Genomic DNA, 72,089 nt, shown 5'->3' with positions numbered 1-72,089 from the left:
TTATAACATCATTGACAACACACAAGATATTGATGAAGAACGTAATCATCCATAGATGGAATTTGAGATGAAGGATGTAAGTAAAAACAAACTTTGCTTCAGCTACAATTCGAGCGCCTTCACTCATATATTATGATACACCATGTTGTCTATATCCAGAATATATTGGACATGAACAAGTCTTATCCATCTATAACTTTCATGGTTGTTCAATCTCTAAACGTAAAGAAAGATCCATTTTAAACCATGAGAAGATGGAAATAAGATATTGGGACCCAAGGTTCCATACTCTAGTGCCACTAGATCCACCAAACGCAATTGATCTAGACTCGAGAATATCTTTCGATATCTCCAAGGAATCAAACACCTTGTCCTAATTTTCCAGTTAAATGTGGACACCAATATCATCGGATACATCGATCAGATCCCCACTATGTCAGATCGTAGACACACGTCGTGTACTCACTTGATGTGATAGCCATCCTATGGAAGTCTTTAAAATAGACCTTAGTGGCTAGATCTACCAATCATTCTAAAATACATGACCTCATATTAATATATGTTGCTTTACAGAATGATAAACCGTAGACAACATTCATGTGGAATTGGTTCTATCGAATCACTAACTATTTTCTACAACGATAATAATACTTGTGTTGCTTAGATACAAACGGGTTATATAATAAGCAATATCACTAAGCGTATTGCCCCAAATTGCATGGAACAGGGGGAGTCCCTTCCTGAAATATAACATATCCAAACATTGTATTATACTATTTTCCCCTTTATGAGTTTACTCTCAAGGTTCTCATCAAGGTTTTTAATGAGGTAATATCAACACAAGAATATATGTCATACCTCCTATTTTTTCCCCACCGGGGTTTTAACGGATGTATACAAGGCATATTAATAGTCCTCTAAACTTACTAATTTAGTTTTGTCCTTTCAAGGTTTTCTCATATAAGTTATCAAAGAGAAAATTACCATCATATGTCATATCATTTTCTCCTTATATTTTTCCCAGTGGGTTTTAAAGGAGTTTTCAATGACATATCAGATCACACTCTTTTTCCTTATGAACTTTCTCCCAAAGTCTCTCATAAAAGGTTTTAATGAGGTGATATATGCAATACTTTCAACATTCCCCAATAGGGATTTTAAATGAAAGTATATTAAGCATATATATATTGTTCTCCAAACTCATCAACGAGTTTTTCTCCTTCTTCAAAGGTTTTTCTCATATGAGTTATCAAGGAGACAATAATCATTATATGTTGCATCATTTTCTCCTTATTTTTCCCACTGGGTTTAAAGGAGTTTTAGCAACATATCTGCACTATTCTCCTCATATTTTCCACAGGGTTTTTGGAGGAGTTGTACAAGATGATCAATTATAAACACCGGACTTTTCGAAGATTGATGATTACTAATACAAGACGGCGTTGTACAAGGGGGAGTGATAGAAATAGGTTATTTTTTCAAAGCGCCGTACGGACACCTGTGTCCGTAGGGTCGCATCCCTTCCCCTACACGGACGCCTGTGTCCGGTACAGGCGCCTCATCCTTCGCCGGTTCTCTCTTAAGTCACCCCTCTACTTGTATATATACCCAATTGATCAATGGAAATAATAGACTAATTCATTCAATCAATCACTTCTCGTTTTCACACTAACATGTGTGACACCTTTATAGTCAGTAAATGAATCTGGCAGGTTATTTGCAATGTGTTGCACATGTTCTGAACACATGGTTCGGATCATTGAGTAAGTGGATTTGAGGCAGAAATATGTTGAACATTCCACTAATTTCCTGGCATTCTTTATGGTACTTGAAATCTCCCCCTAATGCCTGGAAATGTTCCTCATTGAATCAACATACTGGCCTTGAATAACTCCCCATGTGAGGGGCTTGAGGTATTGACGATAATACAATTATTCCTCACATAGATCCCAACTATATGTTGAGGGGCCAATGATGTATGTCGGGTGGTGATATCAGTATGCAACCAAATTACTGCAGATGGGAAATACTTGGTAGATTTCTACGTATCAAAGATTGATAGAGGGGAATAACATTATGCAGTTCGGTCATGAGCGTGTACGACTGCATGACTCCAACATAAAGTTGGTAAGTTGCAATTTCAAAGTAAAGATCATGCAATGAGCTCAATTCTTTGGATGGGATTCTAACAAACCATTTCGAGTCTAAACATTAGGACAAATTGCTAAACTTCAATTTGAGGGCCATAGAGAAGGCACTCAAGGAGAATTCTACAATGCTATTCATTCGATTTGCTTGAAATCGATGTCAGGATAATGAGCCAATGGTTTCATGTGAATAAATCACACACTTAATACCATAATGTAGATGTGTCTTTTAGAACCATGGAATACCTGAATAGTCTACTCAATGGTTGGGAAGACTCACTTACCCCGACTTGATGCATTCAAGGAGTCTGAGTGGTTCAACATACACTTTAAGGTGTGCGAGCCTTAAAATTTGCCTCCCTGTGTCACATGTAGTGCACACAAAATCCAAATATCGTTAGAATTTAGCATCATAATAATCATAAACCATTGGAATTGCTGATAGTTTCGGTTTCAACCCAATGTCAATGATGACCAAAGCTGGAATGCCAAGTTTGTCATGCAAAAGACACTTTGGAAAACTATCTCGTACACAACATGTGCTACGGATTTTGTAGTATGTGCAGTACAACCATGATGATACATAGAGAATGTGCTTGCTATATCTGTTGCATATGGTAAAGAGAAGATATTCCTCTTTGTTGTCATCATAAGTTTCACTATGGAAACTATTTTGACGGATACCTCTATAGTTTAGTAGGGTACGATTTAAACCCGGAAGCAATAAAGCATCCTGACATTACTCGAGTACCCACACATAGTAAATATGACTCGGGTTGAGCCAACAAATACCTCATCGCATCTAGCGATTTTAAAATATCTCCTTTCTCTCAACGAGGGTGAAACATTTCACTTCCCTGAGTATAGAGTTTGTGGTGCATATGTCCACATGGCACAAATCATCTTTCATCAGATTGACCCACGTAGAAGTCTATATATAGACATGAAGATTTTCAATAGGAAAATCACTGTCAGGTATATAGAATACATACAAATGTATTTGTACCAATGTGTTGATACAATATATTATGATATACAATATATGATGACAACAATAATCATGTTCTTATTAGAACATCATAAATGGACATAAATAAATAGATCACTAAGGAGACTAAGGGACTAAATATATAGTGTCCAAGCATGTCGGTTGATGCATATTCAAGCATCATGCTCTCCATGCTCATAGGGTCCCATGACAGCTTGATAGTATCAGGTTGAGGGTTTGAAGTGAGTTTCAAACCATTACCCTTGAGGTCCTTTGCGTCCTGGTGGCATGGCTTGGATTGCACGCGCTATCCCATGGGATGCAAGACTGATCTTGATGTCCATGACCGGCTTAAGTAAGTTGTGGCCATTGAGGGCAAGAGCCTCAAATTGTTAGCCATCGATTACTTATAGGGGCAAACTAGAGATAATTAATTTACAAGAAGTAAATTATTTTTTCGTGAATATGCAAAGACTGTGTATCATTGCATTGATAGGAGGGGGGAGTACAGAGAGGTGCCTACATTGGCCATGCGTACACAAGCCGGCGCGGGCACAAGTGGCCGGAGCAGTTAGGGGAGGGGGTGCTCGTCCCCCATTACATAGCACTATAGCCTATATCTCAGGTATCAAGTTTGCCAAGCCGTTAGCGCCAACGCTAGCCCATAGGCGAGCGTCTTCTCGAATGGATTGAAGTAGACTTGTGACCGAGGGTTGTCGCTGACCGAACACGCATCCATTCCAGTGCTTCCAGATAGCCCATGCAGTGAGAGTGATGATGGAGTTGAGTCCCTTCTGTAGAGCCATGGGCGATGAAGTGCAGGTATCCATCCACCATTCCGCGAACGGTGTGTCTGGACTCGGGATCACGACAGTCGATCGGCACCAAGATAGAACCCCGTGCCAGATTTGGCGGGATAAGGGGCAGGCAGTAAACAAGTGGTGCATGTCCTCGGTGGTCTGGTCGCACAGCACACAACTGTCGTTGTGGGGCAGCCCTCGCCAGGCGAGGTGGTCGGCCATCCAGCACCGGTCCTTTAAGGCAAGCCAGATGAAAACCTTGATGTGTAGGGGGCCCAAGTCTTCCAGGTGAGCTTCCATGAAGCGTCGGTCATAGATCCATGAAAGAGCGCAAGGTAGCAGGAGTTGGCAGAGTAGACGCCGGACTCCGTCCAGTTCCAGCGCAGCACATCGGGCCCAACTGTGAGGGTTGCATTCTGCAGCATACGCCAAAGGTCGACATACTGAAGCAGGGCGGTCGGGCCGAGCGCGCCGACAATGTCGCGCACCCAGGCATGCCCAGGTAGGCCCCCGGCCACCGTTCGATCGCGGCGGTGCTGTCTGGAGACCAAGGAGAACACAAGAGGAGCTAGCTCGGGGATGGCCTTGCCTTCGACCCAGGGGTCAGTCCAGAACCTACAGGTGCGGCCATCACACACCTCCTAAGCGGTGGAGGCCCTAAAAATCTGCGAGGCCGCAGGATCATGGGGAAGGTGAAGCTGACTCCAGGGGCGCGAAGCATCGGTACGCTGGAGCCAGAGCCATTGGGTGCGCAGGGTGATGCCAGCGCGCTGCAGGTCGCGGATCCTCATGCCACCGAGGAAGGTGGGGTGACACACCCATCCCAATTCACTTGGCATTGCCCTCCACGCGCATCCTTGTGGCCAACCCAAAGGAAACCTCGAATGATCCAGTTGACCCGAGCAAGGATGGATTTGTCGACGGCAATGGCGACGAGGCTGTGGATGGGCATGGCGCAGAGGACATGCCGACAGAGCGCGAGGCGATCCCCTAAGGAGAGCATGGACCCGAGCCAAGTGGAGAGCTTCTTCTCAAGCTTGTCGACGAGCGGCATGAGGTTTATTGTCGAGGGATTGCAGATGGATAGCGGGAGGCCAAGGTACTGATACGTCTCCGTCGTATCTATAATTTTTGATTGTTCCATGCCAACATTATACAACTTTCATATACTTTTTCGCAACTTTTTATACTATTTTTGGGACTAACATATTGATCCAGTGCCCAGTGCCAGTTCATGTTTGTTGCATGTTTTATGTTTCGCAGAATATCCATATCAAACGGAATCCAAACGGGATAAAAATGGACGAAGAATATTTTTGGAATATTTGGAGAATTTCGAAAGAAAAATCCACGCGAGACGGTGCCCGAGGTGGCCACGAGGCAGGGGGCACGCCTGCCCCCCTGGGCGCGCCCCTGACCCTCGTGGGCCACCCGTAAGGCGGTTGATGCCCTTCTTCGGCTGCAAGAAAGCTAATTTTTGGTAAAAAAATCATGGTGAAAGTTTCAGGCAATCGAAGTTACGGATCTCCATATATATACGAAACGGTGAAAGGGCAGCAGAAGAGAACGCAGAAACAGAGAGAGATAGAGAGACAGATCCAATCTCGGAGGGGCTCTCGCCCCTCCCATGCCATGGAGGCCAAGGACCAGAGGGGAAACACTTCTCCCATCTAGGGAGGATGTCAAGGAAGAAGAAGACGAAGGGCCCCCCTCTCCCCTTCTCTTCCGGCGGCGCCGGAACGCTGCCATGGCCATCATCATCATCACCGCGGTCTACACCAACACCTCCGCCATCTTCACCAACATCTCCATCACTTTCCCCCCTCTATCTACAGCGGTCCACTCTTCCGCAACCCGCTGTACCCTCTACTTGAACATGGTGCTTTATGCTTCATATTATTATCCAATGATGTGTTGCCATCCTATGATGTCTAAGTAGATTTTCGTTGTCCTATCGGTGGTTGATGAATTGCTATGATTGATTTAATTTGCTTGTGGTTATGTTGCTGTCCTTTTGTGCCCATCATATGAGTGCGCACGTGGATCACACCCTAGGGTTAGTTGTATGTTGATATAGGACTATGTATTGGAGGGCAAGAGTGACAGAAGCTTCAACCTAGCATAGAAATTGATGCATACGGGATTGAAGGGGGACCAATATATCTTAATGCTATGGTTTGGTTTTACATTAATGAACGTTAGTTGTTGCGGATGCTTGCTAATAGTTCCAATCATAAGTGCATAGAATTCCACGTCAGGGATAACATGCTAGTAGTGGCCTCTCCCACATAAAACTTGCCATCGGTCTAGTAAAGTAGTCAATCGCTTTAGGGGCAATTTTGCAGCTCCTACCACCACTTCTCCACACTCTCTATATTTACTTTATTGCTTCTTTACCTAAACAGCCCCTACTTTTTATTTACGTAATCTTTCTTATCTTGCAAACCTATCCAACAACACCTACAAAGTACTTCTAGTTTCATACTTGTTCTAGGTAAAGCGAACATCAAGCGTGCGTAGAGTTGTGTCGGTGGTCGATAGAACTTGAGGGAATATTTGTTCTGCCTTTAGCTCCTCGTTGGGTTCGACACTCTTACTTATCGAAAACTGTTGCGATCCCCTATATTTGTGAGTTATCAAGACCTTTTTCTGGCGCCGTTCCCGGGGAGCAATAGCGTGGGGTGAATATTCTCGTGTGTGCTTGTTTGCTTTATCACTAAGTAATTTTTGTTTGCTGTTCTAAGTTGTTTTCTATCTTTAGTTATGGGTAGGAAACGCAAAATACCAAGAAAATTAGTTGTACCTACTAAACGAATGGTTGAAGAACCACTCAAAATCTATCACATTGCTGAAGCTTATTACTTGGATCATCTTTGATCCCTATGTGCTCGTGCTGAAACCCCAACTAGCTTAGTTGAGGGCAAATCTTTAGATGAGCATGCTTGTTATGTGCGACACCAAATATCTGAAGAAGGGAAAATTTTACTGGGTCAAATTCATCGTTTGCAATGCTATGCTTGGAATTTATGCGAAATATATGATATTACTTGTTGTTCTGAAAACCCTAAGAAACACCTTCCCTATCAATGTGAGTTTAGTGATAATGGAATCGTATCTTCGTATGCTAAGGGTGTTTATAGTTACTATGATGTTCAACAAATTGAAGAATTTGTTGCTTTTAAGGGTGCTTATGAAATTGCTTCTTTGATTGAAACGTATGATGCTACTCTTTACAAATCTGAAAATTTTGACATACTTAAATATTGCTATGATTATTATGCTTCTAATGCCTATGTTGAACCATATATTGAGGACTACCCCGCTGTCCAAGAAGAGATTAATATTTTGCATGAGTCTATGGAAGAAGAAATTGATGAAACTGTGAGCTGATTGGATGAAAAAGACGAGGAGGAGAGCGAAGAACAAAAGGAGGAAGAGCGGATTAGCTACCCGTACCCACCTTCTAATGAGAGTAACTCTTCAACTCATACATTGTTTAATTTCCATTCGTGCTTACCGAAGGATGATTGCTATGATGATTGTTATGATCCCGATTCTCTTGAAATATCCCTTTTTGATGATGCTTGCTATGCTTGTGGCCAAGATGCCAATATGAATTATGCTTATGGAGATGAACTTGCTATAGTTCCTTATGTTAAACATGAAATTATTGCTATTGCACCCACACATGATAGTCCTATTATCTTTTTGAATTCTCCCGACTACACTATATCAGAGAAATTTGCCCTTATTAAGGATTATATTGATGGGTTGCCTTTTACCGTTGCATATGATGATTTTGATGAATATAATATGCATGTACTTTCTGCTCCTACTTGAAATTATTATGAGAGAGGAACTATATCTTCACCTCTCTATGTTTCCAATATGACAAAATTGCAAGAAACTGTTTATACTATGCATTGGCCTTTACTTTGTGTGCATGAATTGTTCTATTATGACATGTCGATGCATAGGAAGAGAGTTAGACTTCGTTGTTGCATGATATATGTTACTTTGTGCTCACTATTAAATTACAAATCATTGTTAATTAAAATTGGCTTTGATATACCTTGGGATCCGGGTGGATTCACCACTTGAGCACTATATGCCTAGCTTAATGGCTTTAAAGAAAGCGTTGCCAGGGAGACAACCCGGAAGTTTTAGGGAGTCATTTATTTCTATTGAGTGCTTTCATATAGTTTAAAAACAACAAAAATAAAGAGGGGAACCCAGAACTTTTTCAAAAAGGAAAGTGAAAGTGAGAAAGACAAGCATTGTTGAAATGGGAGAGCTCCTTGAACCTTGTTCATGCTCACGGAAAATTTGTGAATCTTGATTATAGAAATTTTTCAACAAAAATAATTATCCCCTTGTACAATTCCATTGTATTATAGAAATAATGTGCCAAGGTTCGCCTTTAGGATGTTTACATTTGCTTGATGGTTTGCACGGTGTAGGACAGAAACTTTGGCTGTAGTGCGCGATTTTACATTTTTAGCTGGAACGTCAAATGGTTCTGATTATTTTTGCACTGTCTTTCTATACAATTTTTTTATTTTTCCTAATTTTGGCAGAATTTTTCAAATGCCAGAAGTATGGTGAATGTTCAGATTATTACAGACTGTTCTGTTTTAGACAGATTCTGTTTTTGATGCATAGTTTGCTTGTTCTGATGAAACTATCGATTTATATCAGTGGATTAAGCCATGTAAAAGCTATATTACAGTAGACAAATGCAAAAAAACTGGTTTGCAACAGTACTTAGAGTAGTGATTTGCTTTATTATACTAACGGATCTTACCGAGTTTTCTATTGAAGTTTTGTGTGGATGAAGTGTTCGATGATCGAGAAGGTCTCGATGTGAGAAGAAGGAAGAGATGCAAGAGCTCAAGCTTGGGGATGCCCGAGGCACCCCAATTAAATATTCAAGGAGACTCAAGCATCTAAGCTTGGGGATGCCCCGGAAGGCATCCCCTCTTTCTTCAACAAGTATCGGTATGTTTTCGGATTCGTTTCGTTCATGCGATATGTGCAATCTTGGAGCGTCTTTTGCATTTAGTTTTCATTTTTATTTTATGCACCATGCTGGTATTAGGTAGTCCTTGGTTGATTTATAGAATGCTCTTTGCACTTCACTTATATCCTTTGAGTATGGCTTTATAGAATGCTTCATGTGCTTCACTTATATTATTTGAAGTTTGGATTGCCTATTTCTCTTTACATAGGAAACCGCCATTTGTAGAATGCTCTTTTGCTTCACTTAATTTTATTAGAGCATGGGCATATCTTTTGTAGAAAGAATTAAACTCTCTTGCTTCACTTATATCTATTTAGAGAGATGATAGGAATTGGTCATTCAGATGGTTACTCATAAAATCCTACATAAAACTTGTAGATCACTGAATATGATATGTTTGATTCCTTGCAATAGTTTTGCGACATAAAGATGGTGATATTAGAGTCATGCTAGCGGGTAGTTGTGGATTAGTAGAAATACTTGTGTTGAGGTTTGTGATTCCCGTAGCATGCACGTATGGTGAACCGTTATGTAAAGAATTCAGAGCATGAGGTATTTATTGATTGTCTTCCTTATGAGTGGCGGTCAGGGACGAGCGATGGTATTTTCCTACCAACCTATCCCCCTAGGGGCATGCGTAGTAGTACTTTGCTTCGAGGGCCAAGAAAATTTTGCAAGAAGTATGTGAGTTATTTATGACTAATGTTGAGTCCATGGATTATACGCACTCTCACCCTTCCATCATTGCTAGCCTCTCTAGTATCGCGCAACTTTCGTCGGTACCATAAACCCACCATATACCTTCCTCAAAACAGCCACCATACCTACCTATCATGGCATTTCCATAGCCATTCCGAGATATATTGCCATGCAACTTCCATCATCATCATATACATGACTTGAGCATTCATTGTCATATTGCTTTGCATGATCGTAAGATAGCTTGCATGATGTTTTCATGGCTTGTCCCTTTTTTTGATGTCATTGCTACGCTAGATCATTGCACATCCCGGTACACCACCGGAGGCATTCATATAGAGTCATACTTTGTTCTAGTATCGAGTTGTAATATTGAGTTGTAAGTAAATAGAAGTGTGATGATCATCATTATTAGAGCATTGCCCCAGTGAGGAAAGGATGATGGAGACTATGATTCCCCCACAAGTCGGGATGAGACTCTGGACTTTAAAAATAAATAAAAGAGGCCAAAGAAGCCCAAACAAAAAAAATATAAAAGAGTCCAAAGAAGCCCACCAAAAAAACAAAAAAAACAAAAAATGAGAGAAAAAGAGAGAAGGGGCAATGTTACTATCCTTTTACCACACGTGTGCTTCAAAGTAGCACCATGTTCTACATATAGAGAGTCTCTTGAGTTATCACTTTCATATACTAGTGGGAATTTTCATTATAGAACTTGGCTTGTATATTCCGATGATGGGCTTCCTCAAATGCCCTAGGTATTCATGAGCAAGCAAGTTGGATGCACACCCACTTAGTTTCAGTTTGAGCTTTCATATACTTATAGCTCTAGTGCATCCGTCGCATGGCAATCCCTACTCACTCACATTGATATCTATTGATGGGCATCTCTATAGCCCGTTGATACGCCTAGTTGATGTGAGACTATCTTCTCCTTTTGTCTTCTCCACAACCACAATTCTATTCCACCTATAGTGCTATGTCCATGGATCACGCTCATTTATTGCGTGAGGGTTGAAAATGCCAAAGCGCATTAAAAAGTATGAACCAATTGCTCGGTTTGTCATCGGGGTTGTGCATGATGTGGATATTTTGTGTGGTGAAGATGGAGCATAGCCTGACTATATGATTTTGTAGGGATGGCTTTCTTTGACCTTGCTATTTTGAAAAGACATGATTGCTTTATTAGTGGGCTTGAAGTATTATTGTTTTTATGTCAAATGATAGATTATTGCTTTGAATCACTCATGTCTTAATATTCATGCCATGATTAGATACATGATCAAGATTATGCTAGGTAGCATTCCACATCAAAAATTATCTTTTTTATCATTTACCTACTCGAGGGCGAGCAGGAATTAAGCTTGGGGATGCTGATACGTCTCCGTCGTATCTATAATTTTGGATTGTTCCATGCCGATATTATACAACTTTCATATACTTTTTGGCAACTTTTTATACTATTTTTGGGACTAACATATTGATCTAGTGCCCAGTGCCAGTTCCTGTTTGTTGCATGTTTTATGTTTCACAGAATATCCATATCAAACGGAATCCAAACGGGATAAAAACGGACGGAGAATATTTTTGGAATATTCGGAGAATTCCGGAAGAAAAAATCCACGCGAGACGGTGGCCGAGGTGTCCACGAGGCAGGGGGTGCGCCTGCCCCCCTGGGCGCGCCCCTGACCCTCGTGGGCCACCCATAAGGCGGTTGATGCCCTTCTCCGGCCGCAAGAAAGCTAATTTTTGGTAAAAAAATCACAGCGAAGGTTTCAGGCCAATCGGAGTTACGGATCTCCATATATATACGAAATGGTGAAAGGGCAGCAGAAGAGAACGCAGAAACAGAGAGACAAATCCAATCTCGGAGGGGCTCTCGCCCCTCCCATGCCATGGAGGCCAAGGACCAGAGGGGAACCCTTCTCCCATCTAGGGAGGAGGTTAAGGAAGAAGAAGACGAAGGGGCCCCCTCTCCCTTCTCTTCCGGTGGCGCCGGAACGCTGCCGTGGCCATCATCATCATCACCGCGATCTACACCAACACCTCCGCCATCTTCACCAACATCTCCATCACCTTCCCCCCTCTATCTACAGCAGTCCACTCTCCCGCAACCCGCTGTACCCTCTACTTGAACATGGTGCTTTATGCTTCATATTATTATCCAATGATGTGTTGCCATCCTATGATGTCTGAGTAGATTTTCGTTGTCCTATTGGTGGTTGATGAATTGCTATGATTGATTTAATTTGCTTGTGGTTATGTTGCTGTCCTTTGGTGCCCATCATATGAGTGCGCGCGTGGATCACACCCTAGGGTTAGTTGTATGTTGATAGGACTATGTATTGGAGGGTAAGAGTGACAGAAGCTTCAACCTAGCATAGAAATTGATGCATACATGATTGAAGGGGGACCAATATGTCTTAATGCTATGGTTGGGTTTTACCTTAATGAACGTTAGTAGTTGCGGATGCTTGCTAATAGTTCCAATCATAAGTGCATAGAATTCCAAGTCAGGGATAACATGCTAGCAGTGGCCTCTCCCACATAAAACTTGTCATCGGTCTAGTAAAGTAGTAAATTGCTTTAGGGGCAATTTCGCAACTCCTACCACCACTTTTCCACACTCGCTATATTTACTTTATTGCTTCTTTACCTAAACAGCCCCTACTTTTTATTTACGTAATCTTTATTATCTTGCAAACCTATCCAACAACACCTACAAAGTACTTCTAGTTTCATACTTGTTCTAGGTAAAGCGAACATCAAGCGTACGTAGAGTTGTATCGGTGGTCGGTAGAACTTGAGGGAATATTTGTTCTGCCTTTAGCTCCTCGTTGGGTTCGACACTCTTACTTATCAAAAACTGTTGCGATCCCCTATACTTGTCGGTTATCAGGTACTTCACCGGGAAGGGAGCATTCGGGCAGGCCATCTCAGCCGCGATCGTGGCGATGTGCTCCTCGGTGCATCGGATGGCTGAGGCCGAGCACTTGGCGAAGTTTGTGCAGAGCCCGGACGCCTTGCCGAAGATGTCCAGCACGCGGCGAATGGTGCGGATGTCACAGGTGTTGGGGTGGCTGAAGATGACGACGTTGTCAGTATAGAGGGAGACACTACATGGCAGGTTCCTAGCGGTCAGCCGCTGGAGGAGGCCATGCTCGAGGGCTCGCTGAAGAAGCGAGTTGAGAACGTCGATGATTATGATGAAGAGCATTGGGGAAATGGGGTCCCCTTGCCTTAGCCTACACGCGTGAAGAATTGGCGGCCCAGGGATGCCATTGACAAGCACACGCATCGACGCGGTAGATAGTAGGATGGAGATCCATTCGCACCATCGGTTTCCAAAGCCTAGGTGCTGCAGTGTGTCAAGCAAAAAAGGCCATGCCACCGAGTCGAATGTCCTTGCGATGTCGAGCTTGAGGAGCATCTGCAACATCTTGAGGTTATGGATAAGTCTAGCCGTTTGTTGGACAAGGAGGAAGTTGTCATGGATGCTTCGGCCGGCGATGAATGCACTTTGATTGGTAGAGACCATCTTGCCCAAATGTGGTGCTAGCCGAAGAGAGAGCGCCTTCGTGAATAGCTTCACGATGAGATGGATGAGACTAATGGGGTGATAGTCGAAGAGAGACGCCGCATCCTGCTTCTTCGGAAGAAGGGTGAGGAGCACCTCGTTAAGCCTCTGGAAACCACGCCCATTGAGCGCATAAAGCTTGTCAAAGATGGCGCAGATGTCATGCTTGATCATGTCCCAAGCACTCCAGAGGAATTCAACGGTGAATCCATCGGGGCCTGGCGCCTTCCCGAGCGGCAAGCTCTTGACCGTAGCCCATATCTCGTCCTCGGAGAAAGGCGCGTCGATGCCGGAGAGGTCAAAAGGCCCAACGTGGACCGCTGAGAGGTCTAAAAAGAAAGGTCGCAGCTCCGTCATTCCAAGGATGCCGGTGAAGTGACGGTAGGCAGCCTCGGCAAGAGCGGCCGGGTCGGAGACGGATGTGTCTCCAATCTGCAACTCAAAGATCCAGTTCTTCTACTTGCGGTGCGCGACATGCACCCGAAAGAAATTCTGACCTGCGTCGCCATCCCGCAGCCAGGAGAGTCTGACACACTGGCACGAGATCGAGCGCTCGAGCGACGCCATCCCAAGATACGCCCCTTTGAGGTGCCTACGCAGCCAAGCCTCGGCTGGGGAGAGGGGCCGCAAGTCCTGCGCCGCGTCAAGGCGCGCAATTAGCTCACGAGTGACAAGAAGCTGCCGGGACACATCCCCAATCTTCTTCATGCTCTAGTCTTGGAGATGCCGCGCGGTGTTCTTGAGGTGTGCCACCAATCTGCGGAAGGGGTCCAACTCATCTTCCACGGTAGCCCAGGCCTCGAGCACGACCTACATGTAGCCTCAGTGCGCGGCCAGAACCTCTCGAAGTGAAATCTCCTTGTGCCAGGCGATCGTGCGGTGCAGTCTAGAAGGAGAGGCGCATGGTCGGACGCTGCAAAGGAGAGGTAGCGAAGCATGCAATGTGGGTGGAGCGCCTCCCACACAGAATTACAAAGCACCCGGTCGATGCGCGTGAGGGTTGGGGTGCCACGCTCGCTCGACCAAGTATATCACCGTCCGTGCAGATAAATATCGCGCAGCTCCTCATCAGCGAGGAAGAAGCGGAATCGGGACATGACCCGGTGATTGAACCGGGAGTTATTCTTGTCCACTGCCCCTGAGATCATGTTAAAGTCGCCACCAAGGATCCAGGGACCGGCACGCAACGATCGGACCTCACTAAGGTCATCGAGGAAGGCGATCTTGTCATCATCCCCTTGCGGGCCATATACACCAGTGAGCCACCAATGATGAGTGCCATCGAGAGAGGAGGCCAGGGCGGTGATGTGGTGCTCGCCGCGGCATGGATCAGAAAGCGCGATCATGTCCGTGCGCCAAGCAAGCAGGATACCCCCATGGGTCCCATCCGTGGGAAGGAAGAAGAACTCAGAGAAGGACGAGCCGAGCGTCTCAGTGACAAGCGAGGACGAGAGAAAAGCCATCTTAGTCTCTTGGATGCAAACAATACAAGGTGAGGCAGGGTGATCACGCTGCAAACGACAGTGCGCTTGGTCGAGGCATTAAGGCCGCGCATGTTCCAAAATACAATGCAAAGGTTGTAATCCATGGAGAAAAGGTGGAGTCCTGAGGTGGCCTAGATAGCCACTAGGCCTCGATAGCACGAGGCAGGGGGAGAGCGAGCCGGCAGGCGGATTGAGAAGTTCGGGGATGCGCCAACCGAAGAGGTCGGTGAATGCCTGTAGCACGTCACGTGCCAGCGGCCTCTGGAAGAGGCGCTCATACTTCGCCAGAGTAGCAGTAGAGATGGGGGCGTCGTCCGAGACAAGTCCGAGGCGACGAAGAAGCAACTTTTTGGCCTTGAGCTTAGTGTTGAGCCCGTAGTCCGCCTTGGCAATTCTGCCACTTCTACGAGGCGTGAAGTTTGGCGGCAACTCCTTTCTACGGCTGCGGGAGGGAGGCATAGGAAGAATTTGCTTGATCGGTCACTGGATGGAGCCTAAAAACGCATCCAAAGGTTCCACGTCGGCATGCCCGCCACGTGGCGTGTCCGGAGCGGCTGCATGGGAAGGATCAGTCGTCGAGGGCGCGGAAACACTCAGTATCAGTGCCTGCAAATCATGCGCGGCAGGATCTGAGGCGGGGGTGGCGTGTGGCCCAATGGCGGGGCCGCGTGAAGGGCCTGGTGGGTCCGCCACCTGGACAGACAGGGCCAACCGCCCAGCAGGGGGAGGGTGGGTGCCCCGCTGTTGCCCTCCTCGGGATTGGCTGGCAGGCTGGCCGTGAATCCTGGTGGAGCCGCGCAGAGTAAAGGTAGGCCAGAGGCGACCACGGGTGCGGGATCAACCTTGGAGCAGGCTCCGGTCTCCAGAATGTGCGCGGGCGTGTCGGGCAATGGCGCATTGGCACATAGCAGGGTGGCGAGCGCGGGACCGGCGACCCGGTCAGTGGAATCCGAATTTGAACTGGCCACGCCAACGGGCCCAGACGGGGAGGGACGCCTAGCTGTCACCGCGGCTTTCTGGAAAGCCGCCTTGTCCCCCAAGTGCAGCCTTGCAGGGCCCCGCGTGATGCCAGGCACGACTGGCGGGTACGGTCCGAGGACCCCATGCCAGATGCGTGAAATAGCAAGCGGGCGGCTGCGGCGGCGACTGGAACGCTTGGACCGACGTGAGGGGCCGGCAGCATCACGTCACGGTGGCACATGAGGGTGATCATAGCGGCGCATCGAAGGCTCGGGGCAGGGTGGAGAGTCCTGGCCAGGGCCGGCGCCATCATCGGAGTCGGGGCCAGGAGAATGACGTGGCGGCGGAGGCAGCGGGACGGGTCGACAAAAATCCTCGCAGTAGGCCACGTGAATCGCTACTGGAAAACACAGTAGGTCCAGGCCAAGGCGCTCGGCAACGTCCGGGTCCGCGTCGAGGGCAACACCATCACGCACCGGGAGGAAGAGGTCCGCGGCGAGGGGGATTGCGTTGGGGTTGGCCATCCAAGCCGTGAGCCGGAAGATGTCTAGGTCCACGCCACGGTGAGTGCGCGGCTCGAGGTGCTCCACCAGGCAGAACGGCGAGAGCAGCGTGACTGCGGTGGCACGGTGCCAGGCATGGTCGGGCACCCCAGTGAGCTCGAGGTGCACCCGAAAGCGGGCACGCACCTGCTCTGCACCGGCAAGCGAGCTCCACGGGTGAAGGAGCAAGCAGAAGCAGGCAGTCCGTACGCCATCATTGGCCACCAGGGCCTGATCCTCCACTCGCTGGAAGCGAATGAGGAAATCCTCCGGCAAGTGGCGGTGAACTGAGAAGCGCGCCATTGGGATGCCAAAATACGGGCAGATCATGTCAGAGACCTCCTGGCATGAGACCCCAGTCCTGCACCCAGCGACAGTGGTGAGCAACGCATGCCGGAGCTCCTCCTTGGCGGCGTCGATCTCTACGGAAAGGGGTAGGAAACGGGCGGGCGCAGCGGTCGGACGCAGCGATGGGTGGCTAGAGAGGGGGACGTAGGGGGAGGCAGGCCGCGCTGCGTGGGAAGCACGGGGGGAGGGGACGGCGAGCCCGGGAGACGCAGGGTGCCAGGACTCCTGGGCGGACGAGGGCGAAGCCGAAAGCGCCGACGAAGGCTGCGGCAGGAAGGCCCTCGGGGCCGTTTGGGTGACGGGCTCGAGCGTGAGGGGGACAGCGGCGAGCGCGGGTTGGTGCACTTGCGCGCCACATGGCCATAGAAACTGCAGCACGCGCAGCGGATGTCGCGGCGACACTCGGATCTGCGGTGGTCGTGGTAGCGGCAGCGCGAGCAGAACTCCTCTGAGGCCCGGCGCCGGCCAGGCCCAGCAGGCGAGGCGACGGGGGGCGTCGGCGAGCGCGCGACGGGAGCACACCATCGCAGGCGACGCCACTGCATGGACCACCTTCGCTTGCGACAAGCCACGAGCCACTCGCGCTCCTCGACGGGCTCCTTCTTAGAGATCCGGTGGATCTCAGAGTGGATGACGCGTGGGGGTGGCGGGGCGAAAGACAAAGGAGGGGCGGCGGTCGACGACCCGCAGAGCACCAGCCGATAGGAGGGCCTCACGGAGTCGCCAGAGGATGGGTTGGACTCGAGCCAGCGCCGGTCGCGCCCGCGACCAGGGGCAGCCAGGGAGTCCATGGGAGCAGGGGAGAGGGGAGGGGACAAGAGGGTGGCCGCCGAACGCCGGAGCGGCGAGCGGCGGGGGGCTGTGGTCACCGAGGCTGGAGCGGCCGTCGGCGAGGAGCGGGAGCGGGCGCCTAGCGGGAGCCTTGCGGGACGCCAGACACAAAGACGGCCCCAAGAAGTAAATTAAAAACCATCATGGTTTTGTAATAAGAATGTAAAATTTTGAATCAAGTGTATAACTTGAAAATGCTCAACCTCAATTGTAGGAACATAACACATTGAAGATCATACATATCTCACGGTAATAGGCTGCATAATCTGACAATGTCAATATATGCGCATGTTTCTATTACCTTATGTATGTCACAATTTAAATATAAGGAAAAAACACTTTGAAGGTAATCTCTTGTCAAGATTGACAAAATGTAGACCTCACAGTAAGAGAGATAGTCTGCACATGGGCAGTAGATCCAACTCATTACCTTGTGTTTTCCTAATATAATGAGGGAGATGTTATTGTCAAAATTTTATAAGTTTGTTGTGCAGGAGAAATCAATCTGGACCGGTATGACATGTTCATGAAAAATGGCAATGTGGTAAACACATAGAACATATCTTATCCGGTGAAAAACCGGTAATTTATTTATATTACAGATTGCATAATATAAATACATCTTAATGTTGCAAAATTAATAGATTTCAAGAAGATGGCTTGGAATTATTAGTGTGAATCTCAAATTGCTAAGGATGACACCTTGAAGATAATCTCCAAAATGGAGTAGATCTCGCAGCACTAGGAAGTATAATCTGATGAAATCAATAGATACTCACTCCTAATACCTTAGAGCAACTCTAGCAGACCCTGCAAAAAGCCCCGACCCGCAAAATAACCGCCAAAATATGGGTCGGCGCAGAAAATCCCGCCCGAACAGACCCCGCAAACGCGTCGGCCCGCAATTTTTTGAGGGGAGCGACAAAATCTTGACCCCAACCCGCGAATACGCGGGTCCCCCCCGGCCCATCGGTGCCCTGCATATTGCGTGAGCGGTTAGTTGGGAGGACATTTCAGCCCGCGCTTTTCCCCACCAACCACCTCGCCTCTCCCCCTCGCCCCGCCGCCGGGCCGCCACCCAAGATTCCGGCAAAAGTAGCCGACGGGAGCATGCCGAAAGGCCGCCACACGCATGAGGTTACCCCTGCCCCCTCATGCGTCGGCGGGCCAGAAAGTTGCGGATCTACGGTCCTTCGTCGTGGGCGACCGGATTTGGCTTTTCCAGCTGCTGGTGGCTGCGCAAAGCGATGGAATGGTCGGGGAGCATCTCACGCCGCCCCGGCAAAGTCGCATTGCCGCATGCAGGTACGGGTTCATGATATGTCTCCAAAGTATCTATAATTTTTGATTGTTCCATGTTGTTATATTAGCAATCTTGGATGTTTTATAATCATTTTATAGTCATTTATACCATTTTTTGATACTAACCTATTGACATAGTGCCAAGTGCTAGTTGCTATTTTTTCCCCATGTTTTTTACATCATAGAAAATCAATATCAAACGGAGTCCAAACGCAACGAAACCTTACGGAGATTTTTTTGGACCAGAAGGAACAAAATGGGCCCTGGCTACGCCTGCAGGGGGGTGCTCCGAGGAGAGCACAACTCACCAGGGCGCGCCAGGAGGCCTAGGTGCGCCCCGGTGGGTTGTGCCCACCTCGGGTGCCCCCCGGACCGCCTCTTTGCTCTATTAATACCCCAATATTCCCAAAACCCTAGGGGAGTCGACGAAATATTGATCCAGCCGCCGCAGAGTCCAGAACCACCAGATCCAATCTAGACACCATCTCGGATGGGGTTCACCACCTTCATGGGTGCCTCTCCGATGATGCGTGAGTACTTCTTTGTAGACCTTCGGGTCCGTAGTTAGTAGCTAGATGGCTTCCTCTTTCTCTCTTGATTCTCAATACAATGGTCTCCTGGAGATCCATATGATGTAACTCTTTTGCGGTGTGTTTGTTGGGATCGATGAACTTTGAGTTTATGATCAGATCTATCGTTTTATATCCATCAAAGTATTTGAGTTTCTTTGATCTCTTTTATGCATGATTGCTTATAGCCTCGTATTTCTTCTCCGACATTTGGGTTTTGTTTGGCCAACTTGATCTATTTATCTTGCAACGGGAAGGGGTGTTTTGTAGTGGGTTCGATCTTACGGTGCTTGATCGCAGTGACAAAAGGGGAACCGAGACGTATGTATCATTGCTACTAAGGACAAAATGATGGGGTCTATCTCTACATAGATAGATCTTGTCTACATCATGTCATCATTCTTATTGCATTACTCTGTTTCTCCGTGAACTTAATACACTAGATGTATGCTGGATAGCGGTCGATGTGTGGAGTAATAGTAGTAGATGCAGGCAGGAGTTGGTCTACTAATCTTGGACGTGATGCCTATGTAATGATCATTGCCTGGATATCGTCATGAATATTTGAAGTTCTATCAATTGCCCAACAGTAATTTGTTCACCCACCGTTTGCTACTTTTCTCGAGAGAAGCCACTAGTGAAACCAACGGCCCTCGGGTCTCTTTCTCATATATTTGCCTTTTCGATCTACTTTTCCTTTGCTTTTATTTTCAGATCTATTAAACCAAAAATACAAAAATACCTTACTGCAATTTATTCTTATTTTATTTTATTTGGTGTTCGATCTATCAATCTACTACAAATTTACCTCACGTCTGTTTGCCTATCTTGAGGCGCCGTACCCCGGAAGGGATTGACAACCGCTTTAACACGTCGGGTTGCAAGAAGTTGTTATTTGTGTGTAGGTGTTGTTTGCGTTGTGTTGCTTGGTTCTCCTACTGGTTCGACAACCTTGGTTTCACATCTGAGGGAAATACCTACCCCCGCTATGCTGCATCATCCCTTCCTCTTTGGGGAAATGCCGACGTAGCTTCAAGCAACATCAAAAGGAATTTTTGGCGCTGTTGCTGGGGAGGATCTTCAACATATACCAGGTTCCTAATAACAAATCTCATCTCCTCGCATTTTACATTTATTTGTCATTTGCCTCTCTATTTCCTCTCCCCCACTTCACAAAAAATTGCCATTTTATTCACCCTTCTTTTTCCGTTCACCGTTTTCTTGCCTTCTAGTCTTAATGGCTAGCGTGCCTACTCCTCCTTTGTCACCAGATTTTGAAGTGCTTTACTTCAAACAAAGACAAGGAGAAAATTTGAAAGATGCTTGGTATAGTCTTATGGAATCTTATCGTACTTCCAATTTAAAGGGGGGCACTAAGGTCTTTCTTCGTAATTTTTACATAGGATCTGGGGATTCCACCTCAAAAGAAGGGGTTTACTTATACCCCAGAGGGAGTTCAAATGCTGGCCAAACTTGGTGATTTGCATAAACACATGGTTGAATTACAAAAATATAACGAACCCCTCAAACATCTCAATGGAAGTATCAATCGCATGAATACCTTGATTACTCTTTGAAACAAGCGATTGGATATTTTGGATCTAAAGATGGTTTCTTTTCTGTAGAATTTCGGGAAGCGTAAAGATCCTCCAGGGTTTGAGAAAACCCTTACAAAAGTTGCCAAAACTTCGGAAGACAAAACTTAGATCCTTGCTTTATGCCTAGCTAAGGGCGTAAAACTATAGCGCTTGTTGGGAGGCAACCCAATGAATAAAATTTATTTTAGATTTTTGCTTCCTGTTTTTGAGTGTTAGCAAAATTATGCTAGTGTTATGATTGTGTTTTTATGTTTTAATTAGTATTTGTGCCAAGTAAAGCCTTTAGGATCTTCTTGGGTGATAGTTGTTTGATCTTGCTGAAAAACAGAAACTTTTGTGCTCACGAAAATAATTTTCATTTTTTGCCAGAGAGCGATAAAATACCCATTCCACTTGAAGTAGATCAATATACAAATTGCTTAGGCCGTCCTAATTTTTCAGAACTTTTGGAGTGACATAATTATTCGAAATAGTCAGATTGCTACAAACTGTTCTGTTTTGACAGATTCTGTTTTCTTTGCGTTGTGTGCTTATTTTGATGGCTCTATGGTTTTATTCGATGAGTTTTTGCCATAGAAAAGTTGGAATACAGTAGATAAAATGCAAGAACAAAATATGAATTGGTTTGATACAACACTTATAGTAGTGATTTATTTTCTTATACTAACGGATCTCATGAAGGTTTTGTTGAGTTTTGTGTGATTGAAGTTTTCAAGTTTTGGATTATCTTACAATGGATGAAGGAATAAGGAGTAGAGGAGCCTAAGCTTGGGGATGCCTCGGCATCCCAAGATATTATCAAAAAATGAGCAACCAACTAAGCTTGGGGATGCCCCCGAGTGGAATCCCCTCTTTCTTCTAACGACCATCGGTATTTTACTCGAAGTTATATTTTTATTCGTCACATACTATGTGTTTTGGTTGGAGCGTCTTGTATGATATGAGTCTTTGCTTGTTTTATTTTGTGTTTTAATTCTTGATTCCTTGCCGAATACACCTATTTGAGAGAGCCAATATTATGCCATGACTTGTTAGAATTGCTCTCTTTGCTTCACTTAAATCTTTTATGAGCTATGGACTTGCTCTAGTGCTTCACTTATATCTTTTTGAGCACGGTGTGCTTATTATTTTTGAAGAAATGCTCTCTTGCTTCACCTAGATTTATTTGAGAGTTAGCAAAATTTTCAAGAAATTGTCTCTTGCTTCACTTAAATTATTTCGAGAGAAAGAAAGAAATTTTATGCTCATGTTCTTCACTTATATTTGTTTGAGCTTATGAAAAGCAACACATGAAAATTAGTCCCAAAGTGATAGATATCCAAGAAGGATATAATAAAAACTTTCATGAAGATCATTGGACAAAATAAACTTGATTCTTAGTAGTAGTTTTGAGATATGATGATGTGATATGTGAGTTATGTTGATGAGTAATTATGCTTTAGTAAGAATATTGGTGTTAAGGTTTGTGATTCCATATGCAAGCAAGAAAGTCAATAGTCATGCAACGAAATTATATCCTACTTGTCGCGCATTATTCGGTGTTAATTATGCTTAATGCTCGCTTATGAGATTATTCATTTCTTGGTTGGTCACTTCTCAATCTTTTGCTAGCCTTCATTTTGCACTAAGTATGATCACTACTTGTGCATCCAAAACCCTTTAAACCAGTTTTGCCACATGATTCCACTATATCTACCTATATGCGGTATTCTTTTGTCGTTCTAAGCAAATTTGCATGTGCCATCTCTAATTTTCAAAATGAACTTCTCTTTTGTGTGTTCGTTTCGCTCGTGGAGCGGTGAGGGGTGGCTAATATTTTCCATGCTAGATGTGTTATTCTCATGATGAGTGTTTATTCACTTGTCATTGCACGAGAGTAAGGCAAAGGTATTAGGGATGCCCAGTCCCGAAATGAAAATTTGAATTTACTTTATGTTGTCAAATAATCAATTCCTTGGAAAGTGTTGGTATGGAAGGCACCCGTGGATACGGTTAGCCATGGACAGTGAAAGTATGGTGGAAAAGGAATAAACTATTTTCTGTTTGGGAACCGCCTATGATATACCTAGCATGGAAAGTGTTGGGAACTCTAAGTCATTTTTGTTGGTGGGATGTATACAGCTCCCAAAATGTTTTTATCTCTAAGTTTTTCGCTTTGAGCTCTGGCACCTCTACAAATCCCTACTTCCCTCTGCGAAGGGCCTTTATTTAACTTTATGCAATTTTTATTTTGAATTTGAGTCTCCATTTTCTCTTATAAAAGCACCAACTAGGAGGCAATATGATCGTACTTGAGTATTGGGTGTAGTTAATATGCGAGTGTGTTTCATGAATGGATCAATGATTGAGCATGATGGGCTAGGGATAACTTATTTTAGTGTTGATATTTTGAAAGACTTGGTTGCTTGTTGATATGCTTGAGTATTTAAGTTATCATGTCAAAACTAGACTATTGCTTTGAACAATATAAAAGTCCAAATGTCCATGCCACAAAGAAAGAATATGATATGACATGTTAGGCAGCATTCCACATCAAAAATACTATTTTTATCACTTACCTACTCGAGGACGAGTAGGAGTTAAGCTTGGGGATGCTGACACGTCTCCAACGTATCTATAATTTTTGATTGTTCCATGCTGTTATATTATCAATCTTGGATGTTTTATAATCATTTTATAGTCATTTTATATCATTTTTTGGTACTAACCTATTGGCATAGTGCCAAGTGCCAATTGCTGTTTTTTCCATGTTTTTTACATCATAAAAAATCAATATCAAATGGAGTCCAAACGCAACGAAACTTTACGGAGGTTTTTTAGGACCAGAAGGAACATAATGGGCCCTGGTTGCGCCTAGGGGGTGCTTCGAGGAGCGCACAACCCACCAGGGCGCGCCAGGAGGCCCAAGCGTACCCTGGTAGGTTGTGCCCACCTCGGTGCCCCCGGACCGCCTCTTTGCTCTATAAATATCCCAATATTCCCAAAACCCTAGGGCAGTCGACGAAATATTGATCCAGCCTCCGCAGAGTCCAGAACCACCAGATCCAATCTAAACACCATCTCGGATGGGGTTCACCACCTCCATTGGTGCCTCTCTGATGATGCGTGAGTAGTTCTTTGTAGACCTTCAGGTCCGTAGTTAGTAGTTAGATGGCTTCCTCTCTCTCTCTCTCTCTTGATTCTCAATACAATGGTCTCTTGGAGATCCATATGATGTAACTCTTTTGCAGTGTGTTTGTTGGGATCGATGAACTTTGAGTTTATGATCAGATCTATCTTTTTATATCCATGAAAGTATTTGAGTTTCTTTGATCTATTTTAGGAATGATTGCTTATAGCCTCGTATTTCTACTCTGATATTTGGGTTTTGTTTGGCCAACTTGATCTAATTATCTTGCAATGGGAAGAGGTGCTTTGTAGTGGGTTCGATCTTACGGTGCTTGATCCGAGTAACAGAAGGGGAACCGACACGTATGTATCGTTGCTACTAAGGATAAAACGATGGGGTCTATCTCTACATAGATAGATCTTGTCTACATCATGTCATCATTCTTATTGCATTACTCCGTTTCTCCATGAACTTAATACACTAGATGCATGCTGGATAGCGGTCGATGTGTGGAGTAATAGTAGTAGATGCAGGCAGGAGTCGGTCTACTAATCTTGGACGTGATGCCTATGTAATGATCATTGCCTGGATATCGTCATGAGTATTTGAAGTTCTATCAATTGCCCAACAGTAATTTGTTCACCCAACGTTTGCTATTTTTCTCGAGAGAAGCCACTAGTGAAACCTACGCCCCCCGAGTCTCTTTCTCATATATTTGCCTTTGCGATCTACTTTTCCTTTGCTTTTATTTTCAGATCTATTAAACCAAAAATATAAAAATACCTTGCTGCAATTTATTCTTATTTATTTTATTTGGCGTTTGATCTATCAATCTACTACAAATTTACCTCATGTCTGTTTGCCTATCTTGAGGCACCGTACCCTGGAAGGGATTTACAACCCCTTTAACACGTAGGGTTGCGAGAAGTTGTTATTTGGGTGCAGGTGCTATTTAGGTTGCGTATCTTGGTTCTCCTACTGGTTCGATAACCTTGATTTCATACTGAGGGAAATACCTACAACCGTTGTGCTGTATCATCCCTTCCTCTTTGGGGAAATACCGATGTAGCTTAAAGCGACATCAGTTCGTCCTGTCGCCGCCGCCGATGGTTTGCGGGCATGGATTCGGCCGGCCGTCCACCTGGCTCGGTGCTCGCGTAGAGGCTCTGTGGCTTGCCGATGCCGCTCATTCAGTGCGACGACTGCGCACGGAAAGTGCTGTAGCTAACTTCGGGGACATCGAAGCACCCCGGATGGGTGTTCTTAAAGTGCAAAAATGACGAGGTACGTGTTGTTTTCATTCGGCTCATTTTGATAGCTCATTCTTTGGTTTAGTTGCGATAGCTCATTTCGAACATCATCATGTGTGTAGGAAGATGGATGCTCATTTTGGTTTTGGGAAGGTGAATACATTGATTTATTGATAGAAAGAAGCTTAGTAGACGTTGTGCACTCCTTAGTAGAATCAAAGGCAATGATGCGGCTGCATGTGCAACTAGAGGGGAAGCAACGTCTACTTCTTTTGAACCGAAGATGAATAATGAAGAATGCAAAATCAAGAATCCACGGATCAACAATGAATGCATGGAGAGGATATTGGTCCAACTAGTGGGAGGAGTTATTAAAGTTTGAAATCTTCTAAAATGTATACTTGTGGTTCTTGTTTTCTTTGGTCTTGCTATTTTAGCAAAGATTTGGTGATGTCCTATATATCCAATATTGTTCAAAAGCAAAGAAATGCATTATGTTGTGTCAAATTGAGTTGCAAATTTAGGTTTTGCGGGCCGGGGGAAGCGGCGCCAGACCAGACCCAGCAAAGCCGACCCTTAAAAGAGCATATTCTGCGAATATTCTTTTATACGGGTCCATTTTACGGGGTCTGCCTCTGCGGCCATCCGTGACGGCCTGCAAAACAATTTTTCCTCGAACTGCAAACGTGTTTTGCGGGTCGATGGGATGCGGAGTCTGCTAGAGATGCTCTTATGTCATACTTAGTAAAATGTATGAGAGAGCACTTTGTAAAGTAATCATAATGTAAAGACGACAAAATGTAGGCTTTATCAGTAGTCATCGATAATCAGCGTAGGTAGTAGATCCATATGACCACCTTGTGATCCCAAACATCAATTTGAAGAAATCACCTTGAATTTTGCATATGTCTTTGCAAGAAATTAAAAATCTTAATTGCAAATAGACATATTATTCTAGACATGTGTTTAACATGAAAATAGATACATCATAGAAATATTTCGGAATAATGTGTACTCAAGGAGAAACAGTATTGTAGAAGTACTTAGTTTATCTTTGTAAGAAATTCAAAATCTCAATTGCAAATAATAGATATAAATAATCTCAACCTTTGTAAGCGTGGAAATTACTTATATCTTAAATTTCTGGAGCATTATACTCAACAGAAAAATGTTTGAAACAACGGGGTCTAAAACAGGTAAATACTAGTAAATAGTACTCTTATTAGGACCAATTTGACCCCTGTTTCAGCCTATTTTGCCATTTCCTGCATATGGGAGGATCTTAGTGCAAATGGCGAAGGGATAAGATTTCCCTGTCTTCTCCCGTGCAGTTACTGCAACTGCTACCACCCCTCGGGCTCGCCGGCCACAGGCACAGCCTGGCGGAGGCCGGACGACCGGGCGCGGGCGCAGCACGGCGCACAGCCGGGTGGAAGGAGGCGGGGCACGTCGACGGCGCGGAGGTCGTGGTACGGCCGGGCGGCTCGGTAGAGCGTAGCCACGGGCATGGCCGACGCGGCCATGCGGGGACAGCGGGCGGGCACGGCACAGAGGCGGGGCAGGCGGGCGTGGGGTGCCGCGTGCAGCCATGGGTGCGGCCGGTGCGAGGCGCTGCTGGGGCAGCCGGACGGCGCGAAGGCCGTGTCCTGGGGCGCAGCGCAGCGCATGACCTGGCAGCCTTGGCGCGGGCAGGAGGACGCGCGGCCAGGCGCGGCGCGGAGGGCGCGCGGGGCGGAGCGTGGCCGCCGAACGAAGCACGAAGCAAAGGCTCTGTCCACACGCGCACGCATGGTGTGCCGTGTGCGGGATCCCGCTGTCAAGCAAGGGCTCGGGTCATGGACTATCCATGTTATGTATTTCCTTTGTACAGGAGTATGCATTGCATGTCAACACATGCACTGACAGCATGCTCGCTGCGTTCAGCGCCAATGGCGATGCTACCACGCGCAGGCCATGGGAGAGGCGTCTCCGCGCGTGCTGTCGCTGTCCAGGGAGACGAGCGTGCACTGGGACTCTGGGAGGCCGGGCAGGCACTAGGGCGGCGCTGTAGGGCGCGGGGCGGCCATAGGGCGCGGGCGGGCACGGCCAGAGGCTGCGCGACGCTGAAGCCGGTGAGCGCAACGGCCATGCTGCTTACCTCTTGTTCGCTCGTGGTAGAGTATGTCAGTTTGGATCTAAGTAAGGTTATTATGTCATTTTTGAGGAAAATAAGCTAAGTATTGGTCATTTTGGAGCTAAACAAAGGTTATTATGCCATTTTTTTATCTAAGTGAGCTAATTATGTCATAAATGAACCAGCTAAACTAATTATAGATCATTATTGAGCTATCCTAGGTGGTTATGCCATTTTTTAGCTAAGTAAGCATATCAAGTCATTTTGGAGGAAAAAATGCTAAGTATAGGTCATTTTATAGCTATCTTAGGTAAAAAATGTCATTTTGGAGCTAAATAAGGTTATTATGTCATTTTTGAGGAAAATATGCTAAGTATAGGTCATTTTGGAGCTAAGTAGGTCATTTCTTAAGCTAAGTATGCATTTGTTAAGCAAAAACTTGGGAAAACTTACCATCACATCACGGAGGTGAAGGACCGGTCGGGTTTGCGCCAGTGCCAGACGAAGAAGGACCGGTCGGGGTCGGGGTTGCGCCGGTGTGAGACAGAGAAGGATCGATCAATGCTTGTCAGGAGGCATGCTGCACCAAAGATCATTTGCAATGTCTCGTTAGCATGATGCAACTGAAATGTGAATACTAGTAACTAATGACCATTCAAATGAAACTCACCGTGTCCGCTATACCAATCTGGGGCATCGGTGGAGGGGTCTGATCGTTGTTTTGGCACACGGTCTGCACATTTTGTTTTCACGAGTCAATCATATTAGTTAGTAATGAAACGAACATTACGTGCATGATTTGGCTAATATGCAGGAGAAACTTACCATGAGGAGCTCGTATAGGGCCCGATGAGACGCGTCGTTCCGTTTCCTCTCCGCCTCCAACATACTAGCCGTCCTCTCCTCCAACTCCCTCTCCGCCGCCTGCTTGTTTGCCTCCGCCAGAAGCTCCTGGGCCCTAGCCTCGATGGCGAGCTCCATTTGCCGTGGACGAGGCCTTATCTTAGGAAGAGAGCTCGTCTGGCGCTTCTTGATATCCGAGAGAATTCTAGGACAACGTATTAGTCCATCCCCAGTGTATACCGAGCCATGTTTCCTCCTGTCACTAGATAGCATCACGAGCTCTGGATCAAAAGCACTCTGGCTCGGGTTAAATTCCCCCCTTTCGTTGCCTTCCCAAAGTCTCTGTACCTCACGAGCTTGTCGTGGGAGGAGATGTTTGTGAAGCTCTCTAGATGATCGAGGTCAGACTCAGAGAATGCATTAGCCTTCTTGTACGGGGCACTATGGGCCATGGCATAGAGGTCGTACAGCGGTGGCATGTCCTTCTTGTTGTGTCGCGCCTAAAAGAGAGGAACAACATATTAGTTAAGGGCTCAAGCTAGCATGAAGAATGAAATTGCATGAATCGTGAAGCAAACAATATACCCAGTGATCCCCGTACTCAAATAGGTTGGAGCTCCCTTGATGGTGTGGCACACCTTGCATTTGGGCATGCTTATCCCTTGCCTTGTTGTGGACGGCTACCATTGGGGAGAGCACCACTCATCCACCAACGCCTCCCGACATTCCATCCTATCCGCACACCATCTCGAGGGCACCTAAGTTAGACAAATAGAAATTTAAGCGCTACGCCTACAAATCAAATCAAGGAAACTAAGTACAAGGCCTTAAGAATAGGTAATTACCTTCATTGACTTCTCCTTACTCAGATACTTGGCGCGGCACTTCTTCTTGGCCCTCTTAATGTTAGTTGAGGCGTAGTAGTCTCGAACAGCCTGCACCCGAGCCTTGTGCCGTAAGTTCCAAAGTACGCGCTTGCACTCGGCTTCGAGAACCATAGCCGCATCCGCCTCGTGTTCCTCAAGACATCTGTAGAAGGTCTGCAATCAAACAAGACAACACTGATTAGTACAATCACTAAGTACTGTTGATTTTTAATTCGATAAAGGAGAAATTACCCAAAACCGCCACATCACAATGTCGGCCACCGTTTCACACACGACACCGTTGACCCTCTCCTCCGGCGGGGCCGGGGCAGCCACGTACAACTCCTAGCTCAGTGCTAGCTGTGGAACCTGACCCTCACTGGGCAACGTGACCCACCCCGGGAAGTGGCGCCGGCAAAGCACACCAAGGACCTGGTTGGGCCCATGGACACTAGGGGCCTATTTCCAACCCCTTCAGTATGACAAGGCCAACACATTATATATTAATTTGAAGAAACATGAAGGCAAAATGTTAAAAAAGAGTAAATGCACTTACTTCTCCCTGTTAGGCTCAATTAACGACCTCTGATCATGGGTCGGCGGCACGGGCGGGAGCTTTGTACCACCATGCTGGTAGGCCTTCTTGCCTCCCTCAACCAGCTCGCCCTCGCTATAGCTATTGTCAGAAAAGGTGTCCTTGCCACCAGCAGCATGGCCGCTAGCCTCCAGAGTCACGTGGAACGAAGACTCTCGGACCCGAGTCTCCTGGGATGAAGACTGTGGGACCTGAGTCTCGTCGGACGAAGGCTCGGTGACCCGAGGATCGTCGGCCCGAGGCTCGTGGACCGGAGTCCGAGACGGTGATAACCCACAAGAATAGGGGATCAATTGTAGCCTCTTTCGATAAGTAAGAGTGTCGAACCCAACGAGGAGCTAAAGGTACAATAAATATTCCCTCAACTTTTATCGACCACCGATACAACTCTACGCACGCTTGACGTTCGCTTTACCTAGAACAAGTATAAAACTAGGAGTACTTTGTAGGTGTAACGGGATAGGTTTGCAAGAATATAAAGAGCACATAAATAAAAACTAGGGGCTGTTTTAGGTCAAGAAGCAATAATGTTAGTATAGCGAGTGTGGAAAAGTGGTGGTAGGAGTTGCGAAATTGTCCCTAAGCAATTGACTACTTTACTAGACCGATAGCAAGTTTTATGTGGGAGAGGCCGCCGCTAGCATGTCATCCCTGACTTGGAATTCTATGCACTTATGACTGGAACTATTAGCAAGCATCCGCAGCTACTAACGTTCATTATATTGGTCCCCCTTCAATCCCGTATGCATCAATTTCTATGCTAGGTTGAAGCTTCTGTCACCCTTGCCCTCCAATACATAGTCCTATCAACATACAACTAACCCTATGGTGTGATGCACGCGCACGCTCATATGATGGGCACCAAAGGACAGCAACATAACCACAAGCAAATTAAACCAATCATAGCAATTCACCAATTACCGATAGGAAAACGAAAATCTACTCAGACATCATAGGATGGCAACACATCATTGGATAATAATATGAAGCATAAAGCACCATGTTCAAGTAGAGCGTACAACGGGTTGCGGGAGAGTGGACCGATGTAGATAGATGGGGGAAGGTTATGAAGATGTTGGTGAAGATGACGGAGGTGTTGGTGTAGATTGCGGTGACGATGATGGCCCCGGCGGCGTTCCCGCGCCACCGGGAGAGAGGGGGAGAGGGCTCCCCTTCTTCTTCTTCTTCTTCTTCCTTGACCTTCTCCCTAGATGGGAGAAGGGTTTCCCCTCTAGTCCTTGGCTTCCATGGCATGGGAGGGGCGAGAGCCCCTCCGAGATTGGATCTGTCTCTCTGTCTCTCTCTGTTTCTGGCTTCCCTGATTCCGCCCTTTCACCGTTTCTTAAATTCCCTGCCTCGTGGCCCCCTCGTGCATCGTCTCGTGTTGATTCCTCTTCCCCAAAATCACATATATTCCAAAAAAAATCTCCGTCAGTTTTTATCCCGTTTGGACTCTGTTTGATATGGATTTTCTGTGAAACAGAAAACATGCAACAAACAGGAACTGGAACTGGGCACTGGATGAATATGTTAGTCCCAAAAATAGTATAAAAAGTTGCCAAAAGTATATAAAAATTGTGGAATATTGGCATGGAACAATCAAAAATTATAGATACGATGGAGACATATCAGCATCCCCAAGCTTAATTCCTGCTCGTCCTCGAGTAGGTAAATGATAAAAAAGATAATTTTTGATGTGGAATGCTACCTAGCATAATCTTGATCATGTAATCTAATCATGGCATGAATATTAAGACGTGAGTGATTCAAAGCAGTAGTCTATCATTTGACATTAAGACAATAATACTTCAAGCATGCTAATAAAGTAATCATGTCTTTTCAAAATAACATGGCCAAAGAAAGTTATCCCTACAAAAACATATATTCTGGCTATGCTCCATCTTCACCACACAAAATATTCAAATCATGCACAACTCCGATGACAAGCCAAGCAATTGTTTCATACTTTTGACGTTCTCAAACCTTTTCAACTTTCACGCAATACATGAGCATGAGCCATGGACATAACACTATGGGTGGAATAGAATATGATGATGGAGGTTGTGTGGAGAAGACAAAAAAGGGAGAAAGTCTCACATCGACGCAGATAATCAACGGGCTATGGAGATGCCCATCAATTGATGTCAATGCGAGGAGTAGGGATTGCCATGCAACGGATGCACTAAGTGCTATAAGTGTATGAAAGCTCAAAATGAAACTAAGTGGGTGTGCATCCAACTTGCTTGCTCATGAAGACCTAGGGCATATGAGGAAGTCCATCGTCGGAATATACAAGCCAAGTTCTATAATGAAAATTCCCACTAGTATATGAAAGTGATAACTCAAGAGACTCTCTATATGAAGAACATGGTGCTACTCTGAAGCACAAGTGTGGTAAAAGGATAGTAACATTGTCCCTTCTCTCTTTTCTCTCATTTTTTTATTTTTCTTCTTTTTTGTAGGCTTCTTTCGCCTCTCTCTCTTTTTTAGGCTTATTTGGCCACTTCTATTTTCATAACCTCACATGGGACAATGTTCTAATAATGATGATCATCACACTTTTATTTACTTACAACTCAATATTACAACTCGATACTAGAACAAAGATATGACTCTATATGAATGCCTCCGACGGTGTACCGGGATGTGCAATGATCTAGCGTAGCAATGACATCAAAAGACGGACAAGCCATGAAAACATCATGCTAGCTATCGTACGATCATGCAAAGCAATATGACAGTGAATGCTCAAGTCATGTATATGATGATGATGATGGAAAGTTGCATGGCAATATATCTCGGAATGGCTATGGAAATGCCATAATAGGTAGGTATGGTGGCTATTTTGAGGAAGATATAAGGAGGCTTATGTGTGATAGAACGTATCATATCACAGGGTTTGGATGCACTGGCGAAGTTTGCACCGACTCTCAAGGTGAGGAAGGGCAATGCACGGCACCGAAGAGGCTAGCAATGATGGAAGGGTGAGAGTGCGTATAATCCATGGACTCAACATTAGTCATAAAGAACTCACATACTTATTGCAAAAATATATTAGTCGTCGAAACAAAGTACTACGTGCATGCTCCTAGGGGGATAGATTGGTAGGAAAAGACCATCGCTCGTCCCCGACCGCCACTCATAAGGAAGACAATCAATAAATACCTCATGCTCCAACTTCGTTACATAACGGTTCACCTTACGTGCATGCTATGGGAATCACAAACTTCAACACAAGTATTTCTACAATCCACAACTACCCACTAGCATGACTCTAATATCACCACCTTTATATCGCAAAACTATTGCAAGGAATCAAACATATCATATTCACTGATGTACAAGTTTTATGTAGGATTTTATGACTAACCATGTGAATGACCAATTCCTGTCATCTCTCTCAATAGATATAAGTGAAGCAAGAGATTTTAATTCTTTCTACAAAATAAATGCCCACGCTCTAACAAATATAAGTGAAGCAAAAGAGCATTCTACAAATGGCGGGTTTCTAAGTGAAGGGAAACACGCAATCTAAACTTCAAATGATATAGGTGAAGCACATGAAGCATTCTATAAAGCCATACTCAGAAGATATAAGTGAAATGCAATGAGCATTCTATAGATCAACCAAGCACTATCTCATACCAACATGGTGCATAAAATAAAAGTGAAAACTAAATGCAAAAGACGCTTCAAGATTTGCACATATCGCATGAACGAAACGAATCCGAAAACATACCGATACTTGTTGAAGAAAGATGGGATGCCTTCCGGGGCATCCCCAAGCTTAGACGCTTGAGTCTCCTTGAATATTTACTTGGGGTGACTTGGGAATCCCCAAGCTTGAGCTCTTGCCTCTCCTCCTTCTCCTCACATCGAGACATCCTCGATCTTCGAACACTTTATCCACACAAAACTCAACAGAAAGCTCGGTAAGATCCGTTAGTATAATAAAGCAAATCACTACTCTAAGTACTGTTGCAAACCAATTCATATTTTGTTTTTGCATTGTAGCTACTATAATATAAATTTTCCATGGCTTAATCCACTGATAGAAATCGATAGTTTCATCAAAACAAGCAAACTATGCATCAGAAACAGAATCAGTCTTAAACAGGACAGTCTGTAGTAATCTAAACATTCATCATACTTCTGGTACTCCAAAAATTCTGAAAACATTAGTAAAAGTAAATTTTTTTTATAGAAAGACAGTGCAAAAAGTTTCAGAACCATTTGACGTTCCAGTAAAAAATGTAAAATCGCGCACTACAGCCAAAGTTTCTGTTTTGCACCGCACAAACCAACAAGCAATGTAAACATCCTAAAGGCAAATCTTGGCACATTATTCTTGTTTTTTAACTTTATAAAAGAACACAACAGAAATAAATGACTCTCTAAAACTTCCGGGTTGTCTCCCTGGCAGCGCTTTCTTTAAAGCCATTAAGCTAGGCATATAGTGCTCAAGTAATGGATCCACCTGGATCCCAAGGTATATCAAAGCCAATTTTAATTAACAATGATTTGTGATTTAGTAGTGAGCACAAAGTAACATATATCATCCAACAACAAAGTCTAACTCTCTTCCTATGCATCGGCATGCCATAAAAGAATAATTCATGCACACATAGTAAAGGCCAATGCATAGTATAAACAGTTTCTTGCAATTTTATCATATTGGAAACATGGAGAGGCCGAGATTTAGTTCCTCTCTCATAATAATTATAAGTAGGAGCAGAAAGCACATGCATATTATATCTATCAAAATCATGATGTGTAGTAGTAAAACGCAACCCATCAATATAATCCTTAATAAGGGCAAACTTCTCCGATATAGTGTAGTCGGGAGAATTCAAAAAGATAATAGGACTATCATTCGTGGGTGCAATAGCAACAATTCCATGTTTAACATAAGGAAATATAGCAAGTTCATATCCATAAGCATAATTCATATTGGAATCTTGGCCACAAGCATAGGAAGCATCATCAAAAAGGGATATTTCAAAAGAATCAACGGGATCATAACAATCATCATAGCATTCATCCTTCGGTAAGAACGAAGAGACATTAAATAATGTATGAGTTGGAGAGTTACTCTCATTAGAAGGTGGGCATGGGTAGCTAATCCGCTCTTCCTCCTTTTGTTCTTCACTCTCCTAATCATCTCTTTCATCCAATGAGCTCACAGTTTTATCAATTTCTTCTTCCATAGACTCCTGCAAAATATTAGTCTCTTCTCGGACAGCGGAGACTTTCTCAATAAATTCATCAATATCATAATTGTATTTATAATTCTCATATAAATATTTAAGGATAGCTAAATTTTTAGGTCTATAAACTGAATCATCAAAATCTTCAAACTCTTTAAACAAAGATTCAATTTCATAAGCACCCATAAAAGCAACGAATTCTTCTATTTGTTCCACATCATAATAATCATATATACCATTAGCATAAGAAGCCAAGGTTTCATCATCATTAAATTCACATGAAAAGGTAAGGTGTGGAGCCTTCATCCTAGAGCAACAAGTATAATCATATCTCAAGCATAGTTGCCGAGCATACCGATGCAACATATAAATTTGACCCCATAATAGTTTCCCTTTTTGAGTCAAGCGATAATCCCTAAAGTATTCATGTTGATCCAACGTTACTCCCATTATGAAGTTAAATGGGGTTTTCTCAGGATTATCAAAGTAGTACATAATATCTTTCACATAATGAGCATCGAGGGTTTTAGGAGGTTCCCCATCTCCATGAGTAGCAAGTAAACCTAATTTTTTTGGTATTCCGTGTTCCATATCCATAACTAAAGCTACAGAACAACTTAGAACAGCAAATAAAAACTACTTAGTGATAAAGAAAACGAGCACACACGAGAATATTCACCCCACGCTATAACTCCCCGGCAACGGCGCCAGAAAAAGGTCTTGATAACCCACAAGTATAGGGGATCAATTGCAGCCTCTTTAGATAAGTAAGAGTGTCGAACCCAACGAGGAGCTAAAGGTAGAACAAATACCCCCTTAAGTTTTATCGACCACTAATACAACTCTACGCACGTTTGATGTTCGCTTTACCTAGAACAAGTATAAAACTAGAAGTACTTTGTAGGTGTAACGGGATAGGTTTGCAAGAATATAAAGAGCACATAAATAAAAACTATGGGTTGTTTTAGGTAAAGAAGCAATAAAGTTAGTATAGCGAGTGTGGAAAAGTGGTGGTAGGAGTTGCAAAATTGTCCCTAAGCAATTGGCTACTTTACTAGACCGATAGCAAGTATTATGTGGGAGAGGCCATTGCTAGCATGTCATCCCTGACTTGGAATTCTATGCACTTATGATTGGAACTATTAGCAAGCATCCGCAACTACTAACGTTCATTAAGGTAAAACCCAACCATAGCATTAAGATATATTGGTCCCCTTCAATCCCGTATGCATCAATTTTTATTCTAGGTTGAAGCTTCTGTCACTCTTGCCCTCCAATACATAGTCCTATCAACATACAACTAACCCTATGGTGTGATCCACACGCCCGCTCATATGATGGGCACCAAAGGACAGCAACATAACCACAAGCAAATTAAACCAATCATAACAATTCACCAATTACCAATAGGACAACGAAAATCTACTCAGACATCATAGGATGGCAATACATCATTGGATAATAATATGAAGCATAAAGCACCATGTTCAAGTAGAGGGTACAACGGGTTGCGGGAGAGTGGACCGCTGTAGATAGATGGGGGAAGGTGATGAAGATGACAGAGGTGTTGGTGTATATTGCGGTGACGATGATGGCCTCGGCGGCGTTCCGGCGCCACCGGGAGAGAGGGGGAGAGGCCCCCCTTCTTCTTCTTCTTCTTCCTTGACCTTCTCCCTAGATGGGAGAAGGGTTTCCCTTCTTGTCCTTGGCTTCCATGGCATGGGAGGGGCGAGAGCCCCTCCGAGATTGGATCTGTCTCCCTATCTCTCTTTGTTTCTGCGTTCCCTGATTCTGCCCTTCCACCGTTTCTTAAATTCCCGGAGATCCGTTACTCCGATTAGGCTGAATTTTGGACACGATTTTTATATAGATATTAGCTTTCTTGCGGCGAAAGAAGGGCACCAACCGACTTATGGGGTGGCCACGAGGGCGCAGGGCGCGCCCCCTACCTCGTGGCCCCCTCGGGCATCGTCTCGTGTTGATTCTTCTTCCCCAAAATCACATATATTCGAAAAAAATCTCCGTCAGTTTTTACCCCGTTTGGACTCCGTTTGATATGGATTTTCTACGAAACAAAAAACATGCAACAAATAGGAACTGGAACTGGGCACTGGATCAATATGTTAGTCCCAAAAATAGTATAAAAAGTTGCCAAAAGTATATAAAAGTTGTGGAATATTGGCATGGAACAGTAAAGAATTATAGATATGACGGAGACGTATCAGATGGGTCCACCTAAGATGGAGCACTCCGGTGGTCCGGTGAATCAGCTAGGGGAGGCGGCGAGGAAGGCGCAACAGCCTTCCTACCTCTCCCGCCGCCACATCCACCTCTACCAGCCCTCTTCGTCTTCCCCCGACCTCTCCCGGCGGAAGAAGGAGCGCCCACTGGTGTCGTCATACTGTCTACCAGCGCTCTTCGAAGGTGCCGGGGTGGAATAATAGCACCCCTCCCAGCACGCACCGAGGAAGGAGGCTCGGAGCACTCTCGACCCGCGACCACCATCTGTCAACACTTGCAATGACAAAGAGTAAACGAAATTACAACAACATAAACATAATAAAATATTTAAGTGTGTATCATCATCATCATGAACATAATAGAAAATTGAATACCTAATAACATGAACTAATTAATAATATATACATACATAATAATAATTGAATACCTGACCTAACTCATAATTCACAAATATATGAGCCCGTCGGCCTCTGGAAGGCCGAAGAGCACCTTTTTTGGGAGGTGTCGGGGTGTCGGGGGTGTCGTGTCGGGGTTGGGGTGCTGTGTCGGGGTCTTGGGGTGTCGTGTCCGAAGGAAATATACCCTAAAGGCAATAATAAAGTTATTATTTATTTCCTTATATCATGATAAATGTTTATTATTCATGCTAGAATTGTATTAACCGAAAACATAATACATGTGTGAATACATAGACAAACATAGTGTCACTAGTATGCCTCTACTTGACTAGCTCATTGATCGAAGATGGTTATGTTTCCTAACCATAGACATGAGTTGTCATTTGATTAACGGGATCACATCATTAGGAGAATGATGTGATTGACTTGACCCATTTCGTTAGCTTAGCACTTGATCGTTTAGTTTGTTGCTATTGCTTTCTTCATGACTTATACATGTTCCTATGACTATGAGATTATGCAACTCCCGTTTACTGGAGGAACACTTTGTGTGCTACCAAACGTCACAACGTAACTGGGTGATTATAAAGGTGCTCTACAGGTGTCTCCGAAGGTACTTGTTGGGTTGGCGTATTTCAAGATTAGGATTTGTCACTCCGATTGTCGAAGAGGTATCTCTGGGCCCTCTCGGTAATGCACATCACATAAGCCTTGCAAGCATTGCAACTAATAAGTTAGTTGTGGGATGATGTATTATGGAACGAGTAAACAGACTTGCCGGTAACGAGATTGAACTAGGTATTGAGATACCGACGATCAAATCTCGGGCAAGTAACATACCGATGACAAAGGGAACAACGTATGTTGTTATGTGGTCTGACCGATAAAAGATCTTTGTAGAACATGTAGGAGCCAATATGAGCATCCAGGTTCTGCTATTGGTTATTGACGGGAGATGTGTCTCGGTCATGTCTACATTGTTCTCAAACCCGTAGGGTCCACACGCTTAACATTACGATGACAGTTTCATTATGAGTTTATATATTTTGAAGTACCGAAGGTTGTTCGGAGTCCCGGATGTGATCACGGACATAACGAGGAGTCTCGAAATAGTCGAGACATAAAGATTGATATATTGGACGACTATATTCGGACACAGGAATGGTTCCGAGAGTTATCGGATATAAAACGGAGTACCGGGGGTTACCAGAACCCCCCGAGGGTTAATGGACCTCATGGGCCCAAAGTGGAGCAGAGGAGGGGCGGTCAGGGCAGGCTGCGCGCCCCCTCCCCCTCTAGTCCGAATTGGACAAGGAGGGAGGGGCGGCGCCCCCCTTTCCTTTCTCTCCTCTCTCCCTTCCTTCCCCCTCTCCTAGTTGGACAAGGAAAGGAGAGAGCCTACTCCCGGTAGGAGTAGGACTCCTCTCTGGCGTGCCACCTCCTGGTCGGCCGCCCCTCCCCCTTGCTCCTTTATATACGGTGGCAGGGGGCACCTCTAGACACAACAATTGATCCTTGAGATCTATTAGCCGTGTGCGGTGCCCTCCTCCACCATAATCCTCGATAATATTGTAGCGGTGCTTAGGCGAAGCCCTGTGACGGTAGAACATCAAGATCGTCACCACGCCGTCGTGCTGATGGAACTCTTCCCCGACACTCTGCTGGATCGGAGTCCGGGGATCGTCATCGAGCTGAACGTGTGCTAGAACTCGGAGGTGCCGTAGTTTCGGTGCTTGATCGGTCGGGCCGTGAAGACGTACGACTACATCAACCGCGTTGTGCTAACGCTTCCGCTTCCGGTCTACGAGGGTACATAGACAACACTCTCCCCTCTCGTTCCTATGCATCACCATGATCTTGCGTGTGCGTAGAATTTTTTTTGAAATTACTACGTTGCCCAACAGTGGCATCCGAGCCTAGTTTTTATGCGTTGATGTTGTGCACGAGTAGAACACAAGTGAGTTGTGGGCGATATAAGTCATACTGCTTACCAGCATGTCATACTTAGGTTTGGAAGTATTGTTGGATGAAGCGGCCCGGACCGACATTACGCGTACGCTTACGCGAGACTGGTTCTACCGACGTGCTTTGCACACAGGTGGCTGGCGGGTGTCAGTTTCTCCGACTTTAGTTGAACCAAGTGTGGCTACGCCCGGTCCTTGCGAAGGTTAAAACAACACCAACTTGACAAACTATCATTGTGGTTTTGATGCGTAGGTAAGAACGGTTCTTGCTAAGCCCGTAGCAGCCACATAAAACTTGCAACAACAAAGTAGAGGACGTCTAACTTGTTTTTGCAGGGCATGTTGTGATGTGATATGGTCAAGACATGATGCTAAATTTTATTGTATGAGATGATCATGTTTTGTAACCGAGTTATCGGCAACTGGCAGGAGCCATATGGTTGTCGCTTTATTGTATGCAATGCAATTGCGCTGTAATGCTTTACTTTATCACTAAGAGGTAGCGATAGTCGTTGAAGCATAAGATTGGCGAGACGACAATGATGCTACGATGGTGATCAAGGTGTCGTGCCGATGACGATGGTGATCATGACGGTGCTTCGAAGATGGAGATCACAAGCACAAGATGATGATGGCCATATCATATCACTTATATTGATTGCATGTGATGTTTATCTTTTATGCATCTTATCTTGCTTTGATTGATGGTAGCATTATAAGATGACCCCTCACTAAATTATCAAAGTATAAGTGTTCTCCCTGAGTATGCACCGCTGCGAAAGTTCTTCGTGCTAAGACACCACGTGATGATCGGGTGTGATAGGCTCTACGTTCAAATACAACGGGTGCAAAATAGTTGCACACGCGGAATACTCAGGTTTAACTTGACGAGCCTATCATATAACAGATATGGCCTCGGAACACGGAGACCGAAAGGTCGAGTGTGAATCATATAGTAGATATGATCAACATATTGATGTTCACCATTGATACTACTCCATCTCACGTGATGATCGGACATGGTTTAGTTGATTTGGATCACGTGATCACTTAGAGGATTAGAGGGATATCTTTCTAAGTGGGAGTTCTTAAGTAATATGATCAATTGAACTTATATTTATCATGAACTTAGTACCTGATAGTATCTTGCTTGTCTATGTTTGATTGTAGATAGATGGCTCGTGCTGTTGTTTCGTTGAATTTTAATGTGTTCCTTGAGAAAGCAAAGTTGAAAGATGATGGTAGCAATTACACGGACTGGGTCCGTAACTTGAGGATTATCCTCATTGATGCACACAAGAATTACGTCCTGGAAGCACCGCTAAGTGCCAAGCCTGTTCCAGGAGCAACACCAGATGTTATGAACGTCTGGCAGAGCAAAGCTGATGACTACCCGATAGTTCAGTGTGCCATGCTTTACGGCTTAGAACCAGGTCTTCAACGACGTTTTGAACGTCATGGAGCATATGAGATGTTCCAGGAGTTGAAGTTAATATTTCAAGCAAATGCCTGGATTGAGAGATATGAAGTCTCCAATAAGTTCTATAGCTGCAAGATGGAGGAGAATAGTTCTGTCAGTGAACATATACTTAAAATGTCTGGGTATCATAATCACTTGACTCAACTGGGGGTTAATCTTCCTGTTGATAGTGTCATCGACAGAGTTCTTCAATCACTGCCACCAAGCTACAAAAGCTTCATGATGAACTATAATATGCAAGGGATGAATAAGACTATTCCTGAGCTCTTCGCAATGCTAAAAGCCGCGGAGGTAGAAATCAAGAAGGAGCATCAAGTGTTGATGGTCAATAAAATCACCTGTTTCAAGAAAAAGGGCAAAGGGAAGAAGAAAGGGAACTTCAAGATGAACAACAAACAAGTTGCTGCTCAGGAGAAGAAACCCAAGTCTGGACCTAAGCCTGAGACTGAGTGCTTCTACTGCAAGCAGACTGGTCACTGGAAGCAGAACTGCCCCAAGTATTTGGCGGATAAGAAGGATGGCAAAGTGAACAAAGGTATATGTGATATACATGTTATTGATGTGTACCTTACTAATGCTCGCAGTAGCACCTGGGTATTTGATACTGGTTCTGTTGCTAACATTTGCAACTCGAAACAGGGGCTACGGATTAAGCAAAGATTGGCAAAGGACGAGGTGACAATATGCGTGGGAAATGGTTCCAAAGTCGATGTGATCGCCGTCGGCACGCTACCTCTACATCTACCTTCGGGATTGGTTTTAGAACTAAATAATTGTTATTTGGTGCCAGCGTTGAGCATGAACATTATATCTGGATCTTGTTTGATGCGAGACGGTTATTCATTTAAATCAGAGAATAATGGTTGTTCTATTTATATGAGTAATATCTTTTATGTTCATCATGCTTGATGAGTGGTTTATTTTAACTAAATCTTGATAGTAGTGATACACATGTTCATAGTATTGAAGCCAAAAGATGCAGAGTTGATAATGATAGTGCAACTTATTTGTGGCACTGCCGTTTAGGTCATATTGGTGTAAAGCGCATGAAGAAACTCCATTCTAATGGGCTTTTGGAATCACTTGATTATGAATCACTTGATTATGAATCACTTGGTACTTGCGAACCATGCCTCATGGGCAAGATGACTAAAACTCCGTTCTCCGGAACAATGGAGCGAGCAACAGAGTTATTGGAAATCATACATACTGATGTATGCGGTCCAATGAACATTGAAGCTCGCGACAGATATCATTATTTTCTCACCTTCACAGATGATTTGAGCAGATATGGGTATATCTACTTAATGAAACATAAGTCTGAAACATTTGAAAAGTTCAAAGAATTTCAGAGTGAAGTGGAAAATCATCATAACAAGAAAATAAAGTTTCTACGATCTGATCGTGGAGGAGAATATTTGAGTTACGAGTTTGGTCTACATTTGAAACAATGCGGAATAGTTTCGCAACTCACGCCACCCAGAACACCATAGCGTAATGGTGTGTCCGAACGTCGTAATCGTACTTTATTAGATATGGTGCGATCTATGATGTCTCTTACTGATTTACCGTTAATGTTTTGGGGTTATGCTTTAGAGACGGCTGCATTCATGTTAAATAGGACACCATCGAAATCCGTTGAGACGACGCCTTATGAACTGTGGTTTGGCAAGAAACCAAAGTTGTCGTTTCTGAAAGTTTGGGGCTGCAATGCTTATGTGAAAAAGCTTCAACCTGGTAAGCTCGAACCCAAATCGGAGAAATGTGTCTTCATAGGATACCCAAAGGAGACTGTTGGGTTCACCTTCTATCATAGATCCGAAGGCAAGACTTTTGTTGCTAAATTCGGAGTTTTTCTAGAGAAAGAGTTTCTCTCGAAAGAAGTGAGTGGGAGAAAAGTAGAACTTGATGAGGTAATTGTACCTTCTCCCTTACTGGAAAGTAGTACATCACAGAAACCGGTTTCTGTGACACCTACACCAATTAGTGAGGAAGCTAATGATAATGATCATGAAACTTCAGATCAAGTTACTACCGAACCTCGTAGATCAACCAGAGTAAGATCCGCACCAGAGTGGTATGGTAATCCTGTTCTGGAAGTCATGCTACTAGATCATGATGAACCTACGAACTATGAAGAAGCGATGGTGAGCCCAGATTCCGCAAAATGGCTAGAAGCCATGAAATCTGAGATGGGATCCATGTATGAGAACAAAGTGTGGACTTTGGTTGACTTGCCCGTTGATCGGCAAGCAATTGAGAATAAATGGATCTTCAAGAAGAAGACTGACGCCGACGGTAATCTTACTGTCTATAAAGCTTGACTTGTTGCAAAAGGTTTTCGACAAGTTCAAGGGATTGACTACAATGAGACCTTCTCACCCATAGCGATGCTTAAGTCTGTCTGAATCATGTTAGCAATTGCCGCATTTTATGATTATGAAATTTGGCAAATGGATGTCAAAACTGCATTCCTGAATGGATTTCTGGAAGAAGAGTTGTATATGATGCAACCAGAAGGTTTTGTCGATCCAAAGGGAGCTAACAAAGTGTGCAAGCTCCAGCGATCCATTTATGGACTGGTGCAAGCCTCTCGGAGTTGGAATAAATGCTTTGATAGTGGTCTCAAAGCATTTGGTTTTGTACAGACTTTTGGAGAAGCCTGTATTTAGAATAAAGTGAGTGGGAGCTCTATAGCATTTTTGATATTATATGTGGATGACATATTATTGATTGGAAATGATATATAATTTCTGGATAGCATAAAGGGATACTTGAATAAGAGTTTTTCAATGAAAGACCTCAGTGAAGCTGCTTACATATTGGGCATTAAGATCTATAGAGATAGATCAAGACGCTTAATTGGACTTTCACAAAGCACATACCTTGACAAGGTTTTGAAGAAGTTCAAAATGGATCAAGCAAAGAAAGGGTTCTTGCCTGTGTTACAAGGTGTGAAGTTGAGTAAGACTCAATGTCCAACCACCGCAGAAGATAGAGAGAAAATGAAAGATGTTCCCTGTGCTTCAGCCATAGGCTCTATCATGTATGCAATGATGTGTACCAGATCTGATGTGTGCCTTGCTATAAGTCTAGCAGGGAGGTACCAAAGTAATCCAGGAGTGGATCACTGGACAGCGGTCAAGAACATCCTGAAATACCTGAAAAGGACTAAGGATATGTTTCTCGTATATGGAGGTGACAAAGAGCTCATCGTAAATGGTTACGTTGATGCAAGCTTTGACACTGATCCAGACGATTCTAAATCGCAAACCGGATACGTGTTTTTACTGAACGATGGAGCTGTCAGTTGGTGCAGTTCTAAACAAAGCGTCGTGGCGGGATCTACATGTGAAGCAGAGTACAAAGCTTCTTCGGAAGCAGCAAATGAAGGAGTCTGGATGAAGGACTTCATATCCGATCTAGGTGTCATACCTAGTGCATCGGGTCCAATGAAAATCTTTTGTGACAATACTGGTGCAATTGCCTTGGCAAAGGAATCCAGATTTCACAAGAGAACCAAGCACATCAAGAGACGCTTCAATTCCATTCGGGATTTAGTCCAAGTGGGAGACATAGAAATTTGCAAGATACATACGGATCTGAATATTGCAGACCCGCTGACTAAGCCTCTTCCACGAGCAAAACATGATCAGCACCAAGGCTCCATGGGTGTTAGAATCATTACTGTGTAATCTAGATTATTGACTCTAGTGCAAGTGGGAGACTGAAGGAAATATGCCCTAGAGGCAATAATAAAGTTATTATTTATTTCCTTATATCATGATAAATGTTTATTATTCATGCTAGAATTGTATTAACCAGAAACATAATACATGTGTGAATACATAGACAAACATAGTGTCACTAGTATGCCTCTACTTGACTAGCTCGTTGATCGAAGATGGTTATGTTTCCTAACCATAGACATGAGTTGTCATTTGATTAATGGGATCACATCATTAGGAGAATGATGCGATTGACTTGACCCATTTCGTTAGCTTAGCACTTGATCATTTAGTTTGTTGCTATTGCTTTATTCATGACTTATACATGTTCCTATGACTATGAGATTATGCAACTCCCGTTTACCGGAGGAACACTTTGTGTGCTACCAAACATCACAACATAACTGGGTGATTATAAAGGTGCTCTACAGGTGTCTTCGAAGGTACTTGTTGGGTTGGCGTATTTCGAGATTAGGATTTGTCACTCCGATTGTCGGAGAGGTATCTCTGGGCCCTCTCGGTAATGCACATCACATAAGCCTTGCAAGCATTGCAACTAATAAGTTAGTTGCGGGATGATGTATTACGGAACGAGTAAAGAGACTTGCCGGTAACGAGATTGAACTAGGTATTGAGATACCGATGATCAAATCTCGGGCAAGTAACATACCGATGACAAAGGAACAACGTATGTTGTTATGCGGTCTGGCCGATAAAAGATCTTCGTAGAATATGTAGGAGCCAATATGAGCATCCAGGTTCCGCTATTGGTTATTGACCGGAGACGTGTCTCGGTCATGTCTACATTGTTCTCGAACCCGTAGGGTGCGCACGCTTAACGTTACGATGACAGTTTCATTATGAGTTTATATATTTTGATGTACCGAAGGTTGTTCGGAGTCCCGGATGTGATTACAGACATAACGAGGAGTCTCGAAATAGTCGAGACATAAATATTGATATATTGGACGACTATATTCGGACACAGGAATGGTTCCGGGAGTTATTGGATATAAAACGGAGTACCGGGGGTTACCGGAACCCCCCTGGGGGTTAATTGGCCTCATGGGCCCAAAGTGGAGCAGAGGAGGGGCGGCCAGGGCAGGCTACGTGCCCCTCCCCATCTAGTCAGAATTGGACAAGGAGGGAGGGGTGGCGCCCCCCTTTCCTTTCTCTCCTCTCTCCCTTCCTTCCCCCTCTCCTAGTTGGACAAGGAAAGGAGGGAGTCCTACTCCCGGTAGAAGTAGGACTCCACCCTGGCGCGCCTCCTCCTGGCCGGCTGCCCCTCCCCCTTGCTCCTTTATATACGGGGGTATGGGGGCACCTCTAGACACAACAATTGATCCTTGAGATCTATTAGCCGTATGCGGTGCCCTCCTCCACCATAATCCTCGATAATATTGTAGCGGTGCTTAGGTGAAGCCCTGCGACGGTAGAACATCAAGATCGTCACCACGCCGTTGTGCTGACGGAACTCTTCCCCGACATTCTGCTGGATCGGAGTCCGGGGATCGTCATCGAGCTGAACGTGTGCTAGAACTCGGAGGTGCCGCAGTTTCGGTGCTTGATCGGTCGGGCCGTGAAGACGTACGACTACATCAACCGCGTTGTGCTAACGCTTCCGCTTCCGGTCTACGAGGGTACGTAGACAACACTCTCCCCTCTCATTGCTATGCATCACCATGATCTTGCATGTGCGTAGGAATTTTTTTGAAATTACTACGTTCCCCAACAGTGTCAGGGGTCGGGGTGTCGGTGGTGTCATGTCGGGGTCAGGAGGTGCCGTGTCGGGGTCATGGTGTTGGGGTGTCGAGGCGGGGCCGGGGTGTCGTGTCAGGGTCGGGGTCTCGGGGTTAGGGGGTCGGGGCGCCGACCCTCGACCCCTTTTCCCCTTTTCCCCTCGACCCCTCGATCCTCGACCCCTAGACCCTCAACTCCTTTTCCCCTCGATCCTCGACCCCTCGACCCCTCGACACCTCGATCCTCAACCCCTAGACCCTCGAATCCTTTCCCCCTCGATCCTCAAGCCCTCGACCACTCAACGACCCTCTTTTTCGACCCTCTTTTTCTACTTTTCCTACTTCTTTTTTTCATATTCATCTTCTACTTATTTTTTTTCATCTCCACTTCTACTTCTTTTTCTTCTTCTTCCTTCTTTTCCTTCCTCTTGTCTTCTTTTTCCTCTTCATTTTCCTTATTTTCCTTCTTCCTCTTGTCTTCTTTTCCTTCTTCCTATTTTTTCATCTTCTACTTCTACTTATTTTTTCATCTCCACTTCTACTTTGGGTTCTTGGCTCACTGGATAGTGGCTAACTTCCAGAGTTGTGTGTCCAAAATCAAATCACAGAATTTAAACAATATATTTAGGGTTTCTTTCGATTTCACGCATCTCAAAAGAAAAGTGATGCCTTTGGAGAGAGTGAAAGGATGGAAAGTGAAGAGGAAAAATAGAAGAATAAGATTGAACATATCTCAGACATAAGGAATTAAGAATCATGCTTTTGGATCTCAAAAGCCAAAATATTAGAATTTTGGAAGTGATGCCTTTGGATGCTTTACAGGGAAGGAGGTAGGGGCATGTGCTGCTGTGTTCAACTCCAGCCAGGCTCCCAAAACCTTATATGGCAGCAGGATACATTTTGTTTACTCGGACTGGTCATGCATAGACAAATGAGCTCAAAATTGAGTAGTTTTACTAGGTTTAGGCCAGTACAAATCAGGTATCATGTGAGAAGTATCTGATGTCTTGACCAGACTAGTTCCCTCTTTTTCGTTGGCTGAACCATTTGGGTCAGGCCTTCTTTATCATTTATAGTATATGATAAGTTACAGGACTCTAGGCAATTTACCATTTTCAAGCCAGATAGAGTCAGATTGGTGTAGGACTCTAGGCCTTTGTATATTGGTGTAGCTCAAATTTGACATTGCTCCAATTGGTGAGTTATGGATCATGAAGTCCTTAGGGAAGAGGTGGAGGAGTTGGAAATCTTTCTTGAAACTACAACACTACGATACTCATGAGACGGAAGAGGAATGCCTTGCTGATCGAAATCCTCATGTTCTTAAAGAACAGTGGCAATTTCTAGTTTCATATTAGAGTACTAAATATAAGAAACTAATCAACAATCTAAACCAACTAATTAACCTAAATCAACTAAGTAATTAACCTAAATCTCCTTTTTTGACTATATACAGTAGGGTAAAACACCCCACTACTTACCTAAATCAAGTAATTAACCTAAATCACCCCACTACTAACCTAAATCAACTAATTAACCTAAATAAAAACAACAAGAAAAAAAGAAAGAAAAAAGGAAGAAACCTCACCAGGGAGCGGAGCAGCGATGGGCGGCAGGGCGGCAGAGCGTCGGGGGGGGGGGGGGTTGGGGGGGGGGGGGGGGGGGGGGGGGGGGGGGGGGGGGCGGTGCTGGTTGGGGGAGGTGGGGGTCGGCAGGGGGGGGGGTAAGGGGGGGGGGCGGCGCGGGTGAGGTGAGGGAGAGAGAGGGGAGGGGAGGGGTAGGGTGCGGGGCTGACCGTTTTTTAGTTAGGTTGAATTTCTTTGATGTCTGCTAGCAGACGACAAAGAGCGTAGCTAGTGGGATGGGGCCGAGGGGAACGACTGTTAGGTTGGCTACGGTCTTTGCCATCTGCTAGATGACGGCAAAGAAAGTCGCCGTTAGGTGGTTCTCATTAGTGGGACACCCTCCCTCTTTGCCGTCTGCTAGCAGACGAGAAAGCTTCTAGGCCGCCCGCCAGCAGACAGCTTGCTGACGGCAAACATGATCTTTGCCATCAGTTTTCTGTAAGCTGATGGCAAAGACCTTCTTTGCCGTCAGCTGGCTGGCGGCAAAGATGCTGATTCCAGTAGTGTAAATAGAACAACCATTATTCTCTGATTTAAATGAGTAACCATCTCACATTAAACATGATCCAGATAAAATGTTCATGCTCAACGCAGGCACTAAATAACAATTATTCAGGTTCAACACTAACCCCGATGGTAATCAAAGAGCGAGCGTGCCGACGGCGATCACATCAACCTTGGAACCATTTCCCATGTACATCGCCACTTCGTCCTTCGCCAGCCTCCGTCTATTTCATAGTTCCTGCTTTGAGTTGCAAATGTGAGCAACCAAACCGGTATCAAATACCCATGCACTACAATGAGAGTTGGTAAGGTACACATCAATAACATGTATATCATATATACCTTTGTTGATGTTGGCCCCCTTCTTGTCGGCCAGATACTTGGGGCAGTTCCTCTTACAGTGGCCAGTTCCCTTGCAATAGAAGCACTCAGTGTCTGGCTTGGGTCCAGCTTTGGGTTTCTTCATGGGAGGAGCAACTGCCTTGCCACCCTTCTTGAAGTTCCCTTCTTTCCCTTCCTCTTCTTGAAACTAGTGGTTTTATTGACCATAAACACTTGATGCTCCTTCTGGATGTCTGACTCAGCGACTTTCAACATCGTGAATAACTTAGAGACTGACTTGTTCGTCCCTTGCATGTTATAGTTCAACACAAAGCTCTTGTAGGTAGGTGGTAGCGATTGAAGAACTCTGTCAGTGACAGCCTCTGGCGAGAGCTCAACTCCCAACTCAGCCAGACGGTTGTAGTACCCAGACATTCTGAGTATGTGCTCACTGACAGACCCGTTCTCCTCCATCTTACAGGCATAGAACTTATCGAAGGTCTCATACCTCTCGATCCGGGCATTCTTCTCAAAGATAAACTTCAACTCTTGGAACATCTCATATGCTCCATGACGTTCAAAATGCCTTTGAAGTACCGACTCTAAGCCATACAGCATGGCGCACTAAACTATTGAGTAGTCATCAACACGCGACTGCTAGGCGTTCACAATGTCCACAGTCGCTAGAGGGGGTGGCGCACCAAGCAGGTGCATCAAGGACATAAGACTTATGGGCAGCCGTGAGGATAATCCTCAGATTACGGGCCCAGTCTACAAAGTTGCTTCCATCATCTTTTAGCTTAACTTTCTCTAGGAATGCATTGAAGTTCAGGGGAGCTACTGTGCGGGCCATTGATCTACAACATAAATTTGCAAAGTTAACTTAGACTATTGTTCATGATAAATGAGTTCAATTAATCATATTACTTAAGAACTCCCACTCAAATCGACATTCCTCTGGTAGTCCGAGTGTAACATGATCCAAATTCACCAACCCAAGTCCGATCATCACGTGAGATGAGGTGATTTCAGTGGTGAACATCTCCATGTTGATCATATCTACTATCTGACTCATGTTGGACCTTTCGGTCTCTTGTGTTCCGAGGCCATGTTTGTACATGCTAGGATCATCAAATTTAACCCAAGTGTTCGGCATGTGCAAAACTACCTTGCACCCATTGTATGCGAACGTAGAGTCTATGATACGTCTCCAACGTATATATAATTTTTGATTGTTCCATGCTATTATATTATCAATCTTGGATGTTTTTAACCATTTTATATCATTTTTTGGGTACTAACCTATTGACATAGTGCCAAGTGCCACTTGCTGTTTTTCCATGTTTCTTAAAGCACAGAAAATCAATACCAAACGGAGTCCAAACGCAGTGAAACTTTACGGAGATTTTTTTGGACCAGAAGGAACATAATGGGCCCTGGCTGCGCCTAGGGGGTGCTCCGAGGAGATCACAACCCACCAGGGCACGGCAGGAGGCCCAAGTGTGCCTTGGTGGGTTGTGCCCACCTCGGGTGCTCCTCGGACCGCCTCTTTGCCCTATAAATACCCCAATATTCCCAAAATCCTAGGGGATTCGACAAAATATTGATCCAGCCGCCGCAGAGTCCAGAACCACCAGATCCAATCTAGACACCATCTCGGATGGGGTTCACCACCTCCATTGGTGCCTCTCCGATGATGCGTGAGTAGTTCTTTGTAGACCTTCGGGTCCGTAGTTAGTAGCTAGATGGCTTCCTCTCTCTCTCTCTCTCTCTCTCTCTTGATTCTCAATACAATGGTCTCTTGGAGATCCATATGATGTAACTCTTTTCGGTGTGTTTGTTGGGATGGATGAACTTTGAGTTTATGATCAGATCTATCTTTTTATATCCATGAAAGTATTTGCGTTTCTTTGATCTCTTTTATGCATGATTGCTTATAGACTCATATTTCTTCTCTGATATTCGGGTTTTGTTTGGCCAACTTGATCTATTTATCTTGCAATGGGAAGAGGTGCTTTGTAGTGGGTTCGATCTTACGGTGCTTGATCCTAGTGACAGAAGGGGAACCGACACGTATGTATCGTTGCTACTTAGGATAAAAACGATGGGGTCTATCTCTACATAGATAGATCTTGTCTACACCATGTCACCGTTCTTATTGCATTAGTCCATTTCTCCATGAACTTAATACACTAGATGCATGCTGGATAGCGGTCGATGTGTGGAGTGATAATAGTAGATGCAGGAAGGAGTCGGTATACAAATCTTGGACGTGATGCCTATGTAATGATCATTGCCTGGATATCGTCATGAGTATTTGAAGTTCTATCAATTGCCCAACAGTAAATTCTTCACCCACCGTTTGCTATTTTTCTCGAGAGAAGCCACTAGTGAAACCTACGGCCCCCGGGTCTCTTTCTCATATATTTGCCTTTGCGATCTACTTTTCCTTTGCATTTATTTTCGGATCTATTAAAACCAAAAATACAAAAATACCTTGCTGCAATTTATCCTTATTTATTTTATTTGTCTTTCGATCTATCAATCTACTACAGATTTACCTCACGTCTGTTTGCCTATCTTGAGGCGCCGTACCCCGGAAGGGATTGACAACCCCTTTAACACGTCGGGTTGCGAGGAGTTGTTATTTGTGTGCAGGTGATGTTTACGCTGTGTTGCTTGGTTCTCCTACTGGTTCGATAACTTTGTTTTCACATCTGAGGGAAATAGCTACCGCCGCTGTGCTGCATCATCCCTTCGTCTTTGGGGAAATAGTGACGTAGCTTCAAGCGACATCAAAAGGAATTTCTGGCACCGTTGCCGGGGAGGATCTTCAACATATACCAGGTTCCTAATCACAAATCTCATCTCCTCGCAATTTACATTATTTTCCATTTTCCTCTCGTTTTCTCTCCCTCACTTCACAAAAATTTGTCGTTTTATTCGCCCCTCTTTTTTTTCCGTTCGCCGTTTTCTTGTCGGATCTGTTTTTGAGTGCAATCTTATTGTGTGGTCATCATCACTCAAGAGAACACCAAGTTATGTGATTTCTCAAATACCAACAATAATGATTTTATTGCCACTTCGATTGCTCCTCCCGCCACTAGTGCGCAGTCTTGTGATATTAATAGTGCTTTGTTGAATCTTGTTATGAAAGATCAATTTTCCGGTACTCCTAATGAGGATGCCGCGTCCCATCTTAATACCTTCGTGGAATTATGCAATATGCAAAAGAAAAAAGATGTGGACAATGATGTTGTGAAGATGAAATTATTTCCATTTTCTTTGCGTGATTTTGCAAAAAATGGTTCTCTTCTTTGCCTCGCAATAGTATCGATTCTTGCAATAAGTGTAAAGATGCTTTTATCACTATGTATTTTCCGCCCGCAAAAATTATTTCCCTGAGAACCCAGATCATGAATTTCAAGAAACCTGAACATGAGCATGTTGCACAATCTTGGGAAAGAATAAAAATGATGCTAAGGAATTGTCCAACTCATGGGTTAAATCTTTGGATGATCATACAAATTTTTTATGCGGGGTTGAATTTTGTTTCTTGTAATCTTTTAGATTCCTCCATGGGTGGTACTTTTATGGAAATTACTTTGGGTGAAGCTACCAAATTTCTTGATAATATTATGGCAAATTATTCGCAATGGCATACCGAAATAGCTCCTACTAGTAAAAAGGTTAATTCGATTGAAGAAATTTCTTTTTGAGTGAAAAAGTTGATGCTCCTGTGAAATTGGTTGCTAGTAGAAGTGCTCCTATTGATTTCAATGATATGCCTTTGTCTACTTTGATTGAGCAAAATAGTGATGCCATGGATGTGAATCTTACTTCTCGAAATAATTTCAACAACAATGCTTATAGAGGTATTTTTAATCCTAGGCCTTTTCCTAGTAATTCCTCTAATAATTATGGTAATTCCTATGGAAATCAATCTTATAATAATAATAGGAACACCTCTGATCTTGAGAACAACATTAAAGAATTTATCAACACGCAAAAAGTTTTCAACACTTCCATAGAAGAAAAGTTGAGTAAGATTGATGATTTGTCTAGAAGTGTTGATAGAATTGCTCATGATGTGGAAATTCTCACGATGAAATTTTTTGTGCCTAAAGTAGATGAACAAATTAAAGCTCTTTATGTTTCTATGGATGAAAGTAAGAAAAGAACCGCTATGCTTAGAGCTAAAAGAGATTTTTTAGGAAAAGTGTTTTCTAGTGATTTCTTCCGCAAAAGTGATGAAGATCTTAACATGATTGATGTTTATTCTATTGATTCATTGTTTAGTAAAGTTAATATTGATGAAAAAGGGACTGGAGAAGAGTCAACTTTAGGTAGAAGGCATCCCAATATTTCGGAGGGTGAAAATCTTGTTGAGAAAATTGATAAAAGTCGGTTTGGGGAGGTTAAAACTTTAGCTAGTGATGTGCCCACTCTTTTGGATTACAAATACTTTAATTATGATAGTTGCTATTTGATTGATTGTATTACTTTGTTGCAATCCATGATAAATTCACCCCATGCTTATGAACAAAATAAAGCTTTTACCAAACATATTGTTGATGCTATGATGAAAGCTTTTGAAGAAAAATTGGAATTAGAAGTTTCAATTACTAGAAAATTGCATGATAAGTGGGAACCTACTATCAAAGTCAATATTAAAAATTATGAGTGTTTTGCTTTGTGTGACTTGGTTGCTAGTGTTTATACTATTCTGAAATCTTTATGTGATGTGCTTGGTCTTACCGATATTGAATCATGTTCTTTAAATTTGCACTTGGCGGATTCTACTATTAAAATGCCTATGGGAATAATTAATGGTGTTCTTATTCTTGCAAATAGGAATTATGTGCCCATAGATTTTATTGTTCTTGATATTGATTGCAATCCGTCTTGTCCAATTATTCTTGGTAGAACGTTTTTACGCACTATTCATGTCGTGATTGATATGAAAGAAGGCAATATTAAGTTCCAATTTCCTTTGAGGAAGGGTATGGAACACTTTCCTAGAACAAGAATTAGACCACCATATGAATCAATCATGAGGGCATCTTATGGATCTCGGAACAAAGATGACAAAACTTAGATCCTTGCTTTATGCCTTGCTAAGGGCGTAAAACTATAGCGCTTGTTCGGAGGCAACCCAATGAATAAATTTTATTTTTGCTTTTTTGCTTCCTGTTTTTGAGTGTTAGCACAATTAGGCTACTGTTATGATTGTGTTTTTTATTTTTTAATTATTGTTTGTGCCAAGTAAAGCCTTTAGGATCTTCTTGGGTGATAGCTGTTTGATCTTGCTGAAAAAACAGAAACTTTTGCGCTCGCGAAAATAATTTTCATTTTTTACCAGAGAGCGATAAAATACCCATTCCACTTGAGGTGGATCAATATACAAATTTCTCAGGTCTTCATAATTTTTTAGAATATTTGGAGTTACAGAAGTATTCTAAATAGTCAGATTGCTACAGACTGTTCTGTTTTGACAAATTCTGTTTTCTTTGCGTTGTGTGCTTATTTTGATGGCTCTATGGTTTTCTTTGATGAGTTTTTGCCATAGAAAAGTTGGAATACAGTAGATATAATGCAAGAACAAAATATGAATTGGTTTGACACTAGACTTATAGTAGTGATTTATTTTCTTATACTAACGGATCTCACGAAGGTTTTGTTGAGTTTTGTGTGATTGAAGTTTTCAAGTTTTGGGTTATCTTACGATGGATGAAGGAATAAGGAGTAGAAGATCCTAAGTTTGGGGATGCCTCGACTATTGGGTATCGCAGTAATTTCAAAAAAATTCCTATGCACACGCAAGATCCATCTAGGTGATGCATAGCAACAAGAGGGGAGAGTATGTCTACGTACCCTTGTAGACCAAAAGCGGAAGCGTTATGAAATGTGGTTGATGTAGTCGAACGTCTTCATGATCCAACCGATCAAGTACCGAATGCACGGCACCTCCGTGATCTACACACATTCAGCTCGGTGACGTCCCTCGTACTCTTGATCCAGTTGAGGCCGAGGGAGAGTTTCGTCAGCACGACGGCTGATGACGGTGATGATGAAGTTACCGACGCAGGGCTTCGCCTAAGCACTAAAATAATATGACCAAGGTGGAAATCTGTGGAGGGGGGCACCGCACACGGCTAAACAATCAACTTGTGTGTCTATGGGGTGCCCCCTCCCCCGTATATAAAGGAGTGGAGGAGGGGAGGGCCGACCCTCATAGGGCGCGCCCAAGGGGGGAGTCCTACTCCCAGTAGGAGTAGGTTTCCCCCCTTCCTAGTAGGAGTAGGAGAAGAAGGAAGAGGGGGAGAGAGGGAAGGAAAGGGGGGCCGGCCCACACCCAATTCAGATTGGCTTGGGGGGGAGCGCCCTCCACCTGGCCGCCTCCTCCTCTCTCCCACTAAGGCCCAATAAGGATAATTGACTCCCCGGGGGGTTCCGGTAACCCCCCGGTACTCCGGTAAATGTCCGAACTCATCCGGAACCATTCCGATGTCCAAACATAGCCTTTCAATATATCGATATTTATGTCTCGACCATTTCAAGACTCCTCGTCATGTCCGCGATCTCATTCGGGACTCCGAACAACCTTCGGTACATCAAATCACATAACTCATAATACAAATCGTAATCGAACATTAAGCGTGCGGACCCTACGAGTTCGAGAACTATGTAGACATGGCAAAGAAAAATCTCCGATCAATAACTAATAGCAAAACCTAGATGCTCATATTGGTTCCTACATATTCTACGAAGATCTTTATTGGTCAAACCGCATAACAACATACGTTATTCCCTTTGTCATCGGTATGTTACTTGCCCGAGATTCGATCGTCGGTATCTCAATACCTAGTTCAATCTCGTTACCGGCAAGTCTCTTTACTCATTCTGTAATGCATCATCCTAGAACTAACTCATTATTCACATTGCTTGCAAGGCTTATAGTGATGTGCATTACCGAGAGGGCCCAGAGATACCTCTCCGACAATTGGAGTGACAAATCCTAATCTCGATCTATGCCAACTCAACAAACACCATCGGAGACACCTGTAGAGCATCTTTATAATCACCCAGTTATGTTGTGACGTTTGATAGCACACTAAGTGTTCCTCCGGTATTCGGGAGTTGCATAATTTCATAGTCATAGGAACATGTATAAGTCATGAAGAAAGCAATAACAATAAACTAAATGATCATAGTGCTAAGCTAACGGATGGGTCTAGTCCATCACATCATTCTCTAATGATGTGACCCCATTCATCAAATGACAACACATGTCCATGGCTAGGAAACTTAACCATCTTTGATTAACGAGCTAGTCAAGTAGAGGCATACTAGGGACACTCTGTTTGTCTATGTATTCACACATGTACTAAGTTTCTGATTAATACAATTCTAGCATGAATAATAAACATTTATCATGATATAAGGAAATAATTAATAACTTTATTATTGCATCTAGGGCATATTTCCTTCACTGGCATCCCAAGCTATTATCCAAAAATGAGCAACCAACTAAGCTTGGGGATGCCCCCGAGTGGCATCCCCTCTTTCTTCTAACGACCATCGGTATTTTACTCGAAGCTATATTTTTATTCGTCGCATACTATAAGTTTTGCTTGATGCGTCTTGTATGATATGAGTCTTTGCTTTTTTTTTTTGTATTTTAAGTCTTGATTCCTTGCTGAACACACCCATTTGAGAGAGCCAAAATTATGTCATGACTTGTTAGAATTGCTCTCTTTGCTTCACTTAAATCTTTTATGAGCCATGGACTTGCTCTAGTGCTTCACTTATATCTTTTTTAGCACGGTGTGCTTAGTATTTTTTAAGAAATGCTCTCTTGTTTCACATAGATTTATTTGAGAGTTAGTAAAATTTTCAAGAAATTCTCTCTTGCTTCACTTAAATTAATTTGAGAGAAAGAAAGAAATATTATGCTCATGATCTTCTCTTAAATTTGTTTGAGCTTATGAAAATCAACACATGAAAATTAGTCCCAAAGTGATAGATATCCAAGAAGGATATAATAGAAATTTCATGAAGATCATTGGATAAAATAAACTTGATTCTTAGTAATAGTTTTGAGATATGATGGTGTGATATGTGAGTTATGTTGATGAGTAATTATGCTTTAGTAAGAATATTGGTGTTAAGGTTTGTGATTCCCTATGCAAGCACGAAAGTCAATAGTCATGCAATGAAATTATATCCTACTTGTGGTGCATTATTCGGTGTTAATTATGCTCAATGCCCGCTTATGAGATTATTCATTTCTTGGTTGGTCGCTTCTCAATCTTTTGCTAGCCTTCATTTTGCACTAAGTATGATCACTACTTGTGCATCCAAAACCCTTTAAACCAGTTTTGCCACATGAGTCCACTATATCTACCTATATGCGGTATTATTTTGCCATTCTAAGCAAATTTGCATGTGCCATCTCTAATTTTCAAAATGAACTTCTCTTTTGTGTGTTAGTTTCGCTTGCGGTGCGGTGAGGGGTGGCTAATATTTTCCATGCTAGTTGTGTTATTCTCATGATGAGTGTTTATTCACTTGTCATTGCACGAGACTAAGGCAAAGGTATTAGGGATGCCCAGTCCCAAAATGAAAAAATGAATTTACTTTATGTTGTCAAATAATAAATTCATTGGAAAGTGTTGGTATGGAAGGCACCCGTGGATACGGTTAGCCATGGAAAGTGAAAGGATGGTGGAAAAAGGAATAAACTTTATTTTCTGTTTGGGAATCGCCTATGATATATCTAGAATGGAAAGTGTTGGGAATTCTAAGTCGTTTTCGTTGGTGGGATGGATACACCTCCCAAAATGTTTTTATCTCTAAGTTTTTCGCTTTGAGCCCTGGCACGTCTACAAATCGCTACTTCCCTCTGCGAAGGGCCTTTCTTTTACTTTATTCAATTTTTATTTTGAATTTGAGTCTCCATCTTCTCTTATAAAAGGACCAACCAGGAGGCAATATGATCGTACTTGAGTATTGGGTGTAGTTAATATGCGAGTGTGTTTCATGAATGGATCAATGATTGAGCATGATGGGCTAGGGATAACTTATTTTAGCGTTGATATTTTGAAAGACTTGGTTGTTTGTTGATATGCTTGAGTATTTAAGTGATCATGTCAAAACTAGACTATTGCTTTGAATCACATAAAAGTCCAAATGTCCATGCTATAAAGAAAGAATATGATATGACATGTTAGGCAGCATTCCAGATCAAAAATTCTGTTTTTATCACTTACCTACTCCAGGACGAGTAGGAGTTAAGCTTGGGGATGCTGATACGTCTCCAACGTATCTATAATTTTTTATTGTTCCATGTTGTTATATTATCAATCTTGGATGTTTTATAATCATTTTATAGTTATTTTGTATCATTTTTGGTACTAACCTATTGACATAGTGCCAAGTGCTAGTTGTTGTTTTTTCCATGTTTTTTACATCGCAGAAAATCAATACCAAACGGAGTCCAAATGCAAGAAGACTTTACGAAGATTTTTTGGACCAGAAGGAACATAATGGGCCTTGGTTGCGCCTGGGGGGTGCTCCAAGGAGTGCACAACCCACTAGGGCGCGCCAGGAGGCCCATGCGCGCCGTGGTGGGTTGTGCCCACCTCGGGTGCCCCCCGGACTGCCTCTTTGCTCTATAAATACGCCAAAATTCCCAAAACCATAGGGGAGTCGACGAAATATTGATCCAGCGGCTGCAGAGTCCAGGACCACCAGATCCAATCTAGACACCATCTCGGATGGGGTTCACCACCTCCATTGGTGCCTCTCCGATGATGCGCGAGTATTTCTTTGTAGACCTTCGAGTCCGTAGTTAGTAGCTAGATGGCTTCCTCTCTCTCTGTTGATTCTCAATACAATGGTCTCCTGGAGATCCATATGATGTAACTCTTTTGCGGTATGTTTGTTGGGACCGATGAACTTTGAGTTTATGATCAGATCTATCTTTTTATATCCATGAAAGTATTTGAGTTTATTTGATCTCTTTTATGCATGATTTCTTATAGCCTTGTATTTCTTATCCGATATTTGGGTTTTGTTTGGCCAACTTTATCTATTTATCTTGCAATGGTAAGAGGTGCTTTGTAGTGGGTTCGATCTTACGGTGCTTGATCCTAGTAACAGAAGGGGAACCGTCACATATGTATCGTTGCTACTAAGGATAAAACGATGGGGTCTATCTCTACATAGATAGATCTTGTCTACATCATGCCATTGTTCTTATTGCATTACTTCATTTCTCCATGAACTTAATACACTAGATGCATGCTGGATAGCGGTCGATGTATGGAGTAATAGTAGTAGATGCAGGCAGGAGTCGGTCTACTAATCTTGGACGTGATGCCTATGTATAATCATTGCCTGGATATCGTCATGAGTATTCGAAGTTCTATCAATTTCCCAATAGTAATTTGTTCACCCACCGTTTGCTATTTTTCTCGAGAGAAGCCACTAGTGAAAACTACGACCCCCGGGTCTCTTTCTCATATATTTGCCTTTGCGATCTACTTTTATTTTGCATTTATTTTCAGATCTATTAAACCAAAAATACAAAAATACCTTGCTGCAATTTATCCTTATTTATTTTATTTGGCGTTCGATCTATCAATCTACTACAAATTTACCTCACGTCCATTTGCCTATCTTGAGGCACCGTACCCTGGAAGGGATTGACAACCCCTTTAACACGTCGGGTTGCGAGAAGTTGTTATTTGTGTGCAAGTGATGTTTATGTTGTGTTGCTTGGTTCTCCTACTGTTTCGATAACCTTGGTTTCACATCTGAGGGAAATACCTACCGCCGATGTTCTGCATCATCCCTCCCTCTTTAGGGAAATACCGACGTAGCTTAAAGCGACATCAGTTTATCACACACGATCATCACGTGGTGCTTCAAAACGACGAACTTTCTCAACGGTGCGCACTTGGGGAGAACACAATTTTGTCTTGAAATTTTAGTGAGGAATCACCTTATATGCTACTGTCGGCCCAAGAAAAATAAGATGCATAAAAGGATTAACATCACATGCAAATCATATGTGACATGATATGGCCATCAACTTGTGCTTTTGATGTCCATCTCCAAAGCACTGACATGATCTCCATCGTCACCGGCATGACACCATGATCTCTATCATCATGCCGCCATCGGGGTTGTCACGCCAACCATGCTTCTACTACTATTGCTACCGCTTAGCAATAAACTAAAGCAATACATAGCGCTTAGTGATTGACACACATGTCATACAATAGTTAAAGACAACCCTATGGTTCCTGCCTGTTGCCGTATGCATCGACATGCAAGTCGATATAAACTATTACAAACATGATCATCTCATACATCAAATATATTTCATCATATCTTTGGCCATATCATATCACAACATACCCTGCAAAAACAAGTCATACATCCTCTAATTGTTCTTGCATTTTTAACGTGGCTGCTATGAGTATCTAGCAAGAATGATTCTTACCTACGCAAAGCCATAGCCGTGATATGCAAGTTGCTATTTAATCTTCTACATGGACCGCCTTTGTCGAATCCTATTCAACTAAGGTGGGAGAGACAGACACACGCCAACCATCTTTATGCAACAAGTTGCATGTCTATCGATGGAACCGGTCTCATGTACGTGGACATGTAAAGTTGGTCCGGGCCGCTTCATCCCACAATACCGCCGAATCAAGAAAAGATCAGGGAAGGAATCAATCTGAATATCAACACCCACAAATTCCTTTGTGTTCTACTCATGATCTCATCTACGCATATACCTAGCTCATGATGCCAATGTTTGGGGAACGTTGCATGGGAAACAAAATTTTTCCTATGCTCATCAAGATCAATCTAGGAGATGAACATCTACGATAGGAGAGATTGCATCTACATACCCTTGTAGATTGCTAAGCGGAAGCATTAAGAAACACAGTTGATGTAGTCGAACGTCTTCGCGATCCAATCACGATCCGTCCCGCGAACTCTCGATCCAAGTGCCGAACGGATGTCACCTCTGCGTTCAACACACGTATGGCTTGATGACACCTTCACCTCCTTGATCTAGCGAGCGATGGTGAAGTAGTAGCTCGAGTCCTCCGGCAGCACGACGGCGTGGCGACAGTGGTGGTGGAGAAGTCTTAGCAGGGCTTCGCCAAGCTATGCGGAGAAGAAGATGGACTATGAGGGAGAGGAAGGGCAGCGCCGTGGCATACATGGGGTGCGGCTGCCCTATCTCTACCCCTATATATATAGGGGGAGGGAGGAGGAGGGGGCGCCCTAGGGTTTCCCCTAGGGGGTGGCGGCCACATAGATGGGGGCGCCCCTAGGAAAACCCTAGGGTGACTTGCCCCCCAAGCCAGGTGGAGGCAACCCTAGGGGGGCGCCCCACCTCCTTTGTTGACCACGGGAGGGGGACTTGGGGGCGCACAACCCCTTAGTGGGGTTATGTGCTCCCTCCCCTTGGCCCATGAGCCCCCCCAAAACTTGCGCCCCCCCCGAAACCCCTTTCGGCTCTCCTGGTCATAAACTGGTACCCCGGAACACTTTCGGACTCCGTTACCCTTCGTCCTATATACCGATCTTCACCTCTGGACCACTCTAGAGTTACTTGTCACATCGGGGATCTCATCCGGGACTCTGAACAACCTTCAGTAACTGTTGGGAATATAGCTATCAGTTATGACCCGCCCAGGAGGGGCCAGGTCAGCCCCCATGGCGGGTCACAAAGGAAGCCCAGTAAACATTCAAGGCGATAGTTTATTAAATCTTATAGAAGGCCTAAAGGCCTAGAGGCGGCTTAAGGCCCAATATTGTAAACCGCCGTATGTAAGGAAAGACTTGTAAAAAAGGGCATGTAACAGAAGTCACCGAGCCGGACACGATTTATGAGCCGGCCGGGACTCTGTAGGGCACCAGGCGTCAACCCATGTATATAAGGGGATGACCTGGTGGCGGCTTAGGGTAAGAAAGAAGAGATCGATAATCAAGCCGGCGAACTAGCCTCTTGGTGATCGAAACCCCAGCAATATCTACACAACTAGACGTAGGCTTTTACCTTCATCGTAAGGGGCCGAACTAGTATAAAACCTCTCGTGTCCTTTGTCCCAATTAACCCCTTTAAGCTTCCTAGTTGCGATGGCCCTACGATTAAGTCCTTTTGCTAGGACATCTGCCGTGACAATTCCATGACAGTTGGCGCCCACTGTGGGGCCAGCGCATGATGGATTTGAGTTCTTGAAGGGCAACTTCGAAGGGCTCAAGGGATACGCTATGGGCCGGATGAACAAGAGTCGTCGTGGCAAGCTCTACATCGACGACGAAGGTTGGGGCCCCGAGGCCGGCTCAATTGAGTATGGGTACCGGGCCCCCTTCGGTGGAATTCATGTCTTCATCAGCCGGATCGGCGAATCGGGCCCTGAGCCGGACGTCCACACCAACCTCGTCGAAATGGCTCAGCATGCGAGGTCCACCCGTGTTCAATCTGTCGTGAAGCATGCCTTCGTAGGTTGCATCCACGGTGGTGAATACTCTGAAGGATCGGTGAATGGCGGTGAGACGACCATCTGTTCTGACGCTACATCATCAACGGGCGAGATGGACTCTTTGTATCAGCTGCAGGATGGCATGCTCGGGGGCTGTTCCGATGGCGGCAGTATTCCGGACCCCTTTGAGCCGCCGAATCGGGCCGGAGTCTTCATGGCAGGCACGCAGCCCGGGCATAACTCCATAGCTGCAGCAGCAACAGCCACCGGGTCGGCAGTAGCCGGGTCAAGAGACTCCGCGCGCCCCCCGGCTCAGATTCTAATGGACCTCACAGATAAGTTGACAGCTCTGTTGACTGTCGTGGTGGAGCCGGCAGATAAGGTTCAGCACGACGCGGAGGTGGCACGCGTACGTGAAGAGATGGTACAAGATAAGGAGAATTTAGCAGTAGAAGAGGTCGGGATGGCCGCAGAGCGGGCGACTTTGGACGCTCGTGCTCAGCAGCTTCAAGTAGAGACTTTCCGGCTCTCGGTGGATCTGAACGCGTCAAACAAGGTCATGAGAAGAAGGCATCAGAAAACTCAGTCACGGCTACCTCTAACGCTCGATCCTAGGAACCTTTTCCATATGCCCGGGGCCGGCCCAAGTAGCCCTCCAGAGGCAAATCGGATCACGACACCCGGGGCACCGGTTCAGCCGCGCGCCATGGAACCACCTCGTGTACATACCGCTCCACCTCATTATGTGCCAACACCACCGGGTCACTTCTCCAATCCTTTGGAAAACCTCATTGCTGCGTCGGCTCATTTGGCGGCTCTCCCGATGGAAGGCGACTCTCCGGCGGCGATCGAAACGCGAAGGGTGAGAGAACTTCTTCAAACAGCTCTAGCGCAGCAGGATGCGTACTCTTACAGTCGAGACAGGATCCATTCAACCCCTCGCCCGAGCCGGAGCCCAAGCTACAGTAGACATATGGATTCAGCTGATATGTCCAGCAATTCTCAACGCCGCAACTGGCCGCACAGGTATGAGCCAGCATAGGCTGGAGCCCTTAACTTAGCGGATCAGGAAAGGATCCGACAAGAGGCTGAGCGAGTGGTTCAACTGGCAGCGGACCAGGCGGCTCACCTGACTTTTCCGGCTTATCCAGCAACCTCGGTTAAGGCAGGAGTGGCCACAAGAACCGGAGGTGTCCCTTGCCTGGTGCCAGCCATACGTAATGAGCGTTTGCCAAAGGACTTCAAGGGGCCTCGTAAGGTGCCTAATTACACGGCCGACTTGCAGCCTGGGGCCTGGATTGAGAGTTATGAGATGGCCATGGAGCTGTTGGAGGTCAGCGATGCGGCAATGGCTAAGTATTTCACCATGATGTTGGATGGAACGGCTCGTACTTGGCTAAATGGGTTGCCCCCCAATTCCATCGGCTCATGGGCGGAGTTAAAGGCCCGGTTCATTCAGAAATTCAAGGACACATGCAAACAACCTATGTCAATTGTGGACCTGACTAATTGTAAACAAGAGGAAGGTGAGTCCACAACCCATTGGGTGCGCCGGGTCAAGGAGATAATTCATTCATCTGATAAGATGGATGCCGGCTCGGCAGTATTAATGTTGGAGAAAAATTGCCGTTTTGAACCTCTGAAGCAGAAGCTGGGGCGGCTTAAATGTGACTGGAATGACATGGGCCAGTTGATGGCGGCTCTCGTCAAGTATGCTGATTCTGATAGTACCAAGGACCCTGTGTCTGATGAAGAAAAGATAGGGAAGGGAAAGAAGAACAACAACGGCAAGGGTCACCAGCATAACCCGGCAAATCAAGGAGGTAATAAACGTAAGGCTGACGAATTTGTGGCTAACACAAATGCGCAGGGCAACAATCAACGGCGCAAGGGTAGGCAACCCCCTCGGTCGGGCGGGTCAGGTCCCACCCCTGAGCAACTATTGAATGAACCTTGTCCAAGACATGGCACCCGGGAGAAGCCAGCCACCCATCTGTGGAAGGACTGTACAATCATGAAAGCATTTAAAAATTCAAATGCATTTGATGGAAGTCATGGCCCTGGCGGCGGTTCAGGTGGAGGCGGCTTTCATGGCCAGGCGCCGGCTCAGGTGGAGGCGGCTTTCACGGTCAGGGACATGCGGGTAACCAAGGAGGTTATAATCCACAACCCGGCCAAGGTAATCAGCAGCAATCTGGGTATCAGAGCAACCCAAAACAGTTAAATAGTGGGCAATATCATGTATTTACCACTAGCTTGTGCAAGAGGGACCAAAAGCTTCACAAGAGGGCTATCAATGCCATTGAGCCGGCGATTCCGCGTTACTTACGGTGGTCAGAACAGCCTATTGTGTGGAGCAGAGAGGATCATCCTCCCCAGGTTGAAAATCCGGGTCACTTGGCCTTGGTAGTAGCGCCTCAGGTTGGTGGATATAAATTCACTAAAGTGCTCATGGATGGAGGTAGTAGCATCAACATCCTCTACTATGAGACATTTTGTCGGATGGGGTTGACTGATAAGAGTCTTAAGCAATCCAACACTATTTTTCACGGTGTGGTACCTGGCAAGTCGGCATACCCAGTTGGAAAGATTGAACTAGAAGTAGCCTTTGGGGATGAATATGATTCAAGAGCGGAGAAATTAACCTTTGAGGTGGTTAAGATCAAAAGCCCATATCATGCTTTGTTTGGACGGCCGGCTGACGCCAAGTTCATGGCTCGGCCGTGTTATGTGTATCTGCAGCTCAAGATGCCAGGTTATAAGGGCACCATTACAGTACATGGAAGCCGGAAAATAGCCCTGGAGTGTGAACAAGGAGATGCTTCATATGCTGAGTCTGTTTGTGCAACAGAGGAGCTAAAGTTTTATAAAGATAATATTGACCCAGCAGACATGACGTCTTTAAAGAAGCCAACAACAGAGCATGAACTGGTGTTGAAATTCAAGTCAGCCGATGACACCAAGACGGTTGATTTTGTGCCCGGTGACTCATCCAAGCAGTTCATCATTAGTGCCAACTTGGATCCAAAATAGGAAAGCGCGCTCATCGAGTTCATCCGTGAGAACCGGGACATCTTTGCTTGGAAACCTTCTGACATGCCGGGTGTCCCGAGAGAACTCGCTGAGCACACTCTCAATATTGATCCAAAGTTTAAACCGGTCAGGCAATTTCTCCGACGATTCAACGAGGAAAGGCGCAAGGCCATTGGAGAAGAGGTGGCCCGGCTCTTGGCGGCCGGGTTCATTGTGGAAGTCTTTCACCCAGAATGGTTGGCCAACCCAGTGCTTGTACTCAAAAAGAACGGCACCTGGCGTATGTGTGTGTGGATTACACCGATTTAAACAAGGCTTGTCCGGCTGACCCTTTTGCTCTCTCCCGTATTGATCAGATCATCGATGCTACATCGGGTTGTGCATGTTTGAGTTTTCTGGATGCTTATTCAGGTTATCATCAGATCAAGATGGCAGTCAAGGACCAGGAGAAGACAACTTTCATCACTCCGTTTGGAGCCTTCTGCTATGTGTCTATTCCCTTCGGGCTCAAGAGTGCCAGGCAACTTATCAACGGTGTATGCGGAATTGCCTTCACAATCAGATTGGGAGTAATGTTCATGCTTATGTGGATGATATAGTGGTAAAGTCCAGGAAAGAGGAAAGCTTGGTCACAGATCTGAAAGAGACCTTTGATAACCTCTGGGTCTACAAAATGATGCTTAACTCGGCCAAGTGTGTTTTTGGAGTCCCAGCTGGCAAGGTCTTGGGTTTTTTGGTGTCCAGCCAAGGTAATGAAGCTAATCCGGAGAAGATTAATGCAATCACATCCCTGGCCAAACCAACATGCATCAATGACGTTCAACGGCTGGCGGGTCGTGTTGCTGCTTTGAGCCGGTTCATAAGCCGGTTAGGGGAGAAGGCGATGCCTTTGTATCGGATGATGAAGAAAACGGATGATTTCGTTTGGAGCGATGCTGCGAACTCTGCTTTTGAGGATCTGAAGAAACAGCTTGCTGAGCCGCCGGTCCTTGCCGCTCTACTTGAGAAAGAGCCGCTATTGTTATACGTAGCCGCCAACTCATGAGCTGTTAGTGTGGCAATTGTGGTGGAGCGTAAGGAGGTTGGCAAGGAACATCCAGTTCAACGGACAGTTTACTACGTTAGTGAGGTGTTGATTGAATCTAAACAAAGATATCCACATTGGCAGAAGCTCGTGTATGGGGTGTTCATGGTGAACCGGAAGCTCAAACATTACTTTTAGGGTCACCCAATCACTGTGGTTAGCTCTGCTCCTTTGGGAGACATCATTCAAAATAGAGAAGCCACTGGACAAGTCGCCAAGTGGGCCATTGAGCTTGGGTCTCATGGGTTGAAATATGTACCACGTACTGCGATCAAGTCTCAAGCACTGGTTGACTTTATTAATGTCGGAGGAGAAACTAGACAACACATATTGGACTATTCACTTTGATGGGTCCAGACAGTTGGAAGGCTCGGGGGCTGGAGTTGTTTTAACCTCCCCTCGAGGTGACAAATTTTGTTATGTGTTGCGGCTGTTGTTTCCTTGCACTAACAACGCAGCGGAATATGAAGTGTTGCTCCATGGTCTTCGAATGGCTAAAGAGATGAGCCTGAGCCAGGTCCGGTGTCTTGGCGACTCAGATTTGGTAGCTCAACAGGTGTCAGGCAAGTGGGATTCCAAAGATCCTCTCATGGCGGCTTATCGCCATGAAGTTGATGCTGTTGCAGGGCATTTTAAAGGTTATTAGGTGGAGCACATTGACCGTAGGAAGAACGAAGCAGCTGATGCTTTAAGCCGTCTCAGCGTAAGCCGGTGCCACCTAACACCTTTTTAGATATTTTGCATAACCCGTCTGTTAAGTTACCTACAAAAGAAGATCTAGCCGTTCCTGACCCAGAGGCGCAGTTGGTGGCGGCTCTTCACGTCATCCCAGATTGGACAGTGCCGTTCTTGGCTTACATGACCCGGGGCGAGCTGCCAGCGGATGAGACCCTGGCCCAACAGATAACCCGGTGGTCTAAGTCAATGACGATTTCTGACGGAGAACTATACCATCGCAGCGTCTCTGGAGCGTTTCAGCGGTGTGTTTCCCCTGAAGAAGGCCAAGAAATACTTCGTGAGATCCATGAAGGCGATTGTGGTCATCACGCGGGGTCAAAATCTCTGGTGGCCAAAGCTTTTCGTCATGGTTTTTACTGGTTGACGGATCACGCTGATGCAGAAGATCTGGTCAGTAGATGTGATGGATGTCAATAATTCGCATGACGAGCACATGTGCTGGCTCAAGAGCTGTGGATGATTCCAATCACTTGGCCATTTGCGGTCTAGGGGCTTGACATGGTTGGACCTTTCAAAAGGTCTAAGGATAAAAAGACACATCTTTTAGTGGCAGTTGACAAATTCACAAAGTGGGTTGAGGCAGAACCAATGAGTAAGTGTGATGCAGCCACAACGGTTTAGTTCATGAAAAAGGTGATCTTCCGTTTTGGTTTTCCACACAGCATTATCACTGACAATGGCACTAATCTATCCCAAGGGGCTACGGAGGAGTTCTGTCAGCGCGAGCATATCTGGCTTGATGTTTCTTCTGTAGCTCATCCTCAATCCAATGGTCAGGCTGAGAGAGCAAATCAGGAAATCTTAAAAGGTCTCAAGCCCCGGCTTATGGTTCCCTTGCAGTGAATGTCGGGTTGTTGGGTAGAGGAGTTACCCTCGGTGCTGTGGAGTATCAACACCACCCTAACAGGTCTACAGGTTATACGCCTTTCTTCATGGTTTATGGAGCGGAAGCAGTGTTTCCTAGTGACATCCGTTATGATTCGCCCCGTGTGGCGGCTTATGTTGAAGCTAACAATGAACAAGCCAGACAGGATGCACTTGACTTGTTAGATGAGGAAAGAGACTTAGCAGCGGCTCGATCAGCAATTTATCAATAGGACCTACACCGTTATCACAGCCATCGGGTTAAGTCCAGGACTTTTCAAGAAGGTGACCTGGTGCTCCGGCTCATCCAAGATCTGTCAGAAGCACACAAGCTATCCCCACCTTGGGAAGGACCCTTTGTGGTCAGCAAGAACTTAAATAACGGGTCATATTACCTCATTGACGTTTGAGAGCACAAAGACTCATGTAAGTCGGAAGAGGAGACCCGCCGGCCATGGAACATTGCTCAACTTTGGCCATACTACACCTGAGCCACCGGCTCTCACCATGTACATACTTTGAGGTTGTATATACTATGATAAGTAATAAAGCAGGACCATCGGTCTCTTTTCTTTTCAAAGATTACGCATCTTTACTATTTTTACTACTATTTTCAAATGACTATTAAGGAGCTGATCATATTTGAATCAAGTCTAACCTTTTTTGGTCCGACTTATGATCGTATTCAAATCTAGCTGCAAACTATCAAGGTCATTTGGGGGCTTCCTGTTCAAACATAGGTCATATTCGAACCAAAGAGAACATAGCTGTCGTAACCCTCTTGATCGGCTCAAAGCCAAACTCACTAGGGGGCTTCTTGATCGTATTCGAATCACAGCTTAACCCCTTTTGGGGTCCGACTTGGATCGTATTCGAATCAGGGTCGTTAAAAACCTCTCAAGGTCATTTGGGGGCTTCATGTTCAAACATAGGTCATATTCGAACCAAGGAGAACATAGCTGTCGGTACCCTCTTGATCGGCGCAACGCCAAAGCCACTGGGGGCTATATGATCGTATTCGAATCTTAGCTTAACCCCTTTGGTCGGGTTTACTGATCATATTCGAATCAGAAAACCCCCAACCTTTAGTTACAAGGCTAATTTTGTTTACCCCTTGTTATTTGTCTTATTGGTTTTTTGTTGTCTCAATTTCAAAATAATCAATCATGGTATTTTCACCGGCTTGACTATTTGACAACAAGCCTCCAGGGCTTGATAATCATCAGGTATTCAGAAGCATTGAATTCTCGCAAAGACTTGATTATCAACCTCATCCCCGGGTCATATAAACCGGTGGTCCAGAGGTCAAAGATATAGGTATGGCTATTGTTTATGAACAGTTTCCTTCTGTATTAATCAAAGGGTATTTCAACCTTCTTTTCTTTTTACGTCTAGTTCTGTTTTCTACTATGATAAAAATATTGGCTATAAACCGGGTGCTTTGACCCGTTCGGTACTAAGCCGCCAAGCCAGTTTTCCCTTTTATCTACAGGAACAGAGCGGAAATATTGCAGGGACGACCATAAATATGATACATAATTGACATCAGCAAACACAGAATCACACACGATGTCTTATGCGCGATGGCATAGGAAAATTATGTAGTGTTTTCATAGCTAATCTATTACAAGGCTTTTAAAAGCCCATGAAGATGGTCTTCACTCCTCCCTTGCTAGCTCACCGCCTTCTGCTAATTGGAAGTTAGGTTTTGACCAGTCAAAACCGTCTATAGCAGTAAATTCTGCTTCTTCATCAATCAAGCCGGCTGGATCAATATCCAGAGCAAATGTATGTTGACGAACCGGCGGGATAAGGTCGGTCACTTTGTAGGAGGGAGTTGCCATCTTCTTATTGTCCAAATCAAAACCCATCTGGTATTTATCGATATTTGTTTCATCTCCAAGAATGGTGGCCTGAGGTTGCACCTCCCTCACGCAAGCAACGAAGTCATCCTGTTCAAACAGTGACCCGTCTTCCTTTACCGTGGGGTACCCTCTGGCTACATCCGCCGGGTCTAGATCTGGCACCCAAGCCTTGGAGCATCTTAGGGCAGTTAAAGCCCCGACTCTAGCACAGGAGTGCTTGACTTCTTGGAACCTGGCGGGTAAGATTGATAGCTTCTTTAGGACATCGCTGAGCCGGTTGGGTCCTTGATTGGCAGGAGAGATAGCGGCAAGTGCCCGTTGTACGCCAATGTACAATTGCTCCACTAAGGTATACACCGCCTTCAGTTTAGTCACGTTGTCTTGGCTCAGGTTCTTGCTTCGTGGCCTGCACATGATTTTTAAACAAAGGGTTAGCTAGCGGTTTGTATTCCGGGTCAAAAGAAGGTCAAAAAGGTCAGTACAGATGACTTACCGAAGATGGCAGACACCATTTAAGACACCCGATCTTTTAATCCGGTCAGCTCCGTTGTAACCTCTTCAAGGGCTGCTTCAGCTTTCTCGGTGCATTGGGTCAGCAACGTTTTTTCCTTAGCCCAGGTTTTCTTCTTGACAATCAAGCTGGTTTTCAAATTTTCCGTCTCAGCAAGACTCAGTTGCAGCTTGGAGTCAGCAGACTTGATTTCTGCTTCCTGATCCGCCAGCCGGGTCTTCGCATCAGTTAATTGCGAGCTCAATTCAGATAAGGCATTCTACAAAATGTACACATATGTGTCAAGGTTTCAATTAAAGTCCAGGAGTCAAGATTCAAGTCTCAAGTACTTTTGCATTGCAAAACCACTTGACACTTGGGGGCTAATGTATGCCAAAAAAAATTCTTATGCCTCTAAAATACTTCAAGTCCCAAGTACTTTACAAAGTAACAACACATGGCACTTGGGGGCTAATGTATGATATTCAGCAAAGTCTCTCAAGGTTAAGCCGGATTACAATATTTGTTGGATTCTGTACAAAAAAGTTATGAAATTCAAAGTACCGGCTCATTTATGGTTAAGTGAACCGGCCCTTGCGGACTATAGGTGAAACTTTGTTCTATTTTATTGGACTTCAGAAAAATCTAAAGGTAAAGTCTTAGCCTATATCATAAAGTCTACAGATCATTCCGGTTTTCTCATAATCTGAAGACTTGGGGGCTGGCAGAATATAAGTAAGCCGGAAGAACATACCTCGTACTTCAGCTGCAACTACTTGACCATTTCGATCTCTGAGTCACGGCTGGAGTGCACATGGCTGAGATAGCCGGATAATATGTCGTTGGCATTCAGATGGCCATAATGCGAAATATCAAAACGCACTTTCTGTCTCTCCAATGCCTCTTGTTTCGCTATGTGACGAGCCAACACGGTGGGATTCCCTGGCTCAACAAAGCGGCTTTCGGTGATAAGAACATCTTGCGCAGACGGTGATGGTGGGTTGGCTGAGCTGGATGGTCCAGTTGCAGAAGGATTAACTGTGGCATCGTCAACTGACAGCTCAGGAGGATTTACTTCAGCGTTGACAGGCAGGTCTTCTGGAGCTTCAGTTAATGGAGGAGAAGGTGGCATTGTCGGTTCAGGTGCAAGGACTGGCGGGTCTTCCACCGGCTTAGTTACCTTGGCCTTCTTGGACGTAGCTTGACCACTAAGAGAAATGTTATGGGACTGTCAGTATAAAGAGATAGTTTGAAAAACACAGAGGAAAGAGGATTTTTTCCTTACCCAGGGGCAGTCTTGAAGGCCAGAAATTGGGTCTGAGACGGGTCTCCAGAAGAGCGAGACACCTCCTGCAAAGATAAAACAAAGTTAAGTAATGCAAGGGAAAGGATCCATTAACAGAAAGTCAAAAGACAAAGAAATAAACCTCATTCTGGCATTTTTGAGGAGTCTGTTGAAGAACAGCAGGCGGTTCATCTTTGTTCCGGGCTTGATGGCGGCTCTCATGTTGCTGCTTTTTCAAAAGAAAGTGAGGGTCCAGATAAGCCAAAGGGTGTGAAAACCTTACTTTCTAGGTTACGACTCGAAGTTTCTGTCTTGGAAAATGGGCTAAGTCGGAGGAAATAGTTACCTCTTCTTCCACGGCCTGACTG

The sequence above is a fragment of the Triticum urartu genome, chromosome 7 (assembly GCF_003073215.2).
Source record: "Triticum urartu cultivar G1812 chromosome 7, Tu2.1, whole genome shotgun sequence".
NCBI lineage: Eukaryota > Viridiplantae > Streptophyta > Magnoliopsida > Poales > Poaceae > Triticum > Triticum urartu.
This window is presented reverse-complemented; position numbering follows the sequence as displayed.